Genomic DNA, 68302 nt, shown 5'->3' with positions numbered 1-68302 from the left:
TTCAACACTTTATCAATGACATCTTTCATCATCTGGATGGGAGATTTGTTGTTGTATATCTGGATGACATACAAATTTATTCTCCAGACATGGAGACTCATAAGGATCATGTGAGAAAGGTGTTACAGATCCTAAGAGAGAATAAATTGTATGCAAAGATGGAAATATGTGTTTTCGCTGTTCAGGAAGTGCAATTCCTGGGTTACCTGCTCTCACCCTCAGGATTTCGTATGGATCCCAAGAAAGTCTGTGCGTTGTTGGACTGGAATCGACCTGAAAATCTGAAAGTGCTTATGCGGTTTTTGGGATTCACCAACTACTACCGTAAATTCATCTTGAACTATTTGACTGTGGTTAAACCTTTAACAGACATGACTAGGAAGGGGGTTGATTTCTCTGTTTGGTCTGAGGCGGCATTACAGCCCCTATTCTGGTTCAACCGGACGTGTCTCAGCCATTCATTGTAGAGGTTGACGCATCTGAGGTAGGGGTGGGAGCAGTTTTGTTGCAAGGTGCTTCACCTAGTAAATGACGCCCATGTGCTTTTTTCTCTAAAAAAACTTTCGACTGCTGAAAGAAATTATGACGTGGGTAATAGGGAATTGCTGGCCATTAAGTTGGCTTTTGAGGAATGGCGCCATTGGTTGGAAGGAGCAATTCATCCAATTACGGTAATTACTGACCAGATTTAACTTCATTGTCACCTACGAATGGGGTTAAGAACGTCAAGGCGGATGCGTTGTCGCGCAGCTTTCCTGGGGGGGGGGGTGATTCTAAAGATCCTAGTCCTATTTTGTCTGAAGGGGTAGTCATATCTGCCCTATATCCTGATCTTGAGGCTAAGGTGTTGGAGGCCCAAGAGGATGCTCCGGACTCATGTCTCCAGGAAAATTGTTTGTTCCTACAGATTTCCATCATAAGGTATTTGAGGAACATCACTGTACTCTCTTGGCTGGACACCCTGGGAGTAGATCCACTGTCGATCTCATCTCGCGCAGATTTTGGTGGCCGGGGCTGCCTAAGTGTTTTGAGGACTATGTGTCAGCCTGTTGTACCTGTGCTTGTGCTAAGGTGACACATACTCGGCCTTCTGGATCTCTTCTTCTGTTATCCATCCCGTCCAGACCTTGGACGCATTTGTCCATGGACTTTATCACGGATTTACCAAATCCTCGGGCAAAAACCGTGATCCTGGTGGTAGTTAATCGGTTTAGCAAAATGGCGCATTTTATATCATTGCCTGCTCTACCTAATGCCAAGATTCTTGCACAGGTGTTTGTCAATAACATCATGAAACTACATGGCATTCACTCTGATGTGGTGTCTTATTGGGGGACTCAGTTTGTTTCCAGATTCTGGAAAGCGTTCTGTACTCGACTGGAGGTACAACTGTTCTTTTCTTCAGCTTTTCATCCTCTTACTTGAAATGTTTTGTTTCGGAGAACCAGGAGGAGTGGTCTTCATTCTTGTCGTTAGCTGAGTTTGTCATTAATAACCATAGACAGGAGTCCTGATAAGTCACTGTTTTTTGGGGCATATGGATTCTATCCACAGTTTGGCACATTTTCTGGTTCGCAAACTTCCGGTATTCCTGAGGAGGAACGATTTTCCTCTTCTTTGTCTTTGATTTGGCGGAAAATTTAAAATAGCCTGAAAAAGATGGACAACAGGTATACGCGTGTGGCTGACAGGAGACGTATGAATGGTCCGGACCTGAGAGTGGGTGATTCTGTGTGGCTGTCCACAAGAAACATTAAGCTTAAGGTACTTTCTTGGAGGTTGGGCCTAAGATTTATTGGTCTATATAAGATCACTGCCATTGTTAACCCTGTAGCCTTCCGTCTTGAACTTCCTCAGGCTTTGAAAATTCATAATGTATTTCATAAGTCGTTGTTGAAGAAATGTGTCGAACCTGTTGAACCGTTCTCCTTGCCTCCCGCTCCTGTCATGGTGGATGGTAATTTACAATTTCAAATCAGCAGGATTGTGGACTCCCGAGTTCTCCTTAGATCCCTCCAGTAACTTGTCCACTGGAAGAGTTACGGAACAGAGGAGAGGATATGCGTTCCAGCGGCCGATGTTAATGCAAATCGTCTGGTGAAGGCCTTTCACAGAGGCCATCCTGATAAGGTCGGTCTTGGGTGCCTGGAGGTCACCCATAGAAGGGGGGGGGGGGTACTGTCACGGGTACATAAAAGGTGTTTAATACGGCTGAGCCGGCGAGACCCCAGTATTATGACTTACCCCACCTTTTGCAAAAGTGGCTACAGCCTGATGTGCTGAGTCCCACGGCTATGCTGGATAGACTATTGGCTGACATATTCTGGAGGGCACTGCCACCCCCACTCCAGCACTGGATCGGCCAGGTATCTCCTGGAAATGGTGTACCTGGCGGAACGCTATGAGGCCACCAAGAATCTCAAGGGGGGTTCTTTTTGGAGGAGGGCAGTCAAACTCCAGAACTCCCCAGCGCAGGCCCACCGGTATGAGCCAATGAAACCCTCCCAGGAGGTTCCCCCTATGGGCCGGACCCAGTTAATCTGCTGGGGGTGTCAGGAACCTGGCCACACCAGGGCTGAGTGTTCTCATCGGGTTGAGCCCATGGACACCAATTGTGGTTACCGAAAATCGTTATATGCTAGGAAACTGTGTGCCACAGGTACCCCGAGGCTCTAGACCACTTGTGCCAGGTGGAAGTGGGAGACACTCAAGCGGAGGCGCTGCTGTACTCAGGGAGCTTGGTGACCTAGGTAAGGGCTACCCTGGTGCGGTCCGCTGAGTATTCTGGCCAGAAAGTTGGGGTGATGTGCATTCATGGAGACTTGAAAGACTACCCCACCACACTAGTGTCTCTAACCACGGTGGCCGGCAGGTGGACCCGCGAAGTGGCAGTCGACACAAATCTCCACTATGAACTCATAATAGGGAGAGACTTTCCAGGTTTCCCTGCCCTATGGCCGGTTGTGAGAGTTAAGCATACCCCTGAGACAGGAATAAACCCAGGAGATTGGCCTTGTTCAGGGGGAAGGTCAGAACCCTGGGAACCTGAGGCCGAAGGGCCAGCAGTAGGGGTGACCGCCACTTCGGTGGAAGAGGGGGAGACAACCCCATATAGGGTAATGGTGGGAGACGTGGAGGAGAATGTGGTAATACTTGATGATGTATCCCAACCACCTGGGGCCGAGTCAATGTTTCCCCATTTTGTGGTCCACCAGAATATGCTATATCGGGTAAACCAGCTGCGGGGTTAACGTGTTGAACAGTTGGTGGTGCCCAGGGCATATCAAAAACTCATGTTAGAATTAGCCCAACAACATGTTCTCGGGGGTCATCTGGGACTGCAGAAGACACAGGACTGGATACTACAACAGTTTTTCTGGCCCAGTGTCTTTAGAGAGGTGGATGACTTTTGTAAGTCTTGCCCAACCTGCCAAACCACTAGCTCCCAGCAACTGTTCCGCAGTCCCTTATTGTCCCTCACGATTATCGAGGTACCATTTCAGAGAATCGCTTTGGATCTCGTAGGCCCAGTACCGAAGTCCGCTAGGGGACACCAACACATCTTGCTCATCCTAGACTACGGCACTCGGTACACGGAGGTTCTGACTGACCAGGGGACTCCTTTTATGTCCAAGGTCATGCGGGAGCTCTGTAAATTGCTGAATATCAAACAGATACAGGCATCCGTCTATCCCCCGCAAACTGACGGCCTAGTAGAAAGGTTTAATCAAGCGTTAAAAACTATGTTAAAACGAGTAGTAGCTAAGGATGGAAAGGACTGGGACCTCCTTCTTCCCTATCTTATGTTCGCAGTGGGAGAAGTGCCCCAGGCCTCTAATGGGTTCTCGCCCTTCGAACTACCATATGGCAGACATCCACGTGGTCTGTTGCACATAGCCAAAGAGGGAGCAACAAACCACACCATATTAAAGTGTTGTTGAACACGTCGCCCAGATGCATGAACGTATGGAAACCGTGTTGCCGTTGGTAAAGGAACATATGGAGGCAGCTCAGCGAGCTCAAAGTCGCGTGTATAATCGGCAGGCTCGGGTCCGGATCTTTAACCTGGGAGATTGGGTTTTGGTTCTGGTACCGACAGTGGACAGTAAGTTACTGGCTAGGTGGCAGGGACCCTACGAGGTACTCGAAAAGTTTTGACAAGTAAACTACAAGGTACACCAGCCAGGGCAGTGAAAACCGGAGCAGGTGTACCATGTGAATTTACTCAAACCGTGGAAGGATAGGGAGACTAGTAGTGACGATAGCCCGCGGCCGAGTTTTCTAGGGGGAGAGGTTCTGGCCCCTAAGTCTTATGTAAGGGAAACGGTTGCCACAGTAAAGATTGCTGACAGCCTCTCCTCTAAACAGACTCAGGAGGCCAGGGAGTTCGTCAGCAGGAACACGGATGTGTTCTCAGACCTCCCTGGATGCACTCCATAATCCAGCATGACTGAGCCTCAGGACAAAATCCGGTTGAAACGATACCGGGTACCCAAGGCTCGGCGACAGGCCATCTCTGAGGAAGTACAACTAATGCTGCAACTAGACGTCATCGAGGAGTCTAGAAGTGAGTGGGCCAGCCCTATAGTACTGATACTCAAACCGAACAGGACGTTGCGGTTTTGTAACAATTTTCGAAAATTAAACGAGGTATCTAAGCTCGACGCGTATCCCATGCCCTGGGTAGACGAGCTGATTGAGAGGTTAGGACAACCCCGGTATTTTTCTGTTTTGGACCTCACCATAGGGTACAGGCAGGTACCCTTAACGGAGGCTGCCAAAGAGAAAACGGCCTTCATCACACCGGAGGGGCTGTACCAGTATAAAGGTGTTACCCTTTGGTCTGCATGGCGCCCCCGCCACTTTCCAAAGGCTAATGGACATTCTGCTGCGACCACATCGTCGGTATGCTTTGGCTTACCTGGTCGATATTGTCATCCTCAGTACCAACTGGGAAAGTCACCTGCCCAAAGTGCAGGCTGTAGTAGACTCCCTTCGAAAAGCTGGACTAACTGCTAACTCATAAAAATGCACGATAGGGTTAGAGGAGACAAAATACCTAGGGTATGTCATTGGGCGCAGAGTGATCAAACCCCAAATAAACAAAATAGAGGCGATAAAAAATTGGCCCCGACCTGTCACCACTACACAAGTAAAGTCGCTCCTAGGAATGATAGGCTATTACATGAGATTTGTTCCCCACTTTGCCACTATAGCCACGCCCTTGACAGAGCTCTTGAAGAGATGAAAATCAGTGATGGTTCGCTGGGATAAGCGGGCAGAAGAGGCTTTTTCCACTTTGAAGTCGGCCCTGTGAGGGCTACCGGTTTTGGTGACGCCCGACTTCAATAGGGAGTTCGTGGTACAGACAGATGCCTCCGAAGTAGGCCTCGGTGCTGTACTCTCTCAGGAAGTCAAAGGGGAGGAGCATCCCGTTGTCTTTTTAAATCGCAAGCTCACCCCAGCCGAAACGTATAGTGGAGAGAGTGTGCCTGGCTATCAAGTGGGCACTCGAGTATCTCCGCTACTATTTGTTGGGGAGAAAGTTCCGCCTGGTGACTGACCACTCCCCTCTCAAGTGGATGAGCCAGGCCACGGAGAGAAATGCCCGAGTCACCAGGTGGTTCCTGTCCTTACAGAATTTTAAGTTCTCCGTGGAACACAGGGCAAGCCGGCTGCAGGGAAACGCGGATGCCCTGTCCCGGGTATACTGTATGGCATGTGTTCACCCCCTCAGGATTGAACAAAGGAAGCAGGTATGTAAGAAGTTACCTGGAATCATTGTGGATGGAAGGTATGTGTCACCGAGGTTCCTGGCCTCGGTGAAGTAAGAGCCTGTATTTTATGTGTCAGCAGCAGCTATTGCTAATTGACACCTTGAGATTTAGCATGGCTGTCATAGCTGATCCGGGATGGCTTTTACGGGGCGTAGTCAAAGTGCTGGGTGGGTGACTTCTCCCCATGTTCCAGGCCGGGTTTTGCCAGGCATAAAAACCAGCCAGCACTGCCAGGTGTGAATTTACATTCCTCTGACAGTGGAGCTCAGGAGTCTGTGTGCTGTGAACTAAGGGCTGTGCTTTTATTTTAGGTTTCAGCTGGCGAACAGGCAAACAGGCCGCCTATGGACTTGATGAGCAAAAACATGTCAGATCAAACCAGATGGTTGGCAGTCTCACAGATCTCCTGCCACCTGTCGCGGGAAGGTCCGTGATACCTCCCTCCCCTTCCTGACTGACAGGGTTAGGCGAGATGACTATACAGGAACTTGACCCTGTCAATAAGGAGAGGAAGGAGTTTGCATAGAAAGCAGGAGGAGCAAGGGTATACAGAGTGGTTTAGGCTTGCCTTTCATGCACTTAAAGGGGTTGTCCGAGTTATTTTTTTGTTCTTTGTATGTTTCTAACTAATCAAATGTAATGGCTTTACCATGCACTTACTTCATCTGCAGTAGCTGCTTTCTCAGATTTCACTAAGAGTCACATGACCTGTGATGTCAGCTTCTCTCCCTGCTCTGATAATGTTTTATGCACAAGCCTGAGATAGCAGATATGTGTCTGAACAGGAGAGGTCACTGTGCTGGCCACACACCCCTGCACTGCCGGCTGCTGCTTATTACTCTCTCCCTGGTTTCTTCAGGAAAAACTTTAACCCCCTTCAACAGCACAGACTCAGGGCCGAAGGCTTTACTGAGTAGCTGCAGGCAGTGAGGAGACAAATGCTAGGCACGTGAGCTGACTGGAGCAGTTCTGCAGAGCATTGCACAAGCACAGGTATGGAGAAGTGTGTGTATCAGCGGTGTCATTGTACAGCTGGGACTTGTAGTTCTACACATACAAAATGCTGCTGAGTATCCCAGCAGACAGACATGTCACTCGGGGAATACTTATTCACACCCTTTTTTTTTAGAGCAGGGGGAGGGGCAGAGATTGGTGTCATTGCAGGTAAACAAAGGGCCAGAAGAGAACCAGGGAAATGAGGAAATATAATTTTTTTTTACTTAAACTTGCTTAGCTTAGTTATATATTGCTGCACATCAGATTTACAGTGCTATATTTTATTTTTCATAACTCGGACAACCCTTTTAACTGCCCACTTTGGGTACTTAAGGCACCTTTGCCTATGGGAAGGTGCCTGAGCAATAGGTTCCTAGCTTATTAGTTCCTGCAAAGGTCTGCTGTATCTGTTTGTCTGTGTACCGACTTCTGCCTGTTTCTTGGATTTTGACCCTCCACTGCCTGATTGTCATGACCGGCGTGCCGATCACATACGTGACGCAAAGGGAGGGAAATGGGAAGGCCCTGTCCAAGGGAGAGGGAAAGGTGGTGACCCCTAACTCACCTTGAGGCTGGCACCTGACTGCCCTGACGTCCCTAGATGGGTTTCTCACCCGTACGCCAATCACGTGCCTAAACCCTGGCTTTCCCTGAGATGAGCCCTACGTAGTGAATAGGGCGGTGGGAACACTAGTCCGCACCACTAACACTAAAGGGAAACACCAAGGAGAGAACAGACAATACAGACAAAACATATAATCCCAGGTGGGCGACAACAGCGGACAACAAAAGCCCAACAGGGATCCGGAGGGTAACGCTCTGGAACAACAACCAGGAATCACAGCTACACAGCTCCAGTGGGTCAGTATAGAAGTCCAGGCAGGAAGCTCTATATCTGGCAACCAGAGAAGTGGGAGATGGGAATATAAGGAGGTTGGGATTGCTGGACAAGAAACAGCTGAGGAGGAGAAGCTACGGATCCCTGAGTGAGCCAAAAAGGATTGCAAGGCAAACCCAGAAAGCTACCATTAAGAAACAGCACTATCTTTAGACATAGAGCGCGCAGCCACCCGCTGCGACTTCCTGACCCCGGGTATAATGGAGTCAGACATGGCTCTTGACACCCTCGTGACAGTACCCCCCTTTCCACGAGGGGCCTCCGGACACTCAGGACTAGGTCTCTCAGGATGAGAGGCATGAAAAGCCCGAACTAACCTGTCGGCGTTTACCTCAGACGCTGGGACCCACATTCTTTCCTCTGGACCATAACCCCTCCAATGCACCAGATATTGAAGAGAGCGGCAGACCCGACGAGAATCAACAATTTTGGATATTTGAAACTCTACATTACCATCAACAACAACAGGAGGGGGTGGCAGTGGTGACGGTTCTAGAGGTGGAACATACTTTTTGAGTAACGACTTATGGAAAACGTTATGGATTTTAAAAGTTTGAGGTAGCTCCAGGCGAAAAGCCACGGGGTTAATGATGGCTACTATTTTGTAAGTACCAATGAACCTAGGGCCCAGTTTCCAAGAGGGAACCTTTAACTTAATATTCCTAGTAGATAACCACACATAGTCATTCACTCCTAGGTCCGGACCTGGCGACCGTTTCTTATCAGCCATGCATTTATATTTACCTCCCATATTTTTCAAGTTAGCTTGCACCTTCTGCCATACAGATGAAAGAGATGACGAAAACCGTTCCTCTTCGGGAACCCCAGAAGACCCCCCCTCTTTGAAAGTACAGAATTGTGGATGAAAACCATATGCACCAAGAAATGGTGACTTGCCAGTGGATTCCTGACGGCGATTATTTATAGCAAACTCGGCTAACGGTAAATATGATGACCACACCTCTTGGTTTTCAGACACAAAACACCTTAGATATGTCTCAAGGTTTTGGTTGGTACGCTCAGTCTGTCCATTCGACTGAGGATGGAAAGCTGATGAAAAGGACAAGTGTACCCCCAAACGGGAACAAAAAGCTTTCCAAAACTTAGAAATAAACTGGGTTCCCCGATCCGAAACAACATTGGAAGGGACCCCGTGAAGCTTCACGATTTCACTGATAAATACCTGAGCAAGAGTCTTAGCATTAGGTAGTGTGGGTAACGCAATAAAGTGTACCATTTTGCCAAACCTGTCTACTACTACCAAGATAACTGTTTTACCCGCAGACAAAGGTAAGTCAGTGATGAAATCCATTGATAGATGTGTCCATGGCCTATTGGGAATGACAAGTGGCAATAAAGACCCTGCGGGACGTGTATGAGAGACTTTCGCGCGTGCACAAGTAGACACAAAATCCATTACATCCTGACGCAACCTTGGCCACCAAAAACGACGAGACAATAGCTCCAAGGTTGCTTTACTACCCGGGTGCCCAGCAAGTGCCGAATTATGATGTTCCTTTAATAATTTGAGACGCAGGTTTAACGGTACAAACAATTTCTCTGAGGGGCAAGAGACCGGGGCGTCCCCCTGGACCTCTAACACCTTCCCCTCCAGAACAGAGTGTACAGCCGAGACAACCACTCCTCTTTGTAAAATGGGTACCGGATCACCCACATTACCCCCTCCAGGGAAACTACGAGATAATGCATCTGCCTTGGTATTTTTTGCCCCAGGACGATAGGTAATGAAAAAGTTAAACCTGGTAAAAAATAGCAACCACCTAGCTTGTCTAGGGGTGAGACGCTTAGCTGATTCGAGGTACAGAAGGTTTTTGTGGTCCGTAATCACCGTGACGGGGTGGATTGCCCCCTCTAAAAAGTGACGCCATTCTTCAAACGCTAGTTTAATAGCTAATAGTTCCCTATTGCCAATATCATAGTTCTTCTCTGCTGCAGATAGTTTTTTAGAAAAGAAAGCACAAGGACGCCATTTGCCAGGAGACGGACCCTGAGACAGTACAGCCCCCACTCCCACCTCTGACGCATCTACTTCAACAATAAAAGGCTGTGAGACATCAGGTTGGATTAGTACAGGTGCCGAGGTAAACCTCTCTTTTAGAGAGGAAAATGCAATTTTAGCGGCGTCAGACCATTTAGAAAAATCAGTCCCCTTCCTAGTCATGTCAGTAAGGGGTTTGACAATCACCGAATAATTTTTAATGAACTTTCTATAGAAATTTGCGAAACCCAAGAACCGTTGCAGTGCTTTAAGGTTCTCAGGAAGATCCCAATCTAAAATTGCCTGGACCTTCCTAGGATCCATACGGAAACCTGAAGCAGATAATAGATATCCCAAGAACTGTATTTCCTGAACGGCGAAGACACACTTTTCAATTTTCGCATATAATTTATTAGTCCGTAGGACCTGCAGTACCTGTCTGACATGTACCTCATGTGTTTTCAGATCAGACGAATAAATTAAAATATCATCTAGGTATATCACCACAAACCTGCCGATAAGATGACTAAAAATGTCATTAACGAAATGTTGGAAGACAGCAGGAGCATTGGTCAGACCGAAAGGCATGACTAGATTTTCATAATGCCCCACAGGGGTGTTAAAAGCTGTCTTCCACTCATCCCCTTCCTTGATACGAATCAGATTGTAGGCCCCCCTAAGATCAAGTTTGGAGAACCACCTAGCACCCGCAATCTGATTAAACAGGTCAGGAATGAGAGGAAGAGGGTATGGGTCTCGGATGGTTATCCGGTTTAGTTCGCGGAAATCTAGGCAAGGACGCAGGCCCCCATCTTTCTTTTTAACAAAGAAAAACCCTGCAGCCACGGGTGATGAAGAGGGTCTGATGTGTCCTTTAGCCAGACTCTCGGAGATATAATCTTTCATGGCTTGTCTCTCGGGACCCGAAAGATTATATAACCTGGTCTTGGGTAATTTTGCCCTGGGAATCAGGTTAACCGGGCAATCATAAGGACGGTGAGGTGGTAACTTCTGACAACCCTTTTCAGAAAACACGTCCTCAAAGTCCGAAACAAATGTAGGTAGAGTAGCTATGGAGGCGACTAAGCAATTGCTATTTAAGCAATTTTCTCTGCAATGCTCACTCCACTCCAATATCTCCCTGGCCTGCCAATCCACCACTGGATTGTGCGCTACCAACCAGGGAAGACCCAATACCACCGGAGTGGGAAGCCCCTCCGGAACATAACACGATAGACACTCGTCATGGTGGTCCCCTACCCGAAGGTGTAAGTTATGGACAATGTGAGTGAGGTTTCTCTGAGACAGAGGAGCAGAATCAATAGCGAATATGGGAATAGGTCTCTGTAGCGTACAGAGAGACAAACCCATAGTGCGGGCAAAATGGGCATCTATAAAATTTACTCCTGCTCCACTGTCTAGAAATAAAGAAATAGTCTCAGTCTTAACACCAAAAACAACAACCGCTGCAAACACAAATTGAGATGTTCGTATGGAGGAAACGTATACCCCCCGGCTGACATCCTCCACACAGCCTGGGGTTAGTAGTTCTGACGGTCTTTTGTTTTTGAGAAAGGAAGGACAGACATTAATGAAATGACCCCTCCCCCCACAGAAAAAACAAACCCCACGCCTACAGCGAGCCTCAGGAGGACGGACCTGACGAGTAGTTCTTCCTAGCTGCATAGGCTCGTCTAGGTCCGTACAGACTAACTGCTGCTTGAGAGGGGTTACCAATTGCTCAGGATTTTTCAATCTGTCCCTCAGACGTCTATCTATTCTGATAGAAAGGGACATAACAGCATCAAGGGAAAAGGGGGTCTCATACAGCGCAAGCGCATCCTTAACCCTTTCGGATAACCCAGAGCAGAACTGACTCCTGAGAGCCGGGTCCTTCCACTGGAAATCCGTAGCCCACCTACGAAACTCTGAGCAATACTCCTCTGCTGGCCTCTCTCCCTGTAGGAGTCTCCGTAATTTCGACTCAGCCAGGGCGACTCGATCAGGGTCATCATATATTAGACCCAAGGCCCCAAAAAATTCATCCACTGACCGGAGAGCCTGGGAATCAGTGGGTAAAGAGAACGCCCAGGATTGCGGGTCCCCCTGAAGCAGGGAAGTAACAATCCCCACCCGCTGTTCTTCATTACCAGAGGAGTAAGGGCGCAGCTTAAAATATAACTTACAGGCCTCACGGAACATCACAAATTTGTCCCTTCCCCCAGAAAATCTGTCAGGAAGAACAACCTTGGGTTCCGCAGCAACCTGGTTACCCATAGCAACCGCTGGGCTTGCGGTCTGTTGCAATTGCTGCTGTTGCTGGAGGACCGACGCCTTCAATCCTGCCACCTCCAAAGACAGGCCTTGAAGTTGCTTTTTTTTTTCTTTCTTTCTACCTACGCAAAATAAGGGCCAGATATAATGTCATGACCGGCGTGCCGATCACATACGTGACGCAAAGGGAGGAAAATGGGAAGGCCCTGTCCAAGGGAGAGGGAAAGGTGGTGACCCCTAACTCACCTTGAGGCTGGCACCTGACTGCCCTGACGTCCCTAGACGGGTTCCTCACCCGTACGCCGATCACGTGCCTAAACCCTGGCTTTCCTGAGATGAGCCCTACGTAGTGAATAGGGCGGTGGGAACACTAGTCCGCACCACTAACACTAAAGGGAAACACCAAGGAGAGGACAGACAATACAGACAAAACATATAATCCCAGGTGGGCGACAACAGCGGACAACAAAAGCCCAACAGGGATCCGGAGGGTAACGCTCTGGAACAACAACCAGGAATCACAGCTACACAGCTCCAGTGGGTCAGTATAGAAGTCCAGGCAGGAAGCTCTATATCTGGCAACCAGAGAAGTGGGAGAGGGGAATATAAGGAGGTTGGGAGTGCTGGACAAGAAACAGCTGAGGAGAAGAAACTACGGATCCCTGAGTGAGACAAAAAGGATTGCAAGGCAAACCCAGAAAGCTACCATTAAGAAACAGCACTATCTTTAGACATAGAGCGCGCAGCCACCCGCTGCGACTTCCTGACCCCGGGTATAACAGAGTCAGACGTGGCTCTTGACACCCTTGTGACACTGATCTAACCTCCATATTGACCCTTCGCTGCCTGCTCTGCCCTCGGATTGTTTATCAAATTGCATGTGCTCTGTCTGCCATAACCGTGGCCTGTCCACGACTACAATTTTGCCTGACCCCTCAGTCCTCTGCACTGGGGTCTCTGACTCCCATGGGTTAATCACACAAAGACTACTCCAGGAGGTAGCTGCCTGATGGTTCCCCTGCAGTGAAGTCAGGGGTGAAAGCCAGGGGACTGCCTGGATCAACCCTCAGGAATAGCCCAAAGCGAAATCTGTTGGTAGAAACTGTGGTTCCATGCCCACTGCTAACCATGCCCTTTTTAACATGAGTTCTTAAACCCTTCCCACTCAGCAGCATCCAAGTCCTGTGCTCGCTGGCTCTTTAAAGATTGCACCCGCTTGAGAGCACCATAAACACTAGTGGCTAATGTTTGCAATTGACGATAACGTTGATCACATATATTTAAGGCTACTTTCACATCTGCGTTTTCCTTTCCGGTTTTGAGATCCGGCACACGGTCTCAAAATCAGAGGAAAACGCTTGTTTTTTTTCCTCCTAATTCATTGTCAATGGGGACAGAACTGAACAAACCGGAAAGGAGTGCACCAGAATGCATTCTGTTTAGGCCTCTTTCACACTTGCGTTGTTGGGATCCGGCATGCACTTCCGTTGCCGGAGGTGCCTGCCGGATCCGTAACAACGCAAGTGTACTGAAAGCATTTGAAGACGGAACCGTCTTCCAAATGCTTTCAGTGTTACTATGGCACCCAGGACGCTATTAAAGTCCTGGTTGCCATAGTAGGAGCGGGGAGCGGGGGAGTGGTATACTTACAGTCCGTGCGGCTCCCCGGGCGCTCCAGAATGACGTCAGAGCGCCCCATGCGCATGGATGACGTGATCCATGTGATCACGTGATCCATGCGCTTGGGGCGCCCTGACGTCACTCTGGAGCGCCCGGGGAGCCGCACGGACGGTAAGTATGCTGCTCCCCTGCTCCCCGCTACACTTACCATGGCTGTCAGGACTTTAGCGTCCCGGTAGCCATGGTAACTATTCAGAAAAAGCTAAACGTCGGGTCCGGCAATGCGCCGAAACGACGTTTAGCTTAAGGCCGGATCCGGATCAATGCCTTTCAATGGGCATTGATCCCGGATCCGGCCTTGCGGCAAGTCTTCAGGATTTTTGGCCGGAGCAAAAAGCGCAGCATGCTGCGGTATTTTCTCCGGCCAAAAAACGTTCCGTACCGGAACTGAAGACATCCTGATGCATCCTGAACGGATTACTCTCCATTCAGAATGCATTAGGATAATCCTGATCAGTATTCTTCCGGCATAGAGTCCCGACGACGGAACTCTATGCCGGAAGACAATAACGCAAGTGTGAAAGAGCCCTTAGTTGCGTTCCCATACTAGACACAAAACCACTGCAAGCAGCGTTTTTATGTGCGGCATGGGAAACTGAACATGCCAGATCCGACATAAAAAACCATATAAGTCAATGGTGCCGGATCAGTTTTTTCCTGACATGAAAAAGCCAGATCCGACGCCCATTGACTTACAATGGTATTTGATGCAGGATCAGGTATGCTCATTTTCAATATAATACAACCAGATCTGTTCTGAACGGATGCAGCCGGTCGTATTAATTCCAACGTATGCGTTTTCCTCTTGTTTTGAGACCCTCTGCTAGATCTCAAAACCGTAATGGAAAACGCAGATGTGAAAGTAGCAAGTGGCACTTATCATGTAGAGAAAGTTAATACAAGACACTTACTAATGTATTGTGATTGTCCATATTGCCTCCTTTGCTGGCTGGATTTATTTTTACATCACATTGTACATGGCTCATTTCCATGGTTATGACCACCCTGCAATCCATCAGTGGTGGTCGTGCTTGCACACTATAGGAAAAAGTTCCAGAGTCTCTGGTGGGCAAGACCATGGGAGCTCACATAGGCTGGTGCTTTTTTCTATAGTGTGCAAGCACAGCCACCACTGATGGATTGCAGGGTGGTCATAACCATGGAGCAGTGTATTAAGCGATTGAAAAATGAATACAGCCAGCTAAGGAAGGAATATAGATAATAACAATACATTAGTAAGTGGCTTGTATTAACTTTCTCTACATAATAGATGCCATATGCTGAAGACCCCCAGCCTCAGATCAGACCCCCCAATAGGCCCCCAGGTCTCAAATCAGCTCCCCAGCCTCAGATCAGACCCCCCAGTCTCAGACATTTAAAATAAATAAATAAATAAACTTACCTCTCCAGCTCCGGACGGCCCTTTCACACGGGCGAGTTTTCCGCGCGGGTGCAATGCGTGAGTTGAACGCATTGCACCCGCTCTGAATCCGGACCCATTCATTTCTATGGGGCTGTGCACATGAGCGGTGATTTTCACGCATCACTTGTGCGTTGCGTGAAAATCGCAGCATGCTCCTCTTTGTGCGTTTTCCACGCAACGCAGGCCCCATAGAAGTGAATAGGGCTGCGTGAAAATTGCAAGCATCCGCAAGCAAGTGCGGATGCGGTGCGATTTTCACGCACGGTTGCTAGGAGACAATCGGGATGGGGACCCGAACATTATTATTTTCCCTTATAACATGGTTATAAGGGAAAATAATAGCATTCTGAATACAGAATGCATAGTACAATAGGGCTGGAGGGGTTAAAAATTTTTTTAACTCACCTTAATCCACTTCTTCTTCTGTCTTGTTCTGTGAGGAATAGGACCTTTGATGTCGTCACTACGTTCATCACATAGTCCGTCACATGATCTTTTACCATGGTGATGGATCATGTGACGGACCATGTGATGAGCGTAGTGACGTCATCAAAGGTCCTATTCCTCACAGAACAAGACAGAAGAGATGCCGGCTGCGCGAACAAGTGGATTAGGGTGAGTTAAATTTTTATTTTATTTTTTTAACCCCTCCAGCCCTATTTTATTATGCATTCTGTATTCAGAATGCTATTATTTTCCCTTATAACCATGTTATAAGGGAAAATAATACAATCTACACAACACCGAACCCAAAAGTTCGGGTCTGGGTACCACATTCAGTTTTTTATCACGCGCGTGCAAAATGCATTGCAGCCGCGCGATAAAAACTGAACGGAACGCAATCGCAGTCAAAACTGACTGCAATTGCGTACCTACTCCAGCGGGTTTGCCGCAACGCATCCGGACCTTATCCGGACACGCTCGTGTGAAAGAGGCCTTACCCTCCCTGGTCTTCTTCCTGCCGTGCTGTATTGTGACCTGACAGCGCACAGCGTCAGGTCATAATGCGCATCTACTGTACGTGTCAGGACACAGCGTGGGCAGTGCTCCAGACAAAAAAAAATAAACAGGAGCCATTGGCTCCTAAACTGAAAAATTTAGGAGCCAAATTAAATTTATATATAATTATAATTTTTTTTTAAAAGACTTGGAGAAGATGAGACGCAGGTCACAGTAATGAGCCAGCACTACATATAGGAGAATACAGCACCACATACCTCTTACATCCAGTGACATCTCCTGTCAAGTAGACCTTCTCTTTCCTCTTCTCCTCCATTTGACCCAGACCTCCATGACTGTCAGCTGCATCTCGTCTCAGAGTTTGTTACACACACGTTAGATTTTTCCATCAACCTCCCCATCCTGGTGTCCCAACAATGTCATCCTGCTGCCATTCCCAATACTGTGACCGTGGTGCTCCCCAATGCCAATGCAAGGTACTATACTGCTAAAAAAATAGCGACCATACTAGAAATAATGTCCCTATAGTGTCTACAGCAATTATACATGCTACCTAGAGTGCCCCAGTAATAATAATAAAACCTTAGATTAATTAACCCCCACACTGCCCTCACATAGTAATTCCCCCCCCCCCCCACACTGCCCGCATAGTAGTAACTTCCCCCCTCACTTAGTAATTTTCTCCCACACTGACCACATATAGTAATTTCCCCACACATAGTAATTACTCCCCCAAAGTACAGTCGTGGCCAAAAGTTTTGAGAATGACACAAATATTAGTTTTCACAAAGTTTGCTGCTAAACTGCTTTTAGATCTTTGTTTCAGTTGTTTCTGTGATGTAGTGAAATATAATTACACGCACTTCATACGTTTCAAAGGCTTTTATCGACAATTACATGACATTTATGCAAAGAGTCAGTATTTGCAGTGTTGGCCCTTCTTTTTCAGGACCTCTGCAATTCGACTGGGCATGCTCTCAATCAACTTCTGGGCCAATTCCTGACTGATAGCAACCTATTCTTTCATAATCACTTCTTGGAGTTTGTCAGAATTAGTGGGTTTTTGTTTGTCCACCCGCCTCTTGAGGATTGACCACAAGTTCTCAATGGGATTAAGATCTGGGGAATTTCCAGACCATGGACCCAAAATGTCAATGTTTTGGTCCCCGAGCCACTTAGTTATCACTTTTGCCTTATGGCAAATGCATTGTTCTTCACCAAACTGTTGTTGGATTGTTGGAAGAAGTTGCTGTTGGAGGGTGTTTTGGTTCCATTCTGTACTGTGTACAGTTCTGGGCTCCTGTAAACAAGGCAGACATAGCAGAGCTGGAGAGGGTCCAGAGGAGGGCAACTAAAGTAATAACTGGAATGGGGCAACTACAGTACCCTGAAAGATTATCAAAATTAGGGTTATTCACGTTAGAAAAAAGACGACTGAGGGGAGATCTAATTACTATGTATAAATATATCAGGGGGCAGTACAGAGATCTATCCCATCATCTATTTATCCCCAGGACTGTGACTGTGACGAGGGGACATCCTCTGCGTCTGGAGGAAAGAAGGTTTGTACACAAACATAGAAGAGGATTCTCTACGGTAAGAGCAGTGAGACTATGGAACTCTCTGCCTGAGGAGGTGGTGATGGTGAGTACAATAAAGGAATTCAAGAGGGGCCTGGATGTATTTCTGGAGTGTAATAATATTACAGGCTATAGCTACTAGAGAGGGGTCGTTGATCCAGGGAGTTATTCTGATTGCCTGATTGGAGTCGGGAAGGAATTTTTTATTCCCCTAAAGTGAGGAAAATTGGCTTCTACCTCACAGGGTTTTTTTTTGCCTTCCTCTGGATCAACTTGTAGGATGACAGGCCGAACTGGATGGACAAATGTCTTTTTTCGGCCTTATGTACTATGTTACTATGTTATTCATGGCTGTGTTTTTGGGCAAAATTGTGAGTGAGCCCACTCCCTTGGATGAGAAGCAACCCCACACATGAATGGTCTCAGGATGCTTTACTGTTGGCATGACACAGGACTGATGGTAGCGCTCACCTTTTCTTCTCCGGACAAGCCTTTTTCCAGATGCCCCAAACAATCGGAAAGAGGCTTCATCGGAGAATATGACTTTGCCCCAGTCCTCAGCAGTCCATTCACCATACTTTCTGCAGAAGATCAATCTGTCCCTGATGTTTTTTTTGGAGAGAAGTGGCTTCTTTGCTGGCCTTCTTGACACCAGGCCATCTTCCAAAAGTCTTCGCCTCACTGTGCGTGCAGATGCGCTCACACCTGCCTGCTGCCATTCCTGAGCAAGCTCTGCACTGGTGGCACTCCGATCCCGCAGCTGAATCCTCTTTAGGAGACGATCCTGGCACTTGCTGGACTTTCTTGGATGCCCTGAAGCCTTCTTAACAAGAATTGAACTTCTTTCCTTGAAGTTCTTGATGATCTTATAAATTGTTGATTGAGTTGCAATCTTAGTAGCCACAATATCCTTGCCTGTGAAGCCATTTTTATGCAATGCAATGATGGCTGCACGCGTTTCTTTGCAGGTCACCATGGTTAACAATGGAAGAACAATGATTTCAAGCATCACCCTCCTTTTAACATGTCAAGTCTGCCATTTTAACCCAATCAGCCTGACATAATGATCTCCAGCCTTGTGCTCGTCAACATTCTCACCTGAGTTAACAAGACGATTACTGAAATGATCTCAGCAGGTCCTTTAATGACAGCAATGAAATGCAGTGGAAAGGTTTTTTTGGGATTAAGTTAATTTTCATGGCAAAGAAGGACTATGCAATTCATCTGATCACTCTTCATAACATTCTGGAGTATATGCAAATTGCTATTATAAAAACATAAGCAGCAACTTTTCCAATTTCCAATATTTATCTAATTCTCAAAACTTTTGGCCATGACTGTAGATATATGCTCCAAAGTAGTAGTTTCCCCCCATACTGTCCTCTAGTGACTCCCTTATGGCTAGTAATGTCTTCCAGTGCCCCCCCTTCCGGCAAATAATGTGCCCCCCTTCCGGCAAGTAATGTCTCCCAGTGCTCTTTTTACGGCCAGTAATGTCCCCCCAGTGCACCCCTTATGGCCAGTAATGTCCCCCAGTGCCCCCCTTATGGGCAGTAATGTCCCCCAGTGCCCCTATATGGCCAGTAATGTCCCCTCAGTGCCCTCCTTATGGCTAGTAATGTCCACTCAGTGCCCCCCTTATGGCTAGTAATGTCCCCTCAGTGCCCCCCTTATGGCTAGTAATGTCCCCTCAGTGCCCCCCTTATGGCCAGCAATGTCCCCCAAGTGCCTCCCTTATGGCCAGTAAAAAAAAAATTAAAAAGCTAAAATGTTATACTTACCTGTGTCCTTTCGCTGGCGCTCACTAGCTGCTGGTACGGCCCAGGATGGTGTGAATCAGACACGCACACCTCACTGCTGTGCGTCTCAGCACAGGCGGGCGTGATGATGTCACCACGCCTGCCTGTGCCAGGACGCACAGCAGTGAGGTGTGTAGCCTGTAGCATAGGTGATCGGCGGCGGGGCAAGGAATTATTGGCTCCCATGCCCCGCCACAATATTCAGCTGCAGCGCAGCAGCCCTGTCGCAATCTGCAAATTTTAAGGTGCCTTGGCGACCATTTTGGTCACCATCTGGAGCGCTGGTGGGGCCGGAAGAAGACCAGGGAAGGTGAAGACAGCCAGTGCAGCGCTGTTCTCACCTTCCTCTACCTCCGGGATGCTAATGGCCGCTTCCATAATGGAAGCGGTCAGTAGCATTTTCTGGCAGGGGGCCGGGGGCCACATGAAACGGTCCTGCGGGCCGGCCGGAGGTTCCCCACCCCTGCCATACAAAGAATTGTGGGAAGAAAATCAAAGTGGGCAATTTGTGTTTTTTCCATCACATCAGCTCCCTAAGAAAATTTAATAAAAAGTTTTAAAAAAGTCATACACACTCAAAAATGGTATCAATAAAAAGTACAATGGATTATGAAATGGATAGACCAGGCACTCAATATATGTTACTATAATGAGATATTTATTTCACACAGTGATAAAAAGATAAAATTAATAAGGTTAGTCCAACTGGACAGACAATGTGACAATATAATGTACTAAGGCAGCAGCAACAATAACAATTATAGCAGCAATAATATGCAACAGTGTAGCACAAGTAGCAAGGGAAAAAGGGTGATAGGTCGCAATCAATGATTGAATCCAAAATAAACCGCATATGTGACTATGGAAATAGGTTGATCGCAAAAATAGCAGCATAGATAGTTCCTTATAGAGAAATAGCAGCATAGATAGTTCCTTGTAGAGAACCATAAGGTAGTTACCAAATCCAGGAAGTTTAGGTAAAGACAGTTCCGCTCCTACCTCGTAAAGCTGTAGAAAAGGTTAGTGGTTCAGCGGTCCTTTCGGTCTTTGCAAACTGACCCCAGGTACGAAACAATAAGCGCTCATGGTGGCGTCCCACTCACTTGCGCAATATTACCTTAGTCTCGTCGCTTTGTTTCTCTAAGATATTGACTCCCCGATCGGTGAACAAGTCCGTAACAGCTGACTCTGATTCAGTATCGTCAGCGTACTTGGCGGAGTCGGGTGCGGTGTTTGCAGAGCTTTACTTCAGAGGTCTATTCAAATCCAGGGAAGATTTTTCCAGCATGCCGGTACAAGGAACACCGCACCCGACTCCGCCAAGTACGCTGACGATACTGAATCAGAGTCAGCTGTTACGGACTTGTTCACCGATCGGGGAGTCAATATCTTAGAGAAACAAAGCGACGAGACTAAGGTAATATTGCGCAAGTGAGTGGGACGCCACCATGAGCGCTTATTGTTTCGTACCTGGGGTCAGTTTGCAAAGACCGAAAGGACCGCTGAACCACTAACCTTTTCTACAGCTTTACGAGGTAGGAGCGGAACTGTCTTTACCTAAACTTCCTGGATTTGGTAACTACCTTATGGTTCTCTACAAGGAACTATCTATGCTGCTATTTCTCTATAAGGAACTATCTATGCTGCTATTTTTGCGATCAACCTAATTCCATAGTCACATATGCGGTTTATTTTGGATTCAATCATTGATTGCGACCTATCACCCTTTTTCCCTTGCTACTTGTGCTACACTGTTGCATATTATTGCTGCTATAATTGTTATTGTTGCTGCTGCCTTAGTACATTATATTGTCACATTGTCTGTCCAGTTGGACTAACCTTATTAATTTTATCTTTTTATCACTGTGTGAAATAAATATCTCATATATTGAGTGCCTGGTCTATCCATTTCATAATATATTACTTGTTTGTGGCTGGGTGGGCCACCTAGACCAAGAGCACCTATTCCATCTTGTCCAGCTGAAGTGATCCACAGATAATTTACTGCTAAAAAGTACAATGGGCATCAAAGTTGGCACAAAAGTGTGATTTAGAGGGTTAAATGAATTTGGGCTACTGACTGTGCACTACAACCACAAAGATGTTAGTACCGCCTATCGCAGGGTTCAGCAACCTCAGGCACTCCAGTTGTTGTGAAACTACAACCCCCAGCATGCTCCATTCACTTCTATGGGAGTTCTGAGCAGGGCTGTGGAGTCGGAGGCAATTTTGGGTACCTGGAGTCGGAGTCGGCAAAAATGAACCGACTCCGACTAAATTTAAATTGGAATAAAAAATAAAATAAAAAAAGCACGTATAAAGGGAGACTTTCACGCTGATTCACCCTATTAACCTAATAACAGTGTTATGTCCACGGCATCCCCCCTATTAAAACTGTGCTTACCGTTTGTTCCTTGCTATCATCGTTCTGCAGAAAAACACTTTTAATCCACATGCAAATGAGGCTGTGAAGGTGCCCAGGGGCGGCGTTACAACGGCCGGTGCCCAGGCCCCTGGGTCATTTTCATACGAAGCCACTCCCCCTCCGCAGCATCTGCCCGCCCTTAGTCTCTGCTCTAACCTCCCTCCTCCCGTCCGTAATCCCGTGCATGCGCCGATGAACGCGATATCGGCGCGTGCGCATTGAATGACCACAGTCGGGCCGGGGCATCACAGTTTACCGGTAAGCACAGTTTTAATAGGGGGGATGCCGTGGACATAACACTGTTATTAGGTTAATAGGGTGAATCGGCGTGAAAGACTCCCTTTAAATGTCCCAATTCACAAAAAGTTATACTTAATTACTTCTCTACTGTAAGAATAAAGGCCAATGCATGCAGTGCGTCACGTTACCGCAAAACGAACACGTTAAGTGACCGTGAAGAAGCATGCTTTTCATATGCTTCACTATATGGCACGCAACACACAGTTAAGGAGCGGCAATACTTATACTTTCCATTGTCTTCTGTTCCGCTGTTACAGGGAACGGAACGCCCATGGTTACCCTAGCCTCTCACTGATAACTGATTAAGTAAATATGGTTTTTGCAGGACTAGACACTTGTATAACTGAAGGGAATGGATCGTCAATAGTTCAAGACTGAAGCTGTAAACCATTTGAAAAACTGCTGTCATTCAGCTAAGGCTATAAAAACTTGTAAACTCAGATTGTTAGTTTAGGCCCCATTCACACGTCCGCAATTTCGTTCCGCATTTTACGGAACGGAATTGCGGACCCATTCATTTCTATGGGGCAGCACGATGCGCTGCCCGGATACGGAATTGCGGACCCGCACTTCCAGGTCCGCAATTCCGTTCCCGAAAAATAAAGAACATGTCCTATTCTTGTCCGCAATTGCGGACAAGAATAGGCATATTCTATTAGTGCCGGCAATGTGTGGTCCGCAAAATGCGGAACGCACATTGCCGCTGTCCGTGTTTTGCGGATCCGTGGATCTGCAAAACATGTTACGGATGTCTGAATGGACCCTTAAACTTTAAACATGACTATGAGATTCTACTAGGGAAATCATGTTTTAAAATAAATGCCCCTTCCTGGATCCTCCCACTGCCCTATCTTCAGCAGAAGATCAGCACACAAAGGAGAAGGCAGCAGCACCATTTTTGAACTGGTAAAGTTCCTGATATTTATGCCTGCTGCTACTATCCAGCCACTTGATAAAACTTTGTTGTTTTCATTGTGTTTGTCTTTTGCTTAAAGGGAGTCTGTCACCTACCTGACCGGTTTCAAACAGGTGACATTGTTCAGTTGGGCACAAAGACATGACACAGATGTTACCCGTGTTTAGTTCTTCATAAGGTTCAAATCGCCCAAAAAGTCATTTTTATAATATGCTAATGAGCCGTCGCAAGTGCCCAGGGGCGGAGAGTTTAGTTCCCCCGCCTCACTCCGCCCCTCAGTAAGCTCAGGCCAGCCCTGTGACATCATATTTCCCTATAGGCTGTTCGCGCATCACTGCCGGGCCCGGGCATGTGCAGTGTTCTGCCTACTGTGGTCAGAGGCTCAGAGACATGCAGTGCGCATGCGCCAATTTCACGCCAGTAACTGGTGCATGCGCACTCCATATCCCTGTCCCTCTGCCCACAGTGGGCAGAACACTGCGCATGCCCGGGCCCGGCAGTAATGCGCGAACAGCCTATAGGGAAATATAATGTCGCAGAGCCACAGGGCTGGCCTGAGCTTACTGAGGGGCGGAGTTAGGCGCGAGTGAGGCGGGGGAACTTGGGCACTTTCAGAAAACTCTCCGCCCCTGGGCACTTGCGACGGCTCATTAGCATATGATAAAAACGACTTTTTGGGCGATTTGAAGCATCTGAAGAACTAAACACGGGTAACATCTGGGTCATGGCGGCTTTGTGCCCCACTGAACAATGTCACCTGTTTGAAACTGGTCAGGTAGGTGACGGACTCCCTTTAAACTGTTCAATACAGTAGACTGTTGGCTTCCTAGCCAGTAGTTCTGTGGTAATGACATGTATGTTGCCTTTCTTTCCCTCAAAGAATGTATAAAATACATTCGCATATTAAATACAGAGGAGTCAGAGTCGGAGCATTTATCTACCGACTCCACAGCCCTGGTTCTGAGAACAGCCAAGCAAGTGTGCATGCTGAGAGTTGTAGTTTCACCACACCTGGAGTGCCAAAGGTTGCTGATCCCTGCCCTATCATATTCTATTGAGTTTAGCCTGGTCTAAACAGGTTCCGGGCACAAGAACTGGCATCAAAATGGGCAGATGGACACTTTTCACTGATTTGAATAAGTAATGGAGTTTTAAATGGTTGAAGGGGTTGTCCCACGTAAAATATTCTACAGTTTTCAAAGCAGCTCCTGGATCAGAATTCTTTAGTAATTGCATGTATTTGATAATTTAGTCAATCAAGGAAAGGTGAGAGTTTTCAGAAGTAGGAGGCCCAATGGTGCACAGAGTGACCTGGGCCCGCCCTCTGTGCACTTAACTGAATATGGATTAAAAAGTACTTTTTCTCCAGAATCAAGCAACAGATCTCTTAGAGTACTTTCACACTTGCGTTTTTCTTTTCCAGCATAGAGTTCCGTCCTAGGGGCTCAATACCGGAAAAGAACTGATCAGTTTTATCCCTATGCATTCTGAATGGAGAGTAATCCTATAATGCTACGGTTTTATCTCCGGCGAAAAAAACTGAAGACTTGCCGGAAATGTATTTTTTTCCATAGGAATGTATTAGTGCCGGATCCATCCTTCATGCGCAGACTGAAAAAAAGGTGAAAAAAATAAATTCTGGATCCGTTTTTCCGGATGACACCGGAAAGACGGATCTGGCATTTCAATGCATTTTTCTGACTGATCAGGCAAATGCCATAAGTTGGCATACGTTTTGCCAGATCCGGCGATGGATCACTCTGCGTGAAGTGTGAAAGTACCCTAATTAAGTGAGAGGTATCATTACATTCAGCTGGGATAGCCTGCTTTATCAGTGAATTTCCCCTTCAGTCTATAATCCATTTTGTCACAAGACCGGATGGTGCCCTCACCACACACACTGCAGCCAGCCATGCCTCTGCTCTACAGTCCCAGTGACAGTCCTAGGAGCTTCTGATAAGGTACAGTATTCTGACAGAACACCGGCTCAGGAGAACTACAGCTCCCGGCATCCACCGCGATCAAGCGTGGTTCGCTCACTTAGCGCGCGCCCAAAGCGGCCCTGACGTCACTGGACGGAGCGGCTGTGAAGAACTACAGCTACCGAAGTGCTTTGCGGCTAACCCGCCTGACCCTCAACCCTACGCCTGCGGAGTGCTCCCGCCTCCTGAGCCCTCGCTCTCTCTCTGTGTCTGTCGCACGCCTGTGCAGAAGGGAGATCGTTGGACGCCAAAATGTCGGGTGACGATGAGCAGCAAGAGCAGACGATCGCTGAGGATCTGGTGGTCACCAAGTACAAAATGGGAGGCGACATCGCCAACAGTGAGTGTCCGGCTGTCAGCGGGGGGATGTGGTTTTATTTTTTGCCGGGCTCTGAGTGTCCGCACATGAATGCCGGATAGCACCTGGCCGGGGCGCGGGGGCAGATGGGCGCCGCTGCTGGGTCTCCCCGGTGTGCGCCCCGCATGTATCGGCGGCCGGTGTAAAGCTAAACGACAGTGGGGGAGGGGATCGCACGTGTCCCGCCTGCCATGTGCCTCCCCGGCACCCGTACATCTCCCGGGCACCCACGTGTCTGCCGGGCCCGCCGGATCCCATCTGCCTTTACTTTGGTATGGCGGGCTCGTCGTGACCCGGTGCTGAGGGCGGCTGCAGCCATGTCTAGAAGGGACCGATTGTCCCAGATCTGAGGACTGGCAGCTGACCTGTTATTATGTGGTCATTGTAGCCCCTGCAGCCCTCTCCCCCACCAGCAGTGGGCGCTCTTCTGGACAGGTTCAATAAACCCTGTAGAATGATTGTGTCAGGTAGGGGTCGCATGAAAGATGTCAGTGTCCAAAAACAGCACCACCCCTGTCCACAGGCTGTGTCCATTATTGTAGCTCAGCTCCATTAGGGCTCCTGTACACAACCATAGTGGCTCTGTGCCCATATTGCGGATAGTAAATGGCCGTGTGCACTCCGTGGTGCTGACCCACTGACTTGAATGGGTCCACCATCCTCAGGATACGACTGAAGTTAGGACTTCGCCTGTCTTTTGCGGAACGGAGGTACAGATCGGAGTGCTTCCACAGGCTTTCAGGTCCGTACCTCTGCACCACAAAAAGATAGAACGTGTTCTGTGTTCACCCGTATCTTGTGGAATGCACCCGGCCAGTGCCTGTCCATTGCGGTCCGCAGCACGAGCACCGATCCATTACACATGAGCCCTTAGAGTCAGTTGGGCAGAGCTGCAATACTGCACACAACCTGTGGACAGGGGTGGTGCTGTTTGTGGAAGAAGGCTGCTATGTTTGGCTAATCCTGGACAACCCCTTTTACCCTATAATATGAGTTTGGAGTAAGGGTCCGATGGAAGGAGCAAAAGTGCCTTAGGTTATAACTTGAACCCTCTTGAGGAAAAGTGTTTGTCACCGGGACATTCACTGATAAACCAGGCACAGTTTCTTGCAGGGCTAGCTCTGCTGAATGTAATGATACCTTTCACTTGGTCATCTGTTTCTTCATTCTGGAGCAAACATATATTTTTAATCCATATGCAAATGAGCAGTTAAGTGCACTGAGGGTGGGCCCAAGCCACTCTGTGCACCCTTGCTCCTTTTTCTTCCTCTGCCTGCTGCTCCCTCTCGTTGCCATGGCCAGATGAGATGACAATGCAGGAACCTGTCCCTGTTACTCAAGACGAAGGGGTGCACAGAGTGACTTGGGCCCTGCCCTCAGTGCACTTAAAGGCATTCTCCTGTTTTTTTTATATCGATGACCTATCCTGAGGATAGGCCATCAATATCAGATCGGTAGGGGTCCGGCACCCAGCACACCCACCGATCAGTTGTGGGAAGGAAAGGTGTGCGCCTTCCCTTCATACAACTGATCGGCGGGGGTGCTGGTTGTCTCGCCCCCGCCAATCTGATATTAATGACCTTTCCTGAGGATAGGTTATCAATATTAAAAGCCCAGAGAACCCCTTTAACTGCTAATATGCATATGGCTTAAAAGTACCTTTTCTCCAGAATTAAGCAATGGGTCACTGTGCTAAAAATGAATACACTGTCAGTTTTTCATGGCCATTTTGAATGCGCGTGCACATCCATTTTCTGACCTTCTGTCTGTCTTTAACGGCCATTTTGCAGTCATTAACAGCTGGCCATTAAAAACAGTTTTAGTTCATTGGCTTTTTTCCCCCCCCAAACACTGCAGTGCCCTCGGTATACATAATGCCCCCTCATACTAGTGCTCCGGTAGACATAATGCCCCCTCATACTAGTGCTCCGGTGGACATAATGCCCCCTCATACTAGTGCTCCGGTGGACATAATGCCCCCTCATACTAGTGCTCCGGTGGACATAATGCCCCCTCATACTAGTGCTCCGGTGGACATAATGCCCCCTCATACTAGTGCTCCGGTGGACATAATGCCCCCTCATACTAGTGCTCCGGTGGACATAATGCCCCCTCATACTAGTGCTCCGGTGGACATAATGCCCCCTCATACTAGTGCTCCGGTGGACATAATGCCCCCTCATACTAGTGCTCCGGTGGACATAATGCCCCCTCATACTAGTGCTCCGGTGGACATAATGCCCCCTCATACTAGTGCTCCGGTGGACATAATGCCCCCTCATACTAGTGCTCCGGTGGACATAATGCCCCCTCATACTAGTGCTCCGGTGGACATAATGCCCCCTCATACTAGTGCTCCGGTGGACATAATGCCCCCTCATACTAGTGCTCCGGTGGACATAATGCCCCCTCATACTAGTGCTCCGGTGGACATAATGCCCCCTCATACTAGTGCTCCGGTGGACATAATGCCCCCTCATACTAGTGCTCCGGTGGACATAATGCCCCCTCATACTAGTGCTCCGGTGGACATAATGCCCCCTCATACTAGTGCTCCGGTGGACATAATGCCCCCTCATACTAGTGCTCCGGTGGACATAATGCCCCCTCATACTAGTGCTCCGGTGGACATAATGCCCCCTCATACTAGTGCTCCGGTGGACATAATGCCCCCTCATACTAGTGCTCCGGTGGACATAATGCCCCCTCATACTAGTGCTCCGGTGGACATAATGCCCCCTCATACTAGTGCTCCGGTGGACATAATGCCCCCTCATACTAGTGCTCCGGTGGACATAATGCCCCCTCATACTAGTGCTCCGGTGGACATAATGCCCCCTCACACTGCTGACAGGTACACCACTTGTATAAGAGGGATCCCAGTGTGACCATGTCAGGTCCTGCTGCCTCTAGTGCGGAGCAAGTGTTCCCTTGCGTGCAGGTAGTGAGGTGAGTAGTAGTAGTATTTTATTTTATTTATTTAACCCCTGAAAGGCCCTTATTTTCGTACATTGTGTAAGGTTTTTTTAACGGCTGTTAGACAGATGCACTCATGTCTAAATGGCTGTTAACTGTAAAAAAAATATAGGACATGTGACTACCGCCATAGACTTTAAAGGGGTTGTCAGACTTGTTTTATGAACAGGTTGGGATTAAAAAGAAAATTTTATGGCCGCTTCTATGGTCAGTGCCCTCGGCAGTCCATAGTTGCTGTGAACAATATAGAAAGAGTATTCCGGTAGGTAAAAGTTATCAGATCGATGGGGGTCCTACTGCTGGGACCCCCACCAATCACAAGAACAGGGGCCCGTATCCACTACAGACCCCTGAAAAGAACGGGGGGGGGGCGATCCCACAGGTGCGTGTCCGCTCCATTCTTTTCAATGGGAATTTCAGGGATAGCCGAGTACAGCAGTCATTTCAGGTGATCGGTGGGAGTCCAGCGGTAGGATCCCCTATCCTGTGGTTACAAGGAGTTATCTACATATCCGGAGTACTAACTGTAGTTGGCGAGGAGTGTTATCTGCCTGCTTGCCAGTGCTCGGCACCACTGTAGGGTCCATAGTGGGGTGCTGTAGTGCCGGCTGATTGCTGACTTGAGTGGTTTCTTGGCCGTGGACAACCAAACCTCTGGTGGTCATCAGTCGTCCGTAACCAGCTGGCTATTGGAACCCCCAGGTGTGCAGACCGTGCTCAAAGCTGATGCCAAATTAATGGCATCGAGAGGGGGGGGGTTTTATTTGTATAGTCTGAAAGAAACATTTAGTGCCAAACCCCCACTGTTCTGTCTTGTGCGGGGTGGAGCATGACCCAGTATATTGTTGGTTTGGTGTCCCTTGAAGTACGGTCATTACCCCAGCCCTTCATGACGCTCTATGGACATAGATCTATTACATTAATATTGTTAAGTGCAAGTATCAGCTGCCGAGTGCACTAACCATAGAAGCGGCCATAAGAGTTTCTGGACTTGTTGGGCTGAAAATTTTCTGTTCATAAAGCAGGTCTGAATGTGACCTAATTTAAAGGAGGAGACGGAGTTGAGGACAAATAAAGCGTGAACCGGTCGCGCGAGTCGTTGGTCTATGGGTGTGGTGGGTAGGCAGCAGTACTTACCTGACTGGTACCTTACATGGGCACGAGGAGCACATTTGCTTCTGAGAGGACTCCTTGCTCTCAAACCGCAGTACCTGAGAGTGACATTTATTAGCTCCGTCCATAGCATACAGTCTGGGGAGCAGAAAGCAGCTTTAAAGGGATTGTTCGCTTTTTTTCCTCGGGATAGGTCATCAATGTCAGATCAGGTGTTTGAAGAGAAAGCAGCACTCATAATTATAACTATGGCGTCCTCATTCACTTCAATGGGACGGCTGCTGTAATGGGACTTTGGAGCTGTAATTACATCTGCTCACCGCTGCACCGGCGAGCAGGAGAACATGGGGTTCGTGCATAGGGCAGATGTGTTTGTCATTATTTAAGGAGTCATAGAGGAGCCACAAGCTGCATGATCCCTCCGTGCCTCGGGGAGCTGGTGACATGTCGATGAAGGTCCTACCTCTAGGATGTCCTCTGGTCGCAGTGACCAGGTGTGGGGCACACAGGTATGCTGCTAGTGCCAGCCGAATCTCTTCATTCTCCCAACAGGTTGGAGTCTTGCCTCCACAGACATTGATGCCGTACCCTGTGGAGCATATACCCCCTTTTAAATGACATGTGAACCTTTGTGTTTTTTCAGCAATATCAATGAATAAAAACACATAAGAAAATGTTTTAGGCCATTTAGAACAGGGATGCCCAACCTGCGGCTCTCCAGCTGTTGCAAAACTACAACTCCCAGCATGCCCAGACAGCCTACAGCTATCAACCTACAGCAGGGCATGGTGGGAATTGTAGTTTTACAATAGCTGGGGGGCCACCGGTTGAGCATCCCTGATTTAGAATGTTTTTTTTTGTTTGTTTTTTAAAGGAGAAAAAAAAAAGTTTCCTACAATCGACTAATGACCAATCCACAAAACAAGTGATAAATGTCTGATCGGTGGTGACCCCCAATGAGACTGACATGAATAGTCAAGCGAGTCCCTTAAACTTTGAATGGAGCAGCAGTGGTGGTGAGGACAAACAGGGGCTTGGAACCCCTATTTTAGTGCTCCTGGGGGTCACAGCACTGAGACATTAGGCACTTATTCTGTGGATAGATTATAAAAATTGATTGCAGGAATAGCCCTTTAAAGGCTCAGGACATCTGTGGGGGCATTTTTACCATTGCATTTTACTCACTAATTAAAACAATTTTCAATAGTTTTTCCTCTACAGCTTTTAGTTTTCGTGAAACTACAGACTAGGGATCGACCGATATTGATTTTTTAGGGCCGATACCGATACCGATAATTTGTGAACTTTCAGGCCGATAGCCGATAATTTATACCGATATTCTGGGAATTTTCATTTTTGAGAAAAAAAAAATTCCTACACAAATCTGCTGAAAATTAATATGTTTATTGTTAATGTGTATTTTTTTTTGTTTATTGTTAATGTGTATTTTTTTTTTTATAAATCTTTTTCATTTATACTTAATATTTTTGTGTTTTTTTTTTACTAACTTTTAACCCCCTTAGGGACTAGAACCCTTGTCCTATTCCCCCTGATAGATCTCTATCAGGGTGAATAGGAGCTCACACTGTCCCTGCTGCTCTGTGCTCTGTGCACACAGCAGCATGGAGCTGAACATGGCAGCCAGGGCTTCAATAGCGTCCTGGCTGCCATGGCAACCGATCGGAGCCCCAGGCTTACACAGCTGGGGCTCCGATCGGAGGAGCAGGGGAGAGGGGATCCTGTGGCCACTGCCACCAATGATTAATACTGGGGGGGGGGGGGGGGCGCACTGCGCCACCAATGTTTTTACTATTGGCCGGGATGGGGATGGGGGGCGCACTGCGCCACCAATGAAGATAAGTCTATCGATCATTCATATACAGGAGGCGGGAGCTGGCTGCAGAATCACATAGCCGGCTCCCGACCTCTATCAGCGGTAGCTGCGATCCGCGGCACCTGAGGAGTTAACTACCGCGGACCGTAGCTGTTGCTCATAGAGGTCGGGAGCCGGCTATGTGATTCTGCAGCCAGCTCCCGCCTCCTGTATATATGAATGAATGAAAGGCTTATCTTCATTGGTGGCACAGCGGCCACAGCCCCTCCCCTTCTCTTATGTTCTATCCCCTCATTGGCGGCAGCGGCATCAGCAGCACAGGGGGAGGAGACACTGCTTCCTTCTCCCCTGTGCTGCGGAGGGAACACAGAGAGCGCTGTCAGCAGCGCGTTCTGTGTTCCCCATACGTTATCGGTATATCGGCAAAATAGATGCCGATACCGATAACGTTCAAAATCCTCAATATCGGCCGATAATATCGGCCAAACCGATAATCGGTCGATCCCTACTACAGACTATTGTTCTCTGCATTGCACTGAATCTACCCGGAAGCTGCTCTGATAGCTCGATCTGTAGGCCTCATCTCTGAACTCCTGACAGCTCCTAAGCACTCATTAATGTTGAGCGAACTCGTGGTTTCAAGTTCAGTGTACAAAGTTCGGGTTATATAAGAATTCTGTTATGGATTCTCTACCACTGACCATAACTTAAGGTCCGTGGTAGCGGAATCCATAACGGAATTCTTAGATAACCCGAACTTTGTACACTGAACTTGAAACCACGAGTTTGCGCGACATTATTCATTATAGCTGAATTCTTATCAAACAGATAAGTGTTTGAGCTGTCAGGAGTTCAGAGACAAGGACTACAGATCAAGCTGTCAGATCAGCTCCGTGCTGTTGAACTGTTAATTTTTTTTTTTACTAAAGACCAATTGGAAAAAAAAACTTAAAGCCCAAAATGAGTAAAATGCAATGATTAAAAAAAATGGCATCCAAAGGTTTCCATAGCCTTAAAGACCTATTGCAACATGGGTAATTTCTCATTTTTAGAGGCATTGAAACGTCCAAATATTGCACATTGCCGTTTACTGGTAAAAACAATGACCAGCTTTGTAATATAAAAACTTCTGTACACAATAGCGAGCAGCAGCTCCAGAGTACAGACTGCATGGTTACTCCGACTTGGACACCCATGAAGAAATCTTAAAATGCTCTCATTCGTCATCAGCCTGAACCTTGGGCATGGTCCACAGTTGGGTTGGGGGGGGGGGGGAATTATGGAAACCCCACCCGAGTGGGCCCCATTAAAGAGACTTTCTGGGAGTTCGATATTGATGACCTCAGGACTCCAGGCAATCAGCTGTATGAAGTAAGTTGTGATATGAGATTGGCGGGGGTCCGACTCGTGGAACCCTTCGCCGATCAGCTATTTGAGGATGTCGCGGCGCTTACCATGACTTTCTCACTGCATACCAAGCAAGACGCGGTATGTTGTATAGTGGCTATGCCCAGGTGCATTCACTGAATGGGGCTGAGCTGCGCCTAGGCCATGTGACCGATGAACATGACGTCCCTGGCCTAGGAGGGGGCTTCAGCGCTCACTTAAACCCTGCAGCCTCTTCAAACAACCAGTTGGTGGGGCTACCTGAAGTCTGACCCCCACCGATCAGATATTGATGACTTTTTCTGTAGATAGGCCATCAATATTACCGGAAAACCCCTTTAAAGTAAAAAGGAACAGAAGCCATGAACTAGTGTGAACAGGGCCTCACTTCTCAAAATATTGCATTGGATTTCTAAGCCTCTTTTCGTATATACTTCACGGTATGTCTGACCTGCAATGGTCGCCTCTGAGCTGTGATTAGGTATCCTAAAAAATGACAATTGTCTTGCGTTGTAAGAATTTTAGTAAATACAGGATTTTTCATATTTCTATTCTCATGTTTACTGGTGTTTTTTCTTGTAAAAAAACATTGCCAGCCCGCTTTCATCCCTTTTACTTGTTTGTAAGAGAGGCCTGAATCTGGCTTCCAAGGAGTTAATTACCCCCTGAAATGACTCCTTTTGTAGAGGAATAATGCCGCTTGGTGTGACTCTCCCACGTGAACCCCGGAATCCACAGCGAGCGCTTCTTAGAAGGTTTCAGGATGATTCATTTTCCGCCTTTGTCTTCTCCAGGGGTCCTGCGTGCACTTGTGGAGGCCGCCACTGCAGATGCTTCTATCCTCAGCCTGTGTGAAAAGGGAGACGCCATGATCATGGAGGAAACTAACAAGATTTTCAAGAAAGAAAAAGAAATGAAGAAAGGTCAGTGGACGTGGGTTGCGTTTTCATTCTGTAGTGTCGTCAGAGCCTCCGGCATATGAAACGCCGCTCTTAAAGGGTTTGTTCACCTCCGCGTGACTTTTTCTGCAGGCCCCCAGCATTGCAGGGGGGGGGGCCTACTTACCTGATCCAGCTCCATCATTTACCCTCAGGCGACGTAGGTCTTGGGTTCCCCCTCGTCAGCCTCCATTTTTATGCAGCTCAAGTGGCCAATGACTGCCGATAGCAGTGACGTGACCCAGTGGCCTTCCGCGTGTCCCACCATGCTGGGTGCAGAAAAGGTCCCTAGAAGTGAACATCCCCTTTAAATCTGCCCCAGTCTTAAACTGACTTGCATTGCAGAAAAACGTGCCTCTTAGGTCTCATGCACACGACTGTGCCGTTTTTTGCGGTCCACGGATCCGCAAAAAACGGTAGGCGCCCGTGTTGCCTTCCGCAATTTGCGGAATGGAATGGGCGCTGGCAATATAAATGCCTATTCTTGTCCGCAAAGCGCAGACAAGAATAGGACATGTTATATTTTTTTTAGCAGGGCCGCGGATTGAAATGAATGGGTCCGCATCCAAGCCGCCAAAACGGCGGCTCGGATGCGGCCCCAAACAGACGTGTGCGTCAGGCCTTAAAAGGAATCTGTTACCAGTTTTATGCTGCAGTAACTAAAGGGGGCATAAATTCCCTCAGTAAAATGTTGGGTCGCTTTTTTTTAATTGACCCAGCAGGTTTGCTAACTTTTTTTTAATTTTTTTTTATTATTATTATTATTGATCAGCTTTAGCACTGGAGTTGTTTAAAGGGATTGTCCGCTTTTGCTGTATTGATGACCTATCCTCAGATCGTGGGGGCCTGACTGCCGGCTGTTCAGCTGTCTGTTTACCTGCTGGACATCGTCATTGCAGCAGTGAGCAGAATTCACTTCAATGGGACGGCTCTATCCTTCAAACAGCTGATCGGCTGGAGTCGGGGGGGCCCCCTCCAATCTGATATTGATGACCTATCCTGGGTATAGGTCATCACTGTAGCAAAAACAGAGAACCCCTTAAGTATACAGTGTGAGCCGATGAGTTCTGATATTCATGAGGAGCCATCTCTCCTTGCTCCCGACTATTGATTTCAGTAGGATAATATAAGTCATGTGTAGGGGCTAGGAGAGCTTGGTCTTCATAAATATCAGGACTCTGGGTGCTGGAGCTTTCTGTACAAGATTTCAGCAGAGTAGCTGGGTCAATTAAAGAAAGTAACCCAGCGTTTTCCCAAGGGGATTTGTCAAAAGTTTATGATGATGTAATTTGGCACCTTTTGGAGTAGCACAAAAAGTTAGAGAAATTCCCCCCTTTTTATGGAGTACGGCTGCTAAGATCATGGTGCCCAGTTCCACTGTGATTGCACCTCTTTGGGCGATTCCAGTAGCCACTTCTTCACATTGCCCTTTACTGTATGTGCTATTATTTTAGCCCCTTGTTTTCTTTATTGCAGGTATTGCCTTTCCAACAAGTATATCTGTTAATAACACTGTGTGTCACTTCTCCCCTCTGAAGAGCGACCAAGATTACCTCCTGAAAAACGGTGATCTAGTTAAGATGTAAGTACTCATCACATGATTGTTCTTCACTTCAAATTAAATTAGAAGATAAAAATAAAACCTCTCTTTTCCCTTATGTCAATCCAAACTTAACGAATGCATAGTTTATAGGTGGCCATTTATGTTAGGATGTCGACCGGCTGACCACCCAAATCTCAACATAATCCTCTGTGCTTTAAGGGGAACACACTTCTAAGGGGATGGCGTTGCTGCCAGAGATATTTGGCAACTGCCTATTCCCCTCTCCGCATTGAGAACACATTCGCTGGGCTCCGAGGGGGGCAGGAGGAATAGAAGTCAGCCAAATCGATAGCTGTCAAATGTGTGTGGGCCAACTTAAAGGAGTTGATAGTGTGGGTTAAGCCCATCTTAGCCTAAGTGCTGACTTACATGGCTGAAGTTACTGGGGCGGCTGAGCAGCTGCCCCTCCGCTGTTTCCGTAACTCCCATAGCAGTAAATAGGAGCTACACAAACAGCATAGCAAAGCCAGACACTGCTTCCGCAAGGCCCTCTTGTCTTATGTCATCTTAAATTGATCAAACTGACTGTTTTATTCAGTCCAAGACTAGGGTTATGTGCTGCGTACACTCGCCAGTAGGACTGACAACTTAAGATCTTTGAAATAGTCATGTTAGATGAAGTAGTATTGACTCTGCTGATGTCTTTATATTAATCCTGTTCAATTCTGTGTTACAGAGACCTAGGAGTCCACGTAGATGGTTTCATTGCTAATGTTGCTCACAGCTTTGTTGTTGGTGCTTCCAATGTAAGAGCGATCCTTCCGCATCTCTGCTGTTCTTCTACTTTTATTATTCAGGCCTGTTCCTTCATTTATAGCTGCTTGGCCCTCCATGTTTGCTTCCTGACTTCTGTGTCTGGAGCTGATTGTAAGAAGGAATACTGCAGTAAACTTGCAACCCTAGTTGCATATCTGTACATGGGTATTTCCATCCTCTAAGGTGATGGCGTATCACTAACATATACCATCACTTGATAATCATGGTGGGAGAGGGGGGGGCTACTTTTGAGACACCATACTCAGTCCAATGGTGCACTCCTTCTCAGTCTGTCAACTGGTCAAAATGTCTTCGTAGAGGCATTTCTAGCAGTGGACGATCTCTCACCAAGAGGTACACCACCAGTGTCTAATCAGACCAGACCTGTAATCATTTACATACATGCCGGAGACATAAGGGCTGTGTTTGGGTATAATATGGCCGCAGCCCTACTTTAATTTTGACAATGATGAATTTTAAAACTTTTTGTGCTGAATTTTATTTTCCTGTCTTGTAGGATTCACCAGTCACTGGTCGTAAAGCAGATGTTCTCAAGGCTGCACACTTGTGTGCAGAGGCAGCCCTCCGTCTTGTAAAGGCAGGAAACCATGTAAGAAGAGTAGTTCAGTTTTTTGGGTGGACACTATTGCATTTGAATACATAACATCACAGCATTTGTCTCCCGTGTATTTTACCTTTTAGAACACGCAGGTGACTGAAGCATGGAACAAGATTTCTCCGTCTTTTAACTGTGTACCCATTGAAGGTAGGGGCTAGATGAGAAATATTTCCTAATAATAGTTTTATAATTCTGTGTTTGTCTAGAACTACAAACAAAATGGAAAATACAAGTTTACATACTAAGGCCTCATGTCCACGGCCGCTGACCGTGTGCACTCCGCATCACGGATGCAGACCCATTCACTTGACTGGGTCCGCAATTTCGGAGATGTGGAACAAAGTCACGGGACACCAGAAGCACTACAGAGTGCTTCCGTGGTGTTTCTTTCAGTTGTTCTGCACCGCAAATAAATATGACGTCATATTTTTTTGCGCTGCGGACAGACAACGGACCCATTCAAGTTAAATTGGTCCGGCCCGCTGCACGGATGCGGTCCCAATGCACGGAACGGCCGTGTGCACGCGGCCTAAGGCTGAGTTCATATCACCGTTTAGGCCAGGTTCCCATCTGCGTCTTGAACTCCGGCACTGTAGCCGGTGTACATGCCTGCTTTCAGCCAGACAAAAAATGGTGCATATATGCCAAAAAGCGACCAGATTACTGCTGGATCCCATTACACTGAATGGGGATCTGGCGGTGCACGGTGGTATCTGGCTATGCCAGAGTTCAGTGCAGATGTAAACCCAACCTTAACTTTCCGTTCTTCTCATCCATCACGAAGCTGATGCTAAATGAGCCTAAGGCTGGGTTCAGACCTGAGCGTTTTACAGTGCGTTCCTACGTGCTGTAAAACGCTCAACAGGCAAGAACCAATGTTTCCCTATGGGAATGGTTCTCACATGAGCGTTTCACAGCACGTACGATCGCACTGTAAAACGCCTGACGCCCCAAGAAGTACAAGAGCTACTTTGGGGCGTCTTGTCGCGCGTTCCCGTACATAGACTTCCGGGAACGCGCGACAATGGGCGTTCGCTTGTTCCGGAGCCACGTCTGTAATCGCGCATACAGAGCGCTCCATCCTGTACGCTCAGGTCTGAACGCAGCGTAACTGATTCTTAAAATACAGGATCTGTTTTTTGTTTTATTTTTCAGTTCTTCTGATGGATCAGAAGAACGGAAAGCTAAACGGTGATGTGAACTCTGCCTTATTGGCATTGTGACATTGTCAGTAGACCCTACTTACACTATCTATATGTTAGGAAAAGCTTGCAGCATATATGCAAACATATCCATAGGGCTCCATTCACCCTCAGCTGGGCTGGTGTACATCGATATAACTTTTCCTTTTCAACTTTATATAGTAGTGTAATTGATAACTTTTTACTATGCATTGACATCCCAGAAAGACCATATACTATGCAGTGATTTTTTTTTTTCTTTTTTTTTCTTCGATGGGCATGGATGAGGCACATACCACTGTATAGGCATTTGTCGCACGGTATTCTTTTGACTGAAGGCTCTTACCCATACTGATGACCTATCATAAGTCTCAGAAAATCCTTTTAAATCATTTCAGCTTTTCACAAACGCATTCATTCTTAACAGCTATGAGTATCAGAACTTTCTCTGAAACCTGTTGGTTTTTTCCTCCATGCAGGGATGCTTTCTCACCAGTTGAAGCAGCATGTTATTGATGGAGAGAAGACAATTATTCAGAACCCAACTGACCAGCAAAAGTATGTTCCTATTGTGTATCTAAAGATAACATGTCACCAAAAATAGGTATATACAGTTTTGTTTTTTTTTAATGCCCAAACCAGTTATGCGGGTCCTCCTAAGCTGCGAGGCTGCCATTGGAACTTCTGTTCCGTACCACAGTGACCAGTCTACAATCGAGTATTTAGGAAATACAATATCTCCTTATGGAGAGCATTGAATTTAGGTATGGTCAGCAAAGATATGACCATAGCCTAAAACCTTCTAGAGTGAATGATGCACCTTAAGGGTAACTGAAGTCACTATACAAACTGGGGCTCTTTTAATAAAATTAGCGTAAAGGGTCTGAACTCTTTAAAAAGGTTGTCCGGGACGCAAATATTGAGGATCTATCCTTCAGGTGGGTAATTAGTATCTGATCAGCAGGGGTCTGGCTCCTGGCACCCCTGTTGATCAGTTGTTGGTAAGGGCCTCTCGGGCGCCTCTTTTTTGGCTTTTGATGTCAGATCCGTCAGTCACATGGACTTTCTGCAGCTCAGTTCCATTCAAGTAAGTAGGAATGAGCTGCAGTACCAAGCACGGCTACTATCCAATGGACAACGCCGTGCTTGATGCGCTATGAGAGGCCGCAGCACTCATTCAAACAACTGACCGACACTGGTCCAGGGAGCAGGCTCCGATATGGATGACCTATCCTGTGGATAGGCCAACAGTATCCGAGTCCAGGAAAACCCCTTTAGCCGACTTGTCCCTGCTTCATTTTTTTTTTTTTTTTTTTAAACCAGCCTTAGGTTAGCCATACAATTAGCTGTTGGCCAGACGACTGCAGTTTCTCCTAATCCCCTCATACATATACCTACCCGGCCAAGCCACCATGTGGTTCACATTTTTGTGAAATGAATAAATATTGGCTTTATTCGGCCTAGGCCTACAAAATTGACATATATGTATGAACCAGCTTTCTGCTGCATTATTGGTTGTTCCAGCATCAACGAACCTTTCTTCTTTTGTAGGAAAGACCATGAAAAGGCAGAGTTTGAGGTTCACGAGGTGTATGCGGTTGATGTACTTATCAGCACTGGAGAAGGGAAGGTGAGGACAGTGTAAAATGCTGCAAAGCTTTGTGGCTTATCTTTACTTTCCTAGCCATCTAAGGTTTTTAATTTTTTTTTGTGAATTTTATTTTTTCCAATTAGGCAAAGGATGCTGGCCAGAGGACAACCATTTACAAAAGGGACCCAACCAAGCAGTATGGTCTGAAGATGAAAACCTCTCGTGCCTTTTTCAGTGAAGTTGAGAGACGATTTGGCGCTATGCCATTCACTCTCAGGTATAACGTTATGTAGCCTTCTGCATATGGTATGTGCACACAGCTGTATAATTATACACTGGGCAATAAAAAACGTTTTATTTTTATTTTGTGTAGAGCCTTTGAAGATGAAAAAAAGGCTAGAATGGGTGTAGTGGAATGCGCCAAACATGAGCTGCTCCAGCCTTTCAATGTACTATATGAAAAGGAAGGTGAGAGTTTTTAATGTAATCTTACATTTAAAGGGAACCTCTCACCTAGAAAATGCATATTAAACCGCCAGCAGTACCTTATTGCTGCATGAGTATAATGTGCCAAAAGTCTGAAAAACGATAGTCTTGAAGTCGAGGCTTTCTCTCCTGAAGTCAAGCGTGCCCAGCCCCCTTGCCCACCCCTTAGTATTTGATTTTTAGGGTGTCCAATTCCTTCACTGCTGGGCGCTTGAGCGTAGTCTCGCGCAGGCTCTCATGTGCGAGTGCCTGATCATTGAGTCTACCTCACAGCAGAGTGGAACGGTGTGCAGGCGGCGGCACTGCAGGGACACAGCGCACGCGCATGACTATGTTTGAGCTTCCAGTGGTGAAGGAATTGGAATTCCTATCAATCAAACACTAAGGGGTAGAAAAAGGGGGCGGGGCACGCCTGACTTCAGGCGAGAAAGCTGCTGCCCCCAGACGTCAAGACTATCGTTTACATGGCGTACCAAGTTGAATAAAAGTATTTTGTCAGACTTTTGGCGCATTGCACAGAAAAGACAGACACCTTTTATAATCATGCTACAGACTGCAATAAGGTACTGCTGGCGGTTTTAATATACATTTTCTAGGTGTCAGGTTCCCTTTAATGGTTTCCGAAATGCCCGGAGTGCTGTTCCCCCGACCTTAAGGCTAGGGGTACACGACGACATCTCAAATGGATTGTTTGCGACTGTCACAGTGCGACACCATAGACTATCATTATAAAAATTGTCGCGCGACATTGGTGCGACAAATGTCATCGTGTAGACCTAGCCTAACTCTTCTCTCTTGGAGAAGCAGGAGTTTCATAATGCCCTTTTTTTTTTTTCTTAAAGATGCTTGTTTTTCTTGATTAAATGCACTGAACTCAACGCGGTTTTCCCCTCTTTCTTCAGGAGAGTTTGTTGCACAATTTAAGTTCACAGTTCTCTTGATGCCTAATGGCCCCATGAGGATAACTAGTGGACCCTTTGATCCCGATGTGTATAAATCTGACCTTGAGGTGCAGGATACAGAACTGAAGGTGAGTACATTTATAGTGATATCATTTGTATCTTGCCTGCCAACCGAGCTTCATGAGTGACACGGCACTCTAAAAATGGAATATGTGAACTCTCGCCTAAAAGCGGTTGTCCACTTTCTGTTGACGTTTCTAAAATGCCTTAACCAGTAGTGCTCTGGCACAGAAGACTATACCTCGCCTCAAAACATTCAGACTTATCTTTGTTAGTTATCTTAGCCACGTTTTTAGGATGGATTCACATGTGGAATAACAGGGCAGCAAATCCGCCACAATCTGCATGTGTTATATGTTTATTTTTACATGGACTTCACTCTCTGCAAGTCTATGGCCGTATGGCCAGCCGATCACTTCCAGTTCTCTTTTTGTTTTATCTTGGGTTCTAATGTACTCCTGGCACATTGCGCCACCTAGGATAGGGCCTTAAAGGATAATATGGTGGGGGGTAATGTACAGCTCTCCAGTTAATACATTTGGAGCCATACGCTTCAATGTTGAAGTTTGTAATTTTTTGTTTTTGTGTGCTCTTTTATTGTGTAACAATTAGTTTTTTATTTTTTATGGTTAATTTAGGCACTACTGCAAAGTTCAGCAAGTCGGAAGACCCAGAAAAAGAAGAAAAAGAAGGTAACTGCTCCAGTGTAATATATAATATATTGTAGCTCACAGAACTAATAGCTTTGAGAGATATTATAAAGAAGAAAAGTACCATTAAGGGCTTGTTCACATCTGTGTTGGAGGTTTGGGTCATCACAGATCCCATCAAAAAGACCAGAAAAGTCCTGCAGGACGCTCTGCCTTTCTGGGGGCCATAACTTTTTTTATTTTTCCATTCACTTAGCCGTGTTAGGACTTGTTCCAAATGAGGTGAAATTGGGAAAAAAAAAATCAATTCCTTAACAATTTTATGGGTTTTGCTTTTACAACATTCCCTATACAGTAAAACTGTTACTTACATTCTCCAGGTCAGTACGATTATGATGGTGCGACATGTGTAGTTTTTCTTGCATTTTAATACTGAAAAAAAATAAAAACCTTTAAAAAATAATTTTTTTCTTCTTTTCGTCGCCATATTCTGACCCCTATAACTTTTTTGCCGTTTTATGTACGGAGCTGTGTGATGGCTCATTTTTTTTGATGGGCGATCTATACTTTTCATTAATAAGGCAATCCTATCGAATGCTTGTTTTTGATGAATGAGAAATGCTCTTTTGTCAAATGACTGCTTCTTTGATATGACGGCCCAAATTTTTGTTTATTGGCAGCAAATGGTCATGTCTAAACAGGGATGCGCTGCTAACAGTGTACAAAATGAATGGGGGATGAACAATCGTAATAAAAATTATGCACCTAAGTTTCGCTTTGCATCGGGCCATGTAAAAGGTCATTTAAACCAAGCACCCAGCATTGGCTTGTGTAAGAGGAGCCTAAGGTTCCTTTAGTTTTTACCATGTCAAGATAACTATTGACAAAATGTTCTGTCATCCTGAGATTTATACTGATGACCTACCCTCTGGATAGGTCATTAGTATCTGATCATTGGGAGTTTCACACTTGGGATCCCCACTGATCAGCTGTTTGAGAAGGCATCAGTTCTCACAGTAGCAGCGTAGCCTTCTCTCAGCAACCCAAGCACAGCACTGTACATTGTATAGCGGCCGTGCTTGGTATCACAGCTCAGCCCTATTCACTTCCAAGGGGCTAAGCTGCTCCTACGCCATTAGGGTCTATTCACATGTCCGTAGTGTATTGCAGATCCACAATACACCAGGCTGGCACCCCTATCGAAATGCCTATTCTTGTCCGTCTATTGCGGACAAGAAATGGACATGTTCTATTTTTTTCAGGAGCCGCGCACCGGAAATGCAGATGCAGAGAGCACAATGTGGGATGTCCGCATCCTTTCCATCCCTATTGAGAATAATCGGGTCTGCACCCGTTCCGCATAATTGCGGAAGTGGTCCGGACCCATTCAACGGACGTGTGAATGGACCCTAAGGCCTCATACACACGACCATTGTGTGTTTTTGTGGTCCGCAAACCACGGATGGCGTCCATGTGCGTTCTGCAATTTGCGGAACGGCATGGACAGCCTTTAATATAATTGCCTATTCTTGTCCGCAAAGCACGGACAAGAATAGGACATGTTGTTTGTTTTTTTGCAGACCACAGAACGGAGCAACGGATGCGGACAGCACACTGAGTGCTGTCCGCATCTTTTGCGGCCCCATTGAAGTGAATGGGTCCGCACCTGAGGCACCAAAACTGCAGCTCAGATGCGGACCAAAACAATGGCTGTGTGCATGAGGCCTTAGACTGATGAACGTGATGTCACTGGCCTAGGCTATGCTTTGAGCCCAGGTGCCTTCTACAAGAGCTGATCGGCAGGGGTCCCGGTTGTCGGACCCCCACCAATCAGATACTGTTGACCTATCCAGTGGACAGGTAATCAGTATAACAGTCTTGGAAAACCCCTTTAGATGGGTGAACCCTAATCAATGCTAAAATGTTGTGCATTATCTATTACAGGCTACAAAGAATGCTGAACAGGCCACTGCTGAGGATAATGAAGGCACAGAGTGAGGATAACACCACGTGAAGGTGTTTGACTTCGACCTGCCAGTTTATTTTTTAGCGTCTACGTTATTTTTGCCTCTTTCCCCTCTCCCAAGAAGTATGAAATGTTGAAACACAAAAAGCCTCTGATGGGTGATCCCGCAGAGTGCTAATGGATTCAGGCCTCCCCTTACCCTCTTTGGATACAAAACATGGACACTGAGGGAAAATTCTTTTTGGAATTTACACCAGACTACTTAACCAAAAAAATATATATAAAAAAACCAAACAATAAAATCAGGCATAAAACCAGTCTTAAGCCCCTCTTTCTCAATAAATGTTGATTTTTCTATAGGATTGGAACAAGTCAACCTTTAAGACTTGTATCATCGCTGACACCCACTCTCCAAAATCTCACTCTGTCTTTTAAGGCGGCTCTGTTACTGATTACAGAACTGCTTTTTTCTTCTTTTTTCCTCTTGTGTGAATTTCATGCCAGTTCTGGTGAAACCATGACTATTCGAGCCCAAATATAAATTACCAATAAGTAGGTTATAATGAGGCAAACTGTGCACTTAATGGTTCTTAAGAACTTCGGAAATGTTTTGTATTAATATTGCAGAGCAATGGTTTTCAATATGATATGTCCTATTGCTTCCACCTGAATATTAATTGAAGGTAGAAGCTTAAAACTTGGTGCATTTATCTGCCACCCAGGACACCACTGATTCAGTGCCTGCTTAGAAGAGTAGGCATGCTGTACTGCGTCTTCCTCCAGTCTATCCTACAAGCTTTTCCTACCCTTACCATCACTCTTACTATAAGGAATAAATTGTCTGCACAGTACTACTTTGGTTGTTTGTATTATCTGTTTTCTCATGTATCTGCAAGGTCAGCAGACTGGTGTAGGCACTTAGGGCTCATGTACATGACCGGGAAACACAGTCCATATGTTGGCCACATCTCCCGGACCGATCGGTGCTCTCCTGACCCAAACGGACTGCGTCGTAGTAATTTATGATAGTTCATGGGGTAATTTCAGTGCCTTTCACATCATCATGTGAGATCACTGCAATAGCCTCTCCATCCAATGGTAACTGATTGTATCATAAATTACTATGATACATTTTGGGTCAGGGAAGCTGCGGTCAGCCCGGGAGATGCTGCCGGCACACGCACCATGTTTCCCAGGCCAATCACAGTCCAGTGCGTGATGAGCCCTTACCCTGTACAGAGCTGTATCTGTTTCCTTCTACTGGTTTCCTTGCCTGCTCTGAAATGAATCTAATGTTCACCTTTTTAAACCCATTTTTGAAAACTGCATACATTGGAATGCATTTAAAAAAAAAAAAAAAAAAGTTTCGTCTGTCCCCAAAGAAATTGAACTGGATTCCGTTTTTTCTGTTTTAATCTCTATAGAAGGGAATTAAACCTGAGCCAGTAAAAGTGAACTCGATGTTGTCAGCTGTGTATTGTTCAGCCATCAAGTCTACAAATCGTTCTGCTTTTATTTTCACATTGCGCGTCCTTACTATATTGACATGCCGCAGATTTTATGATTACGCTTCTTATTGTTGTGACCAAGCTGTGCATTCAGCCATATTTAATTTTTTGGGTCTGGAGTAATAGTTTATTGCTGATTCTAGGTTCATGAGTGCACTCCTAGAGGTATTATTTTATTTTTTTATATATATTATAATTGTTTTTCATAAAACATTTGCTATGTCATAGTGACACATCCAAAGGCTTTGATCAGTGTCTCTGTGCTGAGACCACCACCGATCGCTAGAATGAGGAGAGAGAAGTGCTCGCATATCTTTCCTCACTGTAGGAGAGGAAGCAAGACTGACTATAGAAAATCTATGGGCTTGTCTTTATTCTGTCCCTTGCAGCAAGAAGAGAGCACGATATGTGGGTGATTCCCTCTCCTCATTCTAGCAATCGGTCACTCGGACACCCCCCCTGATCAAAACCTTTGATATGTGACTGACATACCCAAATTTTCATGGTGATGTTGCTTCCAAATTTTTAAAAAGCTTTCAAAGAAATTCAACTTTTCTACTCTGCTGACTCTTCTTTTGAAGAACCTATGCGGAAGCTGGTAACATCCTAGTGGCCGATTCCCACAGCAGTGTCTGATTATCCGTCTGCAAAAATCGGATGGCCTCCATGTGCCTTCTGTTTTTTGTTCTTGCTCCCATACATTGAATGGGTGAGTCTGATCTGGAAAAACAGACCAGAGTAGGACACACACCGATGTATGAATAGCCCTGTTGACTTGCATGGGACTGTGTGAATAAGCCCTACTACCCCATAGTGCCATGGGCTACACTGCTACTTTTCTGTAGCGCTACAAATTAATTTGAACTATTGAGCCACAGCTGTAGTTCCAAGGAATATATTCGGTTTTTCGTAATCTTGTGGACTGCAAATGTCGCTTAGTAGTTAAAATCAATCACGCTACAAAAAGTCGCAGTGTAGCCCAAGTCTAAGGGCAGATTCACATGACCACGCTTGTTCCAGGAAATGCAGCCCATTTGTAAGCTGCATCTTCTGGACTACAATCAGTTGCCCTGACCTAAACTGACTGCATCATAGTGATTAATGATAGTCAGTTCATGTCTGATCGGGGGTTTAAAGTGCTGTACTCATATCATGTGAGTACAGTACAATAGAGCCTTGGTCAGATGGGAACTGACTGTATCATAAGTCATAATTGGCCACGTTTCCCAGGCCGAGCATTGGTAATTCAGCCCTAAATATGTAAGTTTAGGCTACACTGAAAGAAAGTTTATCACTGAGAATAAACCTTTTTATATCTGGTAGATACCCTAACTATATAGCTAACCTTAGTGGTTGCAGTATTGACCACTAGATGTATGCGAGACAACGCACACACCTCTCATGAAGATCATAGCTCCAAATGTATCTTTTTTGTCATGAAGCTCGTTAGGTGAAAAGGAGCCCTATGATCTCATTCAGACTGTTCCTGTGAACATGACTATTATGTAGCACTTAGTTTTTTTTCCCCTACAGCCTGTGTTACACAGTAGGATAGTGGTGGTAGGTCCTTTCCCTTTGATCATTAGGTTTAATATTAAAGCAGACATCCATCCAATTTCCGCACTATGGAGAAAAGGTAGATTTTATACCATGTAATAAATAAGCATCACATCTTTCCTGCCTGGGTAGACGTGCTACAGAGACTGCAGTGGGTCCAACTTACGAAGAATGGTGGCACTATCCACCTAGTCAGTAGATCTGAAGAGATGGGATAACACACCTTCATGAGAAAAGGACAGAAGCTAATTGTGCTTTTTTTCTGATAAATCTTTATGGCTTGGCTTTTCTATGTGGTTAATTCTGGTTTAAAGATGGGTTAAAGCACTGTGACTGCAAGACGAAAACACATTTTTTACTCACTTTTACTAAATATGTATTACTTGGAAGAAAAAAAAATGCCTGCAAGTAATGTTACAAGGTTTCCTTGCAATCTGTATATTTTCCAAAATAAAATTGCTATTGACTGACTGGTATATGGTTATCAAAGCATTTTTATTGTCATTTTTTCTTTTCCAGAGCTCTTATTAGGGAGTTTTTCCAAGAGTAGAATATTGATGACCTATCCTCAGTATTAGGTCATAAATATCTGATTGGCGGGGGTCTGGCTCCCGGCACACCCACTGATTGGCTGTTTGAAGAGGCCATGGCGATCTGGTGAGCGCTACAGCCTCTTCACAGCAAACCAAGCAGTGCCATGCATTGTATAGTGGCTCAGCTTGGTATTGCAGCCCAGGCCCATTCAATGTGACCGAAGAACATGTCACTGGCCTAGGAAGAGACTGAAGCACCACAGGCTCTTCAAACAGCTGATCGTGTGGGTGCCTGGAGTCGGACCCCCACCAATCAGGTATTGATGACCTATAATCCCTTAGCTCTGACAGTCACATTCCCTTAAAGGGAAACTGCTCTCACTGAGGGTGCTATAAAGTAATGAGGGATGCTAATGTCAGCAGTCTGTTACTCATGAGCAAATAAGTGGTTACTGTGATCTCTCTGCAGTGTCACTGAATTAACCACAAGGTCTACAACCACCTAATATCAGCAGATCAGTGACCACTGAAATCTGTCACTCACTACTCTATACTGCTCTCTGAAAGACAGTATAAAGTTGATTGTTTCCCTTTAAAGAGGCAGATACAATTTTAGTTAGTGGACGTCCACCGCAACTAACTTTAAAATCTAACTATACAGAACTAGGATACAGTTCGGATACTACTAAAATTAGCACTGATCATATATACCAGTGCATCTCAATAAATTAGAATATCAAAAAGTTAATTTATTTCAGCAATTCAAAAAGTGAAACTCATTGAAATAGATCACTGTGTAATGAATTTATATTGTTTATTTATTTTAATGTTGATTATAGCTTACAACTAATGAAAACCCCAAAGTCCGTATCTCAGAAAATTAGACTATATAAGACCAATCAAAAATGATTTTTAATGCAGACATGTTGGCTTACTAAAAAGTGTGTACAGTATATACACTCAATACTTTGTTGGGGCTCCTTTTGCATGAATTATTGGATCAATGTGGCATGGAGGTGGATCAGCCTGTGGTACTGCTGAGGTGGTATGGAAGCCCAGGCTACTTTGATCACGGCCTTCAGCTTATCTGCATTGTTGGGCTGGTATCTCATCTTCCTCTTGACAATACCCAATTGATTCTCTATGGGGTCTAGGTCAGGTGAGTTTGCTAGCCAGTCGAGCACAGCGATATGTGGTTATTACACCAGGTATTGGTACCTCTTTCTCATGAGGTCGTTAAGGTTGCCTTGTGGCCCAGTAATTATCCTACAGGTCCCATATGGCATTGAAGAGTACTATTTTGTCCTGAAACATGGCCGTAAAATATTCCATTGTTTGGACCTCAATCACCCTAGCGTACAAATCAGAAACCCGTGGCGGTTCAGGGCTTTTCCAAGCTCGGGAGATTAGACAACGAGCTGCTGTTAGTATCAATAGTAATAACTTAAGTGACTGTTTAACTTGAATGGGGACCACATTAAGCAGGAAGGACATGGGGTCAGGTCGGATTTCCACTGCAAAAATATCACTCAGGAGGGTGCTCACTCCGGTCCAATAGGGGCGTATCTTGGGGCAGTCCCAGAAAATATGAGGCAATGTACCCCTATGTAAGCTGCATCTCCATCAGTCTCCCGGGACTGCTGGGTTCATTCTATGGAGGTCAGGAGTGTGGTACCAGTATATTAAGATTTTATATTTGTTCTCCTGATGAAGTATCGACATAGAGGATTTCGCTGACCTCCTCCATATAAGGTGCCAGAGTGCGTCCGGTAAGGCCCACCCCAGATACTCCTCCCACCGCGCCATGTAGGAGTGCCTTTGAACCCGATCAGGGAAGGGAGTCAGCAATATGGAGTAAATCTCAGAAATTAGACCTTTCGCATGTACCCACCCCTTCCCTGCAAAGACGTTCAAAGGGAGTCGGGAGGGAAACTGATTCCTGAAAAAATGGACTGTGCGAAGTGACTAATCTGGATATAAAAGTAATTGGAGGAGGAGGGGAGATCATATTTGGTCTGGAGGGTAGAAAACGGCAAAAGGTCCCTAGTGGAGGGGTCCACAATATCTGCAAACCGAAACACACCCCGCTGAAACCATGGTCTCGTTGTGGACGTGGTAAGACTAGCAGGGAGCGTAGGGTGATACAAAAAGGAGGTCATGGCGGAGTGGCTAGAAACCAGAGGGAATTTGCCACTGCACTGCTGCCATATGAGTCTGGTACAAGCCATGGGCCCTAATAGATCCTTAGTTGGTAGAGTCTTGTGAGATCCGGACCATAGCATGGAGTTAGGATGTATAGGAGCTAGCCAGTCTTTCTACTTGCATCCAGACAGAGTATGGGTGCAAGGAAGCCCAGGCCATGACAGAATGTAGCTGGGCCGCCCAGTAATATTTGGACAGATCCAGTACCCCTAGTCCACCCTGATGCCTACTAGATAGAAGGACTGACCGTGGGATTCTATGACTCCTTCCCGCCCATATGAATCTAAGGAGGTGAGATTGAATGGATCTCAGGTCTTTGAGGAGAACTATAATTGGTAGGGTCTCAAAAAGATACAGAAGCTTGGGCAAGATAGTCATTTTAGTCACAGCAATACGTCCCGTGGGAGAGCGTGCCACTTGTTCAGGAGACCCCTGATCTCTGCATATATGCGTGGGAAGTTATAGAAACATAGAATGTGTCGGCACATAAGAACCATTTGGCCCATCTAGTCTGCCCAATATACTGAATACTATGAATAGCCCCTGGCCCTATCTTATATAAAGGATGGCCTTATGCCTATCCCATGCATGCTTAAACTCCTTCACTGTATTTGCAGCTACCACTTCTGCAGGAAGGCTATTCCATGCTCCCACTACTCTCTCAGTAAAGTAATACTTCCTGATATTACTTTTAAACCTTTGCCCCTCTAATTTGAAAAACTATGTCCTCTTGTAGCAGTTGTTCTTCTTTTAAATATTCTCTCCTCTTTTACCTTGTTGATTCCCTTTATGTATTTAAAAGTTTCCATCATATCCCCTCTGTCTCGTCTTTCTTCCAAGCTATACATGTTAAGGTCCTTTTCATCTTTCCTGCTAAGTTTTATCCTGCAATCCATGTACTAGTGTAGTAGCTCTTCTCTGAACTCTCCAAAGTATCAATATCCTTCTGGAGATATGGTCTCCAGTACTGCGAACAATACTCCAAATGAGGTCTCACTAGTGCTCTGTAGAGCGGCATGAGCACCTCCCTCTTTCTACTGGTAATGCCTCTCCCTATACACCCAAGCATTCTGCTAGCATTTCCTGCTGCTCTATGACATTGTCTGCCTACCTTTTAAGTCTTCTGAAATAATGACCCCCTAAATCCCTTTCCTCAGATACTGAGGTTAGGACTGTATCACTGATTTTATATTCTGCTCTTGGGTTTTTACACCCCAGGTGCATTATCTTGCACTTATCAACATTAAATTTTAGTTGCCAGATTTTTGACCATTCCTCTAGTTTTCCTAAATCCTTTTCCATTTGGTGTATCCCTCCAGGAACATCAACCCTAGCTTTATAAAGCTCCCCATATTGGGGAGTGAGGTCAACACCCAAATATCGCAGGGAGTCCGTCTTCCAATGGACAGGGAAGTTAACCCTAAGAGCCCAGGGCCATCTGAGAAAGATTAAGAGGGAGGGCCTCAGTTTTATGGGTGTTGACCTTATACCCCGAGTTTTGACCAAATTCCTGCAGGATGGAGTGGAGGTTTGGTAGGGAAATATGAAGCTTGGTAAGGGTAAGATGGATGTCGTCTGTATATAGCGATAGCTTAAACTCCCTGTCCCTGACCATAACACCTCTGATGTCTGGACATGTCCTGATTTTGGCCGCCAGGGGTTCGACACACATGGCAAATAATAGCGGAGATAGGGGGCAGCTTTGTCTCGTCCCGTTAGCAATGCCTATGGGTCGAGATTGAGCATGAGGTAGTTTGATTGTCGCTGTGGGGGAGGAGTATAGGCTACAAAGGGACCAGAAAGGCCATATGCCTGCAAGGTAGCAAAAAGGCCAACCTAAACGGTCAAACGCCTTTTCAGCATCTAAACTAAGAAGTAGCGCCTCCTCACCCGAGCGAGATATGACATCTATCAAGTCAATATTTCTTCGTGTGTTGTCGGCCACCTGACGGCCTGGGACAAATCCCACCTGGTGTTTGTGGATCAGGGAGGGGAGAAAAACGTTTAGTCGGGAGTCTAGTGCTTTGGTGTAAATCTTAAGGTCTGAATTAAGCAGGGCAATGGGCCTGTAATTATGGCATTTGTGAGGATCTTTCCCAGGTTTCGAAATCATTGTGAGACATTGGGGCAGGTACTGCGTTGCCAGCTAGAAAATGATTAAAAAGGGTTACTAAGTGAGGGATTAGTTCGGTCTTGAAAGTCTTATAATATTTATACGAAAAGCCATCAGGCCCTGGGGATTTATGATCAGGTAGATGGTCCACCACTGCCCCAATCTCTTCCAGCGTGATCGGACTATTAAGGGCCTCAAGATCAGAAGTCGATAGGGTAGGAAGGTGACAGGATGCCAAAAAAGATTGGAGTGTACTATCCCTAAGTCTCTCATTTGAGGGGAGGGTAAATTGTACAGGGAAGAGTAGTAGGTTGAGAACCTCTCTGCTATCACTCTGGGGTCATAGTGGATTGTTCCGTCAGTCCCCCTAATAGCACTCGGACCCGTTTGGGAATTGCGATTCCTGAGTTGTCTGGCCAGCAAAGTATGAGGTTTGTTCCCCCAAGCATAATAATGCTGTTGTGTGTAAAGTAGTAACTTGTTGACACGACCTAAAGATAGACTCTTCAATTGGGCCCTGGTATCAACAATTCGTCTGAGTGTGCATCGGGAGAGGTGAGCAGCCATCTTGTCTTCTAGTATTCGCAAGCGAGACGTAAGGGTCTTGACCAAAGCAGTCGAGTCCTTCTTTAATTTTGAGCTTATTGCAGTACAATGTCCCCTCATGACAGTCTTATGCGCTTCCCACAAAGGACGGACATCTCCTAACGATCCCTCATTTAGTTCAAAGTACGTTTTCAGGTGTTTGCGGAGTTCCTCCCTAGTAATGGGCTGCTTCAAGAGGGAATCATTAAGTCTCCAGTGGCATTGGTGAACATGGCCCGACTCACTACTAATGTCAATTAGTACAGGAGCATGGTCAGACCAGGTGATTTGGCCCATGTCCGCTCCTTCCAATATCCTGAGGGTCGAAATGGTACCAAAGAGGTAAGCAATACGGGTGTGGGAACCATGTGGGGCAGAGTAAAAGGAGAAGGACCTATCAGTGGGATAAGTGAGACACCAGAGGTCATACAGGGAGTATTTCCGCACCAGTTTACGAAAGTCCCTGGCTAAGCGCTGCTGTGTCGAATGTATTGGTCTGCCCGGGAGGGCCATCGATTCAGAAAACACTGCATTAAAGTCCCCACCTAGGAGGACCAGGGGCTTAGAAGAGTCCACTCCCTCAACAAAAACCTTGTGGAAGATTCCGCCGAGAAAGCAGATCTGGGAAGTGTTTGGGGCATAAATGTTACATAAGGTGATTGGTTTATCTGCTAAATGGCCACGGAGAATAATATAACGCCCCTGTGGGTCTAGAATTGAGGATTCAATTTTGAGGGGACATTGTACAGATACCAAGATGGCAACCCCCGCCTTCCGACGGCTATGAGTAGCCTGTTGTGCCTAATAGGATACAGGTGACAGGCAAAACGAAAGGAGGAGTTGCCATCAAAATGTGTTTCTTGTAGGAACACAATGTCCGCTTTAAGGGATTTCAGTTCCAAAAGCAAGAGTTTCCTCTTGGCGTTGAGCCCCTTGACATTGAAGGTTATGCACCGCACCATGTGAGCATGTGATGATATATAATATATGCAGGGTACAGCTCACCGAGGGCGTCAGTATACGTCAGTGGCTTCACACTAGTTGAACAACAGATCAAATGCAAAACTGAGGTACACGATCCCCACAGGCAAGGAAGTTCAGGCACCTACAACAGGAGAAAGAACACAAGAGGTGGGGGGGAGACAGGACGAGACAACACAAAGACAGACAAACAAATAGCAGTAAACAACAATTCCCAAGGATATAATCCCTGCTAGGGGCAAATAAGAAGCCCCTTTGGGGGTGTAAGTGTCGGAGACCAACAAATTGAGGCTGGCCAAAGAGCCAACCACAGGTATCTGAAAAAGAAAGAAAACAATTAACAACAAGGTGGGCCCTTCAGATAGCCCGCACCGTAACGCAGCAACAAGAAAGCAATAACTGGCTTAACAGAATAATAAACTACCAATATGGGGGCCCATCAGAGACCGTCGGTCCTGAGGACGTGAATGATTAAGGGCAGAGTTCAGGATGACCAAGTCCTCCAAGCTATTGGCGTTCAGCCAGATCGACGATGCCCTGATGACGGAGGAGACCGCGGAGAAGAGGATGCACTTGGACCAGGTCGTCTTTTCCTGGTAACAGGAGACCAAATCTGTGGTGGCGGAAGCGCTGGTGACTCAAACTCCCAATCCGACATGTCGGGGATAGGAATTCCGTGCGATTCGCAAAAGGGGTGAAGATCCGAGAAGGAATGGAATGTCTCTGTTCTTCCTTGATGACGGACCATCAGGGCAAAGGGGAATCCCCAGCGATAGGCAATCTGGTGGTCCCTGAGTGATGTGAGGAGAGGCTGGAGATGTCTCCTTTTCTGGAGTGTGAACCAGGATAGGTCAGAAAACCTTGTACTGGAGCGCCATCAAAGTCAAAGTTGCGTAAAGATCTCGCCTTAGCCATGATGGCTTCTTTAAGGGTGAAGTCGTGGACACAACAAATTACGTCCCTAGGATGTGCAGCAGAGCCCTTGGGCTTGAGTGCTCTATGAGCTCTGTCTAGCTTGATCTTATGCGAGGATAGTTGTCCCAAGATCATTTTAAATATGGCTTCCAGTGTGGCAAAGAGGTCCTCAGCTCCAGTAGCCTCCGGAAGGCCCCGTACCCGGATATTATTCCGGCGGCCTCGGTTGTCCAAGTCCTCTAAATGCCGCCCCATGCCCCTAAGCACAGCCGTTTGGGCAGAAATGGATTCATGAAGAGTGGATATGTATTGCCTGGTGTCATCATGGGCATTTTCCAGGGAGTCCACCCGGTCCACCACGTGTTTAATATCAGTGCGAACTGCCGCAATTTCAGTTCTGCAGGCTTCTGTAACTTGAGAGATAAGAACCCGAAAGTCCTCTTTTGTAGGAAAACGGCTAAAATAGCTGGCCCAGGGCTGTGGAGGTTCAGAGAAGGGTGGGGGGTCCATAACAGCAAGTGATGGAGGGCTTGGAGATTTGGCACAGATGTCAGAAGGGAGAGGAGAGCTGCTGTCCCCTTGATCCAGCAATGGTGGGGCTGGGGACTGCTTATTTTGCCAGGGCTCATGCAAGGGGGTCCTAGGAAGGCTAGGTGCAGGGTCCACTGGGGTAGTATCTCGTCCGCTAACAGGAGCCACAGTACCTTTTGCGTGATGTCTCCCTCTGAGGGGTGAGTCCAGGAGCCATCATGGTGGGATCCCTCCTTTAAGCAGCGGCTGGCCAAAATACCAGGGCAGCCGGTGAGAGGCCCAGCTCTGAGATTCCGTGCGAGGACACCGCCAGCGGCAATCCAGTCCCTTGGTGAGCTCCAGCAGAGGTTTGCAGCGCTGGATCACGCTCACTGCTCATAGCGCGGGAGTCATGCGGGGGAAGGGAGGAATGGCGGGAGGCCCTCTGTGCCTTGGTGCTGTGCGGTGGAAGCACTGGACCCGGAGCCTGATCCCAGCACTGCTCAAGGGTCCTGGCAGGTGAGGGGGATCGGGGAGGGAGAGGGGTCTTCTTGAGAGCCACTTTTTTCCCCATATGAGCCGCAACAGAGGAGTCGCTGGCCAGAAAGCTGCGGTGCGGGCAGGAGCTGGTCTTTCAGGCGGTAATCACAGTCAGCGTCCGGACACGCCCCCCCAAATGGCCTTTTCTTGACAATCCTTTCAAGGCTGCGGGTATCAATGTTGCTTGTGCACCTTTTTCTACCACACTTTTTCCTTCCACTCAATTTTCCTTTCATATGCTTGGATACAGCTCTCTGTAAACAGCCAGCTTCTTTAGCAATGACCTTTTGTTGCTTCCCTTCCTTATTGAGGGTGTCAATGACTGCCATCTGGACAACTGTCAAGTCAGCAGTCTTCACCATGATTGTGTAGCATACTGAACCAGACTGAGAGACCATTTAAAGGCTTAGCAAAAATTTGCAGGTGTATTGATTACAGCTAATTAGAGTGTGACACCATGGGGGAGATTTATCAAAACTGCCTAACAGTAAAACTGCTTTAGCTGAGCATTGATTTATTTTTTTTGCTATGGGCAACTAAGACAGTTTTACTGTTTACAGGTTTGATAAATGAAACCCTCTACAATATTGAACTTTTTCACAATATTTAAATTTTCTAATATACTGACTTTTAGGTTTTCATTAGCTGTGTGTAATGAATATATGAGTTTCACTTTTTTAAATTAATTGCAAAAAAAAAAAATATTAAAGAAGTATTCCCATCACAGACAATGGGGGAATTTCGCTAGGACCCGCACCTACACAGAGAACGGAGCGGGTAAGGAGGCGGAGGGTGCACTGCGCATGCGCAGCCGCCCTCCATTCATTTCTATGGGGCCGCCAAAAATAGCCAAGCGCTGGCTTGGCTATTTCTGTCAGCCCCATAGAAATAAATGGTAGCGGTGGCCACACAAGCGCGGTGCGCTCCCATTCACTTGTATGGGGAGAGAGCTTGGCAGCAGCCGGACCCCGGGAAATCCGGGGTCTTCCAGTTACCACTCTGCCCGCTACATTCTTGGTGTAGGTGTGGGACCCGCACCTATCAGACAATGGGGGCAAATCCTAGCGTTATGTCTCCATTGTCTGTAATAGGAACAACCCCTTTAACTTTTCGATGATCTAATTTATTGAGGCACTAGGGTGTGTGTGTGTGTGTGTGTATATATATATATATACAGTCATGTGAAAAAATTAGGACACCCTTTGAAAGCATGTGGTTTTTTGTAACATTTTTAATAAATGGTTATTTCATCTCCGTTTCAACAATACAGAGAGATTAAAGTAATCCGACTAAACAAAGAAAACTGAAGAAAAGTCTTTTCAAGATCTTCTGTAAATGTCATTCTACAAAAATGCCTATTCTAACTGAGGAAAAAGATAGGACACCCTCACATGTATTCCCTCTTAAATTGGCTCAGATCTCACACAGGTATATCACACCAGGTGCACATAATTAGTAGATCGTTACTCTGCATGTTGAATGAGGCTTGCCCTATTTAAACCTCAGACATTTAGTTTGGTGTGCTCCTGACTGTTGAAGTGAGAGTGAGCACCATGGTGAGAGCAAAAGAGCTGTCAGAGGACTTCAGAAAAAAGATTGTAGCAGCCTATGAGTCTGGGAAGGGATTTAAAAAGATCTCAAAAGATTTTGAAATTAGCCATTCCACTGTCCGGAAGATAGTCTACAAGTGGAGGGCTTTCAAAACAACTGCCAACATGCCCAGGACTGGTCGCCCCAGCAAGTTCACCCCAAGAGCAGACCGCAAGATGCTAAAAGAGGTATCCAAAAACCCTAAAGTGTCATCTCGAGAACTACAGCAGGCTCTGGCTACTGTTGATGTAGAAGTACATGCCTCTACAATCAGAAAGAGACTGTACAAGTTTAACTTGCATGGGAGGTGTGCAAGGAGGAAACCTTTGCTTTCCAAGAGAAACATCGAGGCCAGACTGACATTTGCCAGCGATAAAGTTGACAAAGACCAGGACTTCTGGAATAATGTTCTTTGGACAGATGAGTCCAAAATTGAATTATTTGGACACAACAGCAGAGGACATGTTTGGCGTAAACCAAACACAGCATTCCAAGAAAAGAACCTCATACCAACTGTGAAGCATGGAGGTGGAAGTGTCATGGTTTGGGGCTGCTTTGCTGCAGCAGGACCTGGTCAGCTCACCATCATAGAATCCACGATGAATTCTACTGTGTATCAGAAGGTGCTTGAAGAACATGTGAGACCATCAGTTAGAAAATTAAAGCTGAAGCGGAACTGGACCATGCAACATGACAATGACCCAAAACATACTAGTAAATCAACCAAAGATTGGCTGAAAAAGAAGAAATGGAGAGTCCTGGAATGGCCAAGTCAAAGTCCAGATTTGAATCCCATTGAGATGCTGTGGGGTGACTTGAAAAGGGCTGTACGTGCAAGAAACCCCTCAAACATCTCACAGCTGAAAAAGTTCTGCATTGAGGAGTGGGGTAAAATTTCCTCAGACCGATGTCGAAGACTGGTAGATGGCTACAAGAACCGTCTCACTGCAGTTATTTCAGCCAAAGGAGGTAACACTCGCTATTAGGGGCAAGGGTGTCCTATCTTTTTCCTCAGTTAGAATAGGCATTTTTGTAGAATGACATTTACAGAAGATCTTGAAAAGACTTTTCTTCAGTTTTCTTTGTTTAGTCGGATTACTTTAATCTCTCTGTATTGTTGAAACGGAGATGAAATAACCATTTATTAAAAATGTTACAAAAAACCACATGCTTTCAAAGGGTGTCCTAATTTTTTCACAAGACTGTATATATATATATATATATAATATTAGTCCAGAAAAATGAACAGCACTCCAATAGGTTATAAGAAAATAACTCCTTTAATCACCCGTGTGGTGCGACGTTTCGGCTCAATGCTAGAGCCTTTTTCAAGCAAAGAACATATACATGTGGTGGGTATATATAGGTGAAACATCACACATCATCATCATCATGTGACCCAATCAAAACAGTGGGTGTTGACAAAATTAGCATACATAACAATGAGAAAAAATACATCAAAATATACAATGTACATTGCAAACTAAAAATTGCATAGATGAAGACATGGTCAATCAATCATTGTGATATAAATTATAATCTGATGTCCATGTATGATCCATAATAATAAACACCATCTCCCGTGTTGACCATGACAGTTGTGAAAACCAAAGTAAAATGTAAGGGGAGGAGCCAAAAAGATTGAAAATGCTAACATACCCAAGGGATGAGGCACACGATCCACACGCCATCCCGGCGTTGTATACAATCTACTGCGCCTGCTCAGGGGAGTGCCAATCAGGTAGGCAGCTGAGAGCGTCCTGCGTCAGAGACAAATATTTGCGCATGCGCATTCCCCTTCTGCCGTTCCACTCATCTGCCCATTCTACAGAATACTGTGCGCATGCCCAGTGCGATCCAAGCACACACGCGCCATCTTGGTTGCTGGTCAACTGCCCTACCTTTGCTTATCAATGCTGTTCATATCGGAATACAGCCTTATAATCGAGCATAGTGCTGCAAAGCGGCCTGAGGAGATCCCTCTTGAGTTGAATGATGCCTGCATTACTTTCATGGTAACCCCCCCCCCCAGATAGCCGCGTGATATGTGGTGGTCTTCGGGACGTTGCCTGGAAGGGTGGGGCTGCAGCCCTGTGAAGGGGACTGCCCCTACCGCTTTGCAGCACTATGCTCGATTATAAGGCTGTATTCCGATATGAACAGCATTGATATGAGAAGGTAGGGCAGTTGACCAGCAACCAAGATGGCGTGTATGTGCTTGGATCGCACTGGGCATGCGCACAGTATTCTGTAGAATAGGCAGATGAGCGGAACGGCAGAAGGGGAATGCGCATGCGCAAATATTTGTCTCTGACGCAGGACGCTCTCAGCTGCCTACCTGATTGGCACTCCCCTGAGCAGGCGCAGTAGATTGTATACAACGCTGGGATGGCGTGTGGATCGTGTGCCTCATCCCTTGGGTATGTTAGCATTTTTGGTCTTTTTGGCTCCTCCCCTTACATTTTACTTTGGTTTTCACAACTGTCATGGTCAACACTGGAGATGGTGTTTATTATTATGGATCATCCATGGACATCAGATTATAATTTATATCACAATGATTGATTGACCATGTCTTCATCTATGCAATTTTTAGTTTGCAATGTACATTGTATATTTTGATGTATTTTTTCTTATTGTTATGTATGCTAACTTTGTCAACACCCACTGTTTTGATTGGGTCACATGATGATAATGTGTGCTGTTTCACCTATATATACCCACCACATGTATATGTTCTTTGCTTGAAAAAGGCTCTAGCATTGAGCCGAAACGTTGCACCGCACGGGTGATTAAAGGAGTTATTTTCTTATAACCTATTGGAGTGCCGTTCATTTTTCTGGACTATAATTGGGGTAAGGAGCCTATTCCCTTAAGGACGTGCACCCAGACTTGCTTATTAGCCAGTGCCGCCATTTTTCGTTGATATATATATACAGTACAGACCAAAAGTTTGGACACACCTTCTCATTCAAAGAGTTTTCTTTATTTTCATGACTATGAAAATTGTAGATTCACACTGAAGGCATCAAAACTATGAATTAACACATGTGGAATTATATACATAACAAACAAGTGTGAAACAGCTGAAAATATGTCATATTCTAGGTTCTTCAAAGTAGCCACCTTTTGCTTTGATTACTGCTTTGCACACTCTTGGCATTCTCTTGATGAGCTTCAAGAGGTAGTCCCCTGAAATGGTTTTCACTTCACAGGTGTGCCCTGTCAGGTTTAATAAGTGGGATTTCTTGCCTTATAAATGGGGTTGGGACCATCAGTGGCGTTGAGGAGAAGTCAGGTGGATACACAGCTGATAGTCCTACTGAATAGACTGTTAGAATTTGTATTATGGCAAGAAAAAAGCAGCTAAGTAAAGAAAAACGAGTGGCCATCATTACTTTAAGAAATGAAGGTCAGTCAGTCAGCCGAAAAATTGGGAAAACTTTGAAAGTAAGGGCTATTTGACCATGAAGGAGAGTGATGGGGTGCTGCGCCAGATGACCTGGCCTCCACAGTCACCGGACCTGAACCCAATCAAGATGGTTTGGGGTGAGCTGGACCGCAGAGTGAAGGCAAAAGGGCCAACAAGTGCTAAGCATCTCTGGGAACTCCTTCAAGACTGTTGGAAGACCATTTCAGGGGACTACCTCTTGAAGCTCATCAAGAGAATGCCAAGAGTGTGCAAAGCAGTAATCAAAGCAAAAGGTGGCTACTTTGAAGAACCTAGAATATGACATATTTTCAGTTGTTTCACACTTGTTTGTTATGTATATAATTCCACATGTGTTAATTCATAGTTTTGATGCCTTCATAGTCATGAAAATTAAAGAAAACTCTGAATGAGAAGGTGTGTCCAAACTTTTGGTCTGTACTGTATATATATATATATATATATATATATATATATCCACTCACAAATAAATGCAAATGTTTCCATGCAGAAAGCTGTTGGAATCTGATGACTCACTTTCAATGTCTTCTTCAGGCTCCTGTACTGTAATAATAAAGGTGTAGCGTGAGAGCAGTCCAGTCCAGTGTATTAATAGGGTATTCCAACCCAGTAAAGATCTTCCCACAGCCTGCAAATGGTTAAAAAAACAAGAGCTTAAAGGGGTTACCGAGAGTATAAAAAGCCCCCACGCTAAATATACTTTCCCCTCTCCTTGTGCTGCTGCTGTACCGCTGCTACAGCTTTTCCCTGTACGCGGATGAAAACATCCGGTGTCAGGTGGGAACAGCCAATGGTAGGTGGGGATGGGGACGAGCCTCCCTAGCATCGCGGGTGACACAGGATGTTTTCATCCGCATACAGGGAAAATCGGCGGTGTGGGGACCAGGAGCGGCCCAGGTAAGTATATTCAGTGTGGAGGGGCTTTTTTCACTCTTGGATAACCCCTTTAAACTCTCATTGCTGATCCCCTATTGCTGTTATTTCAGCAGTCCCTGTGTCCTGATGTGCTCCACTTCCTCCTGATGTCTTGACACAGAAGGAAATGGATGTGACTGCAGCTCAGCCAATCACTGGCTTAGGCGGGTTATCGCTGCCACCATTAATTGGCTAAGCAGTATTCCTAGCCATTTCTTGCTGTGTTGAGATGAGCAGGAAGTATGGTGGAGCAGGACACAGAAAACGTACGAACAGCTCCGCCCACTGACAGATCAGCAACCCCCGCACTCCAGCTGTTCTGAAACTACAACTCCCAGAATCCTCCTTTCACTTCTATGGAAGTTACAAGAGCAGCCAAGCCGCTCTGTGTGCTGGGAATTGTAGTTTCACAGCAGCTGGAGTGCCGGATGTTGCTGATCCCTGCTCTGATGCACTGTGGTCAAGCTGAGGTTGGTTTACCAGGAAAAATCCTTATCCTAGCAGTCTTCCAGTCAACTGCATGTGCCACTAAATGTTAGAGGCTTTTTGTGTGCAAAATAAACCTTTCCAACCATTGCTTTGTTTGAAATGTAGATAGGAAGACATAAGCAGCACTCCATCCCCCCAATCATTGGCAAGCTGAAGAGGTAGTGGATACTTTCACCTAGGCTGAAAACCGCACTGATGTGATTATACCACAAATAGGAAAAAGGTTTTCAAATTAATTTTAAACAGGGTGTCCAGCCTCTTACATTTTTACCTAAATGTTAAAGGGAATGTGTCTCCAAAAAGTGTTTCTGCCAGTTAATACCAGATAGTGACGCATACTTTTTTTTTTTTTTTTTAAAGCCGCTTTCATAAAGTCAGTATTTGATCAGTGATTTTCATCAGTGATTATAAGCCAAAACCAGGAGTTGAGCCTCCACAGACATAGGCCCGTTTCACACGGGCGAGATTTCCACGCAGGTGCAATGCGTGAGTTGAACGCATTGCACCCACACTGAATCCGGACCCATTCATTTCTATGGGGCTGTTCAGATGAGCATGCTCCTTTTTGTGCGCTTTCCACGCAACGCAGGCCCCATAGAAGTAAATGGGGCTGCGTGAAAATCGCAAGCATCTGCAAGCAAGTGCGGATGCGGTGCGATTTTCACGCACGGTTGCTAGGTGACGATCGGGATGGAGACCCGATCATTATTATTTTCCCTTATAACATGGTTATAAGGGAAAATAATAGCATTCTTAATACAGAATGTTTAGTACAATAGGGCTGGAGGGGTTAAAAATCATTATTTTTTTAACTCACTTTAATCCACTTGTTCGCGCAGCCCGACTTCTCTTCTGTCTTCTTCTTATCCGTCGGCCCCAGCACTAAGAAAGAAGAGCCGGGCTGGAGAGGATCCCCCCTTGGACAACGAGCAATTCCCTGGATGGGCTGAGTATCCACTACCCCACCAACGATTAACCCCTACTACCTGCCCATATTACCTGTAGCCCCTACGGACCCCTATATTCATTAACCCTCCTAACCCTCCCTATACCACCAACGATTTATACCATACCCCAAAACCACCAACATACCCCTATACCCGTACAATCATCCCACCATCACTCCCTGCTACACCCCTATCCCTGCTGATCCCACCAACCATACCCCTATCCCACTGACGTACCCCTATACCCTACCCTAACCCTGTAGGAGCATCCCTGCTACCTATTCTGTACCCCAGTATCCTGTGTCTGTGGCCTGCATTTGCCCTTACAGCGCCACCGTTAACCCTTCATTTCCCTGCAGGGATAGTTTTTAGTCCAGATGGGGTGGGCTGCTAATGTATGTGTGTAAGTGTATTGTATAGTTAGTTTGTGGGTGGAATTTGGGATTGTGTAGTGTAGTTTAGTACTGTATTTTTAGTACTGTATTGTTAGTGCTTTGCGTACGTTGTGAACTGTAGGTTAATAAATACTGTGTGTTATTTGTACCTACTGTGTAATGTGTTGTTATTAGCAGTAGCTAGCTCAGTTAGGCGCTTGCAGCTAGCTTAGTGATTAGCGTAAGGCAAAGTGAAAGTAGCGTGTTATTATTATAAAGGTATAAATAGGCAATGTCATCGGTAAACGACTCCTCCTATTTATGAATATTAATTATTTATATTTGCATAAATATTGGTAATTAATATTCCCCCTTTACAGTAATATAGCTTTTGTTGGTATTATGTGCAGTTTTCCTTATAAGTCACGTCCCCTTGTTGGAAAATTACCTTCTCCATTCAAACACACTGCACTTGTGTGAAACGTCCAACAGTACAAGTGGAGATGGTGGAGACATCACTGGAGGTGACTTGACTGGTCCCATGACCCTCCATCAGCAGCCATTTTATTAACAAGAGTTCTGTGTGGACATCACTAAAGAATTGGCAAACAAGGGGTCATATTTTATAAAATATAGAAAATGGTGCAGAATTTCAAAAAAGGCTGTGTTAGTAAGTGCCGTATAGTCATTATACAAATACGTTTGTCAATAGTAACAGCAGCCACCATGGGCCAATGACACAATGGATGGGGGACACCTCAATGACTATATATATATATATACACACACACACTGCCTGGCCCAAAAAAATGCTCACCACCTGGATTTAACTAAGCAAAAAGGTAGGAGCCTCCCATTGGTAATAATTACTGCATGGGCGATTATGATGCAGTGAGGAGCTTCTCATTTGGTAAAACAACCATGTGGTATGACACATCCTGTGGTCATAGAAAATATGATAATCTGTTTCAGAAGGGTCAAATTATTGGCATGCATCAAGCAGAGAAAACATCTAAGGAGATGGCTGAAACTACTAAAATGGGGTTAAGAACTGTCCAACGCATTATTAAAAAGTGATAGGACAGTGGGGGAAAATCATCTTCGAGGAAGGAATGTGGTCGAAATGTTTGGTGAAATCAAATTGTAGAAAAACAACAGTAGAACTCAGGGCTATGTTTAATAGTGAAAGTAAGAGCATCTCCTCGCGCACAATGCGAAGAGAACTCAAGGGATTGGGACTAAACAGCTCTGTAGCCGTAAAGAAAACCACTTGTCAGTGACCGGCAAAAAAGGCTTCAATTTGCTAGGGAGCATAAAGATTGGTCTCTGGAGCAATGGAAGAAGGTCATGTGGTCTGATGAGTCCAGATTTACCCTGTTCCAGAGTGATGGGCACATCAGGGTAAGAAGAGAGGCAGATGAAGTGATGCACCCATCATGCCTAATGCCTACTGTACAAGCCTGTGGGGGCAGTGCTATTATCTGGGGTTGCTGCAGTTGGTCAGGTCTAGGTTCAGCAACGTTATATGCCCAAAGAAGGGGGTCAGCGACTACCTGACCATACTGAACGACCAGGTTATTCCATCAATAGATTTTTTTTTCTTCCCTGATGGCACGGGCATATTCCAAGATAGCTATGCCAGGATTTATTGGGCTCAAATTGTGAAAGAGGAGTTCAGGGAGCATGAAACATGATTTTCACACATGAATTGGCCACCACTGAGTCCAGACCCCATTGAGAATCATTGGGCGGGAGGGGGGGGGGGGCATTATGGAGCACCAGGGGCGGTGCTCGAACTGCATAAGCCCACCTCCTGGTGCTCAAATAGTTCATTTACATAATTTTAAAAGTAATTTTTTTCTCTGCAACGATACCACAGACAGACATAAGACAGGTATTGTTTTATTTGGTGTTATCAACTCTACCAGGCTATGTCTCTGGTAGGGTAGGGTTGATCTGGGTGACAGAGCCACTTTAACAATGAACTTGAGCACAATGCCAGTTTGCAGTAAAGCAAAAAAAACATATAGTACCACCAATAACCCCAAGAAAAATTGCAAAAGAATAATAATAAAATATAAAGTTTATTAAATCTCATAAATAATGACACCATATAACAAATAGGGCAAAGGCCCCCAAGTAAATGCTACAGAGATGAAGCCCAAACAGGGCTAATAGGACTATGTCAAAAGGATAGCTAGTAAGTATAAACAGATTTCAAATAATATACCTGTATAACCACTCGTTATTATATTAGTAAAAAGTATCCCAAATATTTCATATGGACACTCTGTGGGGGTCACTGAAAAATGCAGCACTATATTAATATATCTACATATGTTAAATAAGTAGATCCTTAAATACAAAGGAGTTAGTCACCATAAATATTATTGAGCTGCATTGACAAGAGTCTCCCATAGAAATAACATAATTGCGTGGACAAAAATCACAATACAGAATATACCATAAGTATCAATTCAATAAATCATATAGATACCCATATTGGCGATGGTCCCAATTATGCCCCGTGTGGCAGAAACCCTTTGATCCCCAGTTTCTGAGCCTGAAAATTATTTGAAGGCCACTCTAAAGTATGGTAATACTGCATGCTGGTGTTTTTGGCTACATCATCCCTGGGTATTTAAGGCCCTTTCCCCTATATGAGGGTGCCTGAGCAAATCTTGCTAGTCCTTGCAAAGGAGCATTCTTATTCAATTTTGACTTACCTTGCTCGTCCTGTCCCTTTTTACTGGATTTGACCCTGTGCTGCCTGACTTGACTTCTGCCTGACTCCTGTATTGACCCTGTGCTCCCTACCCCTACCTCTGGACTGATTATCAGATTGAACGTGCTTCACCTGCCCTGATGCCCTGAACTTGGCTTGTCTGCCCCCTTGGTACCATGCGCAGATGTCTCTTGACTCAACTGGGTCAGAAGTTACTGAACAGAGACTTCCTCAAGAAGTAATGGGCTGGTGGTTCCCCTGTAGAACAGGTCAGATATCTGAAGTAGTCCTAAGCCAAATCTGTTCAGTGACAGAGTGGGTCAACACCTGCTTCATGACAACCAGGAGCTTAACGTAGCCTACATTTTATACTTTGCTTGCACTTTTCAAGCAGATGAATTAACCAATGGTAACAACCCATGTCTTTGACCTTGTGAATCTACAGAACCACAGTGCCTCTGTAGAGCATGATATTAGAGAGCTATCACGCCCATGAAGCATTGCTTCTACAGCAGAGCACTCTAATATGGCATCTGATAGAGCATGCTACAAAGCCTCTGTATGAAATCAGAAGTGTACAGTAGGGCGCCAAAATTGTTTTTTAAAACCATGTAAGCCCTTACTCTGCAGGCTGTATTCTGATGGCAATCAGCCTTTCATAACCAACCACCACTGACAATGGGACTTGAACAGTATGTGAACATTGTATTATAAAATTGATAATTTTGCATTTATTTTAAAGTGTAAAAATAAATTGTCATTGTCACAACTCATTTCCATAAGTCCTGTTAGAGCAATAGTGGAGGTAGAAATAAGGAGATCATCCCCCAATCAGCCAAAAGCAAAAGTCGCTACAATTATGTGATGCGAACATGGCTCAAGTGCTGTATAGCGCTCAATTTCTGAGCAATGTGAATGCTCAGTGGCCCAGGAGCAAGACCCATGTGATCAGCTCATTGTCATAATCAGATTTATAAACTGGCCAGTACTTTGCATCAATCAGTAGTTGTAAGCCAAAACCAGAGAAAATGTATAATGGAAAGAGGTGTGCCTCTTGCATGTTTTGGACTAACTCCTGGTTTTGGCTTTCAAATACTGATGCAAAATACTGACCATGTGAAAGTGCCCTAAAGGCCCCCATGCACATTAGTGTACTGTCGGCCAAATCCACCAAGGGCAACAGATGCAGTCAACAATCTAAGGCCTCATGCACACAACCGTAGTTTCTTTCCACATCCGATCCACATTTTTTGTGGATCAGATGTGCACCCATTCATTTCAACGCGGCCATGCAAAAAAAATAGAACATGTCCTATTCTTATCCGTTTTGTGGATAAGAATAGGCAATTCTAACAGAGAGCAGGACGTAGCAAAATGCAGAACGCCAGTATCCATGTTTTGCTGAACCATGTGTAGAGAAGAGAAGGATCAGGCAAACAGAATATTTTTGTCTGATTCTTTTGTTCTTCCAGGGGATAAGACACCGCCAGACATGGCTTCTCCTATCTCTCTACTGACAAACGTGTCTGTGTATGAGGGAGTCGAGAGATAACCAAAAGGTGTTCGGCCGACAGCTACTGAATGTGTAAAGCCAGCATTACGTTCACAGCTAGGGATGAGCGAACCTGATGGGTTCTGTGGAAATTCTGTTATGAATTCCATTATCAAGGAATAGAACGAAATCCTATGACGGAATGCACCACGGAAGCCTTTAAGAGGCATTCCGTTTTGCATTACATCATAATAGAAGTCTATGGGCAGCATAACGGATCCATCCAGTTTCCGTTATGCAGGAGTCCTGTCCTGCATAATGGAAACCAGCTGTGAAAATTTGTGAAAAAAGCGTCCTTGTTGCATCCGTGAAGGATCCGTTTTTGGTCCATGTGCCAGTTTTTATCCTCTGTGTGTCATCTGAACTCCACGGACGCTGTTCAGCTGAAAATTTCCAAAGCATCTCCTATCAGTCTTCAGTGGAAAACAGACGCAGCACAGATACCATCCGTGTTGTGAGCATGATTTTCACTGACCCATAGACTTCAATGGATGTGTTTGGTCTGCATCACGGACCAAAGCAGTGCATGTCTCAGTACAAAAATTCTGATATGTGCACAGACACTTTAAAATAAATGGGTTCGCATGCTGTCCGTGGAAAATGCGGACAGCACACTGCAGTGAAAAACGAAAATGTGAACAAGGCCTTGGGCTTAAAGGTAGGCAAACACATTTGTCTAAAGTTGATGAAAATGGACGATTTCAACCAAAATGATCGTTCATCAGTGAACGGTTTTAGCCGACTGTTGACAGACCATCACAGTCTAAAAAGAAGTTGGCCGTGTTGGAAATTTTGGTTGATAGACAAAAGATCTTTCTTTCAAAGAAACTTGAATGAACTTTCCCAGGAATATCTTTCGTCCATCGCCTGGTTTCATTGAACGTGTATGGGCAGTTTTGAACAATTGTAACGGCCTATGGACTCAAATGCGTTTTGCCGTGTCTGTGCAACGAACGTTCACCAGGTGGTTTTGTTCTATCTGATGTCTTAGGAATCGTTCTATAAGAGTTATGAATCGTGGTGTATCATGTATGTGCCACATTTCAGCTGTATAAAACCAGACACTATTGTGTATTCTTGTACACTGGGTGCTAATCAAATTTCCAGCAAGGTTCTTCCTGAATTGCTACTACACCTAGCACCTGGGAGACTAGATTCAGGATGTTGTACTATGGAGGGGGCAATTAAAGTAGTTTGCAGACAAAAGGCCCCAGACTATCCTTCCTTCCAGCTAGCTTGGAGATGTCAGTAGAAGTAAGTTATGGTACACAGTAAATCTGCAATTAATAAATGTTCGAGAAGAAGGCATATGATCCATAGACCAGAACATATACTTCAAAAGCAGTCTTGTCATAATTCATGTTTTGCAATAAATAATATGGTCAGA

General features: G+C 45.8%; 1 protein-coding gene across 1 annotated transcript; it reads left to right on the top strand.

Moving 5' to 3' along the window:
* Positions 1 to 25150: 25150 nt before the first annotated feature.
* PA2G4 (proliferation-associated 2G4) lies at positions 25151 to 44101 on the top strand. Its single transcript, XM_040425573.1, has 13 exons — positions 25151 to 25349; positions 33471 to 33599; positions 35091 to 35196; positions 35894 to 35963; positions 36491 to 36583; positions 36676 to 36739; positions 38253 to 38331; positions 39325 to 39403; positions 39508 to 39641; positions 39738 to 39832; positions 40753 to 40880; positions 41451 to 41504; positions 43407 to 44101. Exons 1-13 carry the CDS (start codon positions 25262 to 25264, stop codon positions 43458 to 43460), a joined length of 1173 nt encoding a protein of 390 aa, XP_040281507.1. The 5' UTR covers positions 25151 to 25261; the 3' UTR covers positions 43461 to 44101.
* The last annotated feature ends 24201 nt before the right edge of the window (positions 44102 to 68302 follow it).

The sequence above is a fragment of the Bufo bufo genome, chromosome 3 (assembly GCF_905171765.1).
Source record: "Bufo bufo chromosome 3, aBufBuf1.1, whole genome shotgun sequence".
In the NCBI taxonomy this organism is placed as follows: domain Eukaryota; kingdom Metazoa; phylum Chordata; class Amphibia; order Anura; family Bufonidae; genus Bufo; species Bufo bufo.
The sequence above is the reverse complement of the archived record's forward strand: the minus strand, read 5'-3'. Positions and strand labels throughout refer to the sequence as shown.

Coding starts and splice junctions, on each gene's coding strand:
- PA2G4 (XM_040425573.1), top strand. CDS start 25,262: ATGTCGGGTGACGATGAGCAGCAAGAGCAGACGATCGCTGAGGATCTG. Junction 36,740..38,252: donor TAACTGTGTACCCATTGAAG/GTAGGGGCTAGA, acceptor TCCTCCATGCAG/GGATGCTTTCTCACCAGTTG. Junction 38,332..39,324: donor AACCCAACTGACCAGCAAAA/GTATGTTCCTAT, acceptor CTTCTTTTGTAG/GAAAGACCATGAAAAGGCAG.